Here is a 72,089-nt window from a genome sequence, read left to right on the forward strand (position 1 = left end):
CTATGTATTTCATAACAGTTGAAATTAATAGAAAAACTAAAATACCATACAAGTATAAAAATCATGCAATTTTTTCCTAATGCCTGCATACCTTTAGTTTTTTTTTTTATCACAGTATATGGATGCTAATCAATTTTCAAATAGAAAATGCATGATTGGTGCATTTATTCATGTTTCCTGAAAAATATATTTTTGATAATTTTCCCTGTATGATATGATTAACAATAATGATAAATTTTGAAGAAATAACATTTGTAAATACACATTACTTTGTGAATTCAGTAACATTTTTTGTGAGCATTTTCAATTACCTGCAGATTTTCAGAACCTGAGGAACGGACTACCTTGTTTTAATTCTAAGTAGCTCGTTTGAGTCTGGGGGTCCAAGATAAAAAGTCATTTTCAAAACTATTTTTAAGAAAATTATTTTTCATAGTTAATAGAACAATCCAGAGTCAGTAGGTACATGTTTCTTATATTTAAGGTATAATATCTATTCAGTTATATGTACATGTATCCATACTCTGTGTTTCCAGAAATTCTACAAATTCCTGATGTTTGTAATGCGTCCAACTGTCAATAATTAACTATGTTAGGGTTTTTTTACACTACAGGTACAGCTGATTTGTTGATGTTTCATAAATATTTGTTTGGGGGGAAAAAACTATACTTTGGACATATAATTTATTGAATTGAATATATTTTATTGACAAAGTCAAAAGGATCGGACACAAGTTCAGAAACTTAGATAGTCTTCTCCTAATTTATTGTGCATATAAAGTTTCTTGCCACAATGTTGTGTATTTCTTATTATTAGTTTAACCCCAACCCCAACCCCAACCCCCGCTTAAAAGACGGGGGGGGGGGGGTTGGGGTTGGGGTTAAAAAGTGATGGGGCGTCCGTCAATGCGTCCGTTACACTTCGGGGGTAACATCCCTTATCTGCAACGCATATTACACCACTGAAAGAGAAGCAATTAAACTTTCACAAAATGGCATTGTGCATCTCTTATACTTTACATTTTAATTGGACAGATATTTTGGGTTTCCCAAGCAAAACATAGACACTGCAATTCTTTCTATAAAATTAGAGGGAACCCATCTTTTATCTGCAATCCCTCCTGTACCACTGAATAGAATTTAATGAGACTTTCACAGAATCTTTATTCCATACATGTATATATAATGCCATTGTGCACCTCGAATTTACATTTCAATCGGATAATATATTGGGGGTTTCCTAAAGCAAAACATGGACTTTGCCATTATACTTGATAAGGGGGTGCCCATTTTGTTAACGCAACTCCCTCATAAACCCCGGTATCGTTTTTGAAAGGGAGGGGGGGGGGGGCTAGCCAGGAAAAATTCTTTTTCAACCTACAAAATTTTGACAAACAAAAAAGGGAGTTCAACTTTTTTCACAACCTAATTTTATTCATACTGTACCACATTTGTCATTATTGCTATACTACAAGAAAAAGCGCGGGGGGGGGGGGGGGGGCAGCCTTTCAATGAACATTTTCAACAGTAAAAGATGAGTGGGAAAACGGGGGCTGGGCAGCCCAGCCCCCCCCCCCCCCCCCGGTTACTACGTGCCTGCATATTGCCATGAAAATTAATGCATTTTGCCATAATCTGATATAGGTGCGGGGCGGGGATATCATTTTCTGAACACGGTACCTCTAGTTTTCGTTTTTTACGGCTAGTGAGTAGTGAGAAAACGTTGATTTGCCGTATTTACTTTGAAAGATTAAATGAGGATTGCAAATCCTATTGCATTGAACACTTATTATAATAAATTGGTTGAATGCGTTGAAAGTTTGTGAGAAGCCTGCTAAAAATTTAGCTTGTAGCAACAATATATCGCCAAAACAATAACCATTTGAACATGTAGAGAATCAGATCATGATGAGAGGCGGACCAATGAATGCTATTGGATATGCATGTAAAACCTAGCTGTTGCCAAAGCAAGTCTTGGGCGTTAATACCAACTAAGGCAAACATGTTTGTCTAATTGTATTCAATAATGAATAAGATGAGTATGATGATATCCGTGGTGCATGACCAGCTACCAGTGTTTTCGAGTCCTGGGTAACAGGAAACATAACTCTGAAAAAGGAACTGTGATATCAAGGATTAAATTTAAATATTAAATATATATATATATACATAAAAATATATTTAAGACAATTGTTATTGTTATATGAGCTTACTTATATATGACAGAATAAAACAAAATTTGTTTTATCTTTGTCTTCTTATCAAAATTTGATGGAAAAGAATTCTCAATACTAATGAAATAATTTTTTTTAAAAATGTTTAAATAACATGGCCGTAGGAACCGGTGCCCCCCTCCCCATAATTTTGCCAATATATAGAATACTATAGAAAACATAGCTTGTGCCCCCTCAATAATAACGATTGATGACTTTTTTTTTCTTTTTTTTTGCTTGTCAAGGAATTTTGGTAGTTACTTGCCCTAAGTAATCGTAAACATTCCAATAACAACACATTAGCCTAATTGACAACACAGTCATTCTACAAAAACATGACCAATTAAGAATTTTTTATGTCGCTTACAAATTGACCGTTGTAATATCTTAACTATAAATTTAAAGGTCGATTTCAACTCTAAGACTTAACATACACACATGGTTTTGTAAATATTTACCAATATATATGCAGTTAAAGTTTTGATATGAACATAATGTAATGTTGAAAAACGTATTCCACTGCAAATCTTAATGTCGCTTCATTTATTTACAAATTTCAAGATGAAATTTTCAGCCGTAAAAGCGTTCCGCATAGATTGCAATGAATGTTAAAAAAAGTTTTTTATCCTATATAAAAAGAAATCAAACCACTCCTCGCAAAGAAATGCATGGATCTTCTTTCATGCGAAATCATAAGCATGTCGCTAAAATTCGATTAACTTCCGTAACGATTTTGTTTTAAATTTCACGCACAGAATGCAGATTTCAAAAAAGAACTTAAACTTATCTGAAAGTGACCACGGAACCTTATATCATCGATTTTAGTTCCGAGTCAGCTATTTTAGACGATCACTTTTTCGACATAACAAAATGAATTGGACAAAAACAGTTGTCTCTCTTAAAAAAATAACTTCCGTAACGGTAATTCAGGAAAGTTTTTGCAATAAAGGTATAACATTTTTTATTATTTTGGGAGCGAAATGCTTCATACTTCTGTTTAATATCCTAAAACAAACTTTGATTTTTAATTATTTAAGAGAATTTTAACTTTTATTGCTGGGAATTAACTTCCGTAACGATTAACTTCCGTAACGATATTAATTTTAATTCGGATTCATGCGAGACTTCATGAATCAAACTTTAGCGTTCTTTACTGAACATCAGAAACGAAAAATTCGTCAAATTCAGCTTTATTTAAAAAATAATAAGGCTTGATCAAGCATTAACTTCCGTAACATTACCTTAAGATCAATGGTATCTTGAAATTGTTGTAAAAAGTTAACGATACCAGATTTGTGGACAATTCTTTGGTTTCAAGTACACTGATATGTCCTTTAGAGAATTATGATGTTCCTTTTGCTATTTGAAACAATTATTTTTTTCATGTTTTATACTCTGAATTGGTCCATTTATCGTAGAATGACTGAACAACAAAATTATTATTAATAGAGGATGAAAGACTGAGTATTTATATACTAGCTTTGAATACATATACCCCACCCCCACCCCCAATATTATTAAGGTCTTCCGTTTCCAACGGAAGACCTTCTACTGATTCTGATGGTTAAGATTATTATTCTTTTTTTTTTCTTCTTTTTCCTAGACGCCAACTTTGAGACCTCATATCTCGCTCATTTCTCAACGGATTTTGCTCAAATTTGCAGAGTTTATAGACGTTACAAAACTCTATCAGAATGCTGTCAAACAGTTCAAAAAGTCACTTCCGCTTTTGAGTTATTGCCCTTTAAATGAAAATTTATTAGGCTTCATTTCCAGACAAAGGCTCCGAGACTACAAAAGCTGGAGCAGAAATTCTACCGAATTTAGATAATAGAAGGATTGAAGTTGTGCACATCGGTTTTTGTTTTTCGGTTTCTGTATTCAAAATGGCGCTAATTAGGGGTCAAAATTTAGAACGCCTAAAAGAGCGAAAATTTAGACATATTTTCCTTTGTATCTTTAAAACTAAAAATATTTTGATAAGACATGTAGAATAAAAGTTGTGCACAATTTCAAGGCCTTTCATTTGACACCAATAAAAAGGGGCTGGCCCCTCAAATTAGGGATCTGGAGCCCTTTAAAGTTTTTGCTTTATAACTCAAAAACGGTAAATATTTCGAAATGGCTGTCGTTAAAAAAGTTGTTCTTTAACATCTTATTGATTTCATGAAAATGTTATTTTGTTCGAGTCTTGTGTTTTAAATGCGCCAGAAGCTTGACCCATATACAGGTAACTGTTTTCATTCAGCAAGTAAACGAGAGCTCTTCATGCGTGCAACTAAAATAAACTTACTATAAATAATAAATCTGGCTACATTAGATGCTAATATTCTTTAGAATAAGGTTCTTGAAGTGTTTTGTGCTTTATTTCCAAGTTATTTTTTGACAACTTTTCGTTTTATTTCATTTTTTTCAAAGTCGAATAAACCAGTCTACTAAAAAAAGGGGAAAAAAGATAACCTTTTCTTCTTATCATATAAAAACAAACAATATACTGAGAAAATAAAACATAACTTTGAAGCAAAGACTATTCACAGCCATTAAGTGTGCGCCTTTTACATTCACCTTGTGTGTTTACAATTATGTAACACCTCCCTCGATAGCGCGTGGCAAAGGAGGTCACCGGGGATCAATCGGCGTGTGTGATCCAGCGACCTAGTCATACACAAAACAAATCATAGAATAGCCACTCCAAATTCATTTTGTAAACTAAGTCATGAGTGGATAAATATGTTGAATTTTTCAGATTATTTCATAATATCTTTGATTAAATCGCTAGTGTATTTTATTTAATATTTTATTCGCTGAATTACAGGAAAGTTGCATAGTTATTTTTATAAACAATTTATTTCTCGATATCGAGTTAATTGTCTGTTTTATTCATAATAAAATTCAAAATATGTAACCTTAATTAATTCCTACTAGTAATGGAACTTTTGAAACTTAAATGTACATGTATGTAATCTAATATACGTTCTTTTGTCGACGCCCTTAAAATGTACAACTGTATATATACAAAGCGCCCCAAATCTATGCATATCGAGCGTATGGAAATGCAAAATCCCACATTCACACGCGCCTCCAAAATATGTAGAATGAGACATACATGCGTAACTGTATTTGAATATTACAAATTTATTAGACACCTAACCTTGAACAAATTATTTTTTTCTACTAAACTTGTTATTGTATGCGAACAAAATGATAAACATGTAATTATTTATAGGTTCCCATTATTTTTTCTGAAAATCAGAACACATTTATCAGCTCTCTTAAGGTTTTACGGATACATACAATGTACACGCATGCAAGTACAGAACATGCACGTTTTATAAGTGCATATATGCAAGAGCGCACAAATTTATGCATATCGAGCGTTTGAAATTCAGAAAAATTCTAAATCCCAAGTCTTTTTTTCCCCATTATCTTTGCAATAAAATATCGGTTAAACTGAAATGATTTTATTGATTTACAGCATATATTAAAGTCAATTATAGGTCCGCTGAGTTGATCATGAGTTGTTTTCATAACGGGTAGTCCTTCTGGCCAGTCATCGTCACGGTTTGTAACATCGTAATTACACAGGTAAATACTAAGATGTCAATCCATATATTTTCCATAAGAAATGAATTACCGGGAGATGTCTCGTTTTCTCTGAATATATATTAATTGACAGCGTTTATGAACAGCTGTTAAATCACAGGCCTTTGTAAACCGGTAAATCACAAAAAAGAAAAATCCGAGACAAAAAACAGAAAATATAAATGTCTCTGGAAATAACATTGCCTTTAGATAACTGAAATAAATTAATGTCCGCCGATTTTTGAATTAATCTGAACATTCATTGATGTGTACCTGTACAAGCAGTGTGTATATTTTTATGAAGCCTTCGTCCAAACGAACAATATAATAAATCTTGAATGAATTAACTAACCCCTCAGTACACACACATTCGCCTACACCTGAAATCTAATCAAAATCAGATCTTTTTTACGGCCCGAAATTCTGATAGTCGCTGTATTTCTAATCTGATTGACTATACATGTACAGTACAGACAACGCGGATCCCGTATTTCCCGCGTCCCGTCGCGGTATAAACACAACGCGGGATTTGGCCAGGTGAGACAGGTTAACCGCGTTCCCTCCGCGGGAAATTCATCACCTACCTGTCCCCGCCGCGGTTAAATCATCGATCAAGTAGTATCGTAAACAAACGGGAGTTATCCCCCCCGAACAGGAATTTTGCGAAATTCCCTCTTTTAAAAAAACAAATTAAAATCCCGCAGTGTATGTATATTTATGAAAGTATTTTCTTGTATTTCGCAAAAGGTGAAAATAATGAATGAACAAAAAATTGTAAAGCAGAATATATTTAATCTTTTTTTTTTTGTTTTGTTTTTTTTTTTAATTTTTTTTTTATTTATTATTATTAATTTTGTTAAGTTATATATCAATACTAAAGCGACATCTTTTTTAAAATAGTATCAAGAAAACTATTTATAAGCTGAGTCATTTGAGAGTTTAACGTGACAAATTTTAATGTCGGAAATATAAATTCTAATAACTTCTCTTTTCAAATTATATGCGAACTGCAATGTTACATACACGTGCTAAACAATAGTCAGTGCGAGTTCCGATTAACAGTTTTCAGCATTCCTATGAGGATAAAAATATATCTATATACCGTTCATGTTTTTTTTTCAAACCAAATTTAGAACAATATAATTCATTTAAATAATTTCACTTTACTGTATTAATGTGCAAGCATTTCCCTGAAATTGTCGAATGACCGGAAAGCTGTAATATTCGATGGTGAGCTTTGCAGTGAGTGGGCGCGTGAACGTTATAAAAGATATCAATAAAATATAACAATTTTTTTCCCTCCATATTTACTTCTTTTGTAAACAGTGGTTTGTTTTTAATTTAAACATTTCTCCAATTACAGAAGATGGAATGTGCATGGTGATGAACTTCACAAAACAATTAAAACGGGGGGGGGGGGGTATATCACTAAAACTTATTATTCTCAATAATACTCAAGAAAAAAAAATCAATTCCAAGTTTACTTGAATATATTCTGTTTTTTTGTGTATTAAGTATTAGTCGCGATCATTTCCTGTGTATAGGGATTAGCAGAGCAAGAACAGGAAACGGCATGCCCTAGGGGTTTCACACATGTCCTAGAGTACCTGTGCTAAATTTCTTTGCATGTGCAAGGCGTTGTCTAGCCATACAACACACCAGTCCCTTCAACGTTCATTATTTCATTATTTCTTCATTTTCAAATGTAACTACAACTATGAAAGTTACGCGAGTCAATATATACTTTTTTTTTTACCCTGAGTGTATATTAAAAGGAAAATTTAAAGATCAATCATACTTTTAAAACAAATTAATAGAGTTTAAATGAAATAAAATAGATCAAATCAAATTATGTTTTATTACTTTTTTTTAAAATGACGACGGGCTTGGTATTTATGTTTCTGTTTAATATATATGTACATGTACATGTGCATGTATTATGCAAGTAGAATGTAAAATTAAAAAAAACGTACAGAATGTTACGGCACGTGCAACGTTTTTCCTTCGGTCAGTTTGTTGATTTATCGGGTCCATCGATTAAAACAAAATATTCATGATAGAATTTCAATGAAATGAATTGCTTCTGGATTATTTTTTTTCCAGTTTCAATATGTCGTTTCTGTGAACAGATAATATACTGTAGCCGATTTATCAGTTTATTGTCCAGTTGTGGACTTTGACTAATTCTACGATCAAGTTTCTGAAAAACACCGAAATAGTGACAGCCACAGGCACTATTTAAGGTCTTCCGTTTAAATAGGACGATTAAAGACAAAAATATCTACCGAAACAAGATCATAGTCGCAAGCCACGGGTTTTGTGTCCATTCTATATTTCCACAAACCCGTGGCTGCCTCCTACCAAATTCTCTCGTTCTCGCGACTGAATCATTGAATAATTATTAAGTGACGCCAGATTTACCCTGACCAATGAAATCACTCTGTAGCAATTTTTGGTACGCTTAAATGGCGGCGCCCATAATGAAATCATGTTTGCTATGCGTGGCAGATTTATTGAAAAAAAAATACGATAGATCCTGAAGAACAGATGTGAGTAACGTATATTCTAAAATACTTACAAGGTTTTACATTAAAATACAGGGTTTCGAATGTAGACGTTGTGTGAGAACGCTGAATAGCGTTACTCGTTAAGAAAGGAAATTCGAACCGAAGTTGATGTACAGCTCGTGGTTATGGTTTCATCCAAATACAAGATAGACTGATCATTTTCATTGGTTCTGACTTGAAGCGTCAGATGTTATTCCATTGGTTGAATGTATGTTATTAATATTCATGAGAACAAGAGAAATTAGAAGGAGGCAGCCACGGGTTTGTGGAAATAGAATGGACACAAAACCCGTGGCTTGCGACGATGAAACAAGATATAATAACATATTTTGGTGACATGTGGTAGGTACATGTATATGATATTTTAGGCCCGATATCCAAGAGGGGTCCAGTGTTAACAAATGGAAGTGACTTACCTTCTCTATTTCATAATACCGCGGGTATGATTTTTTAATAAAACGTTAATTCTACGTTATTTTTATGGATTTTTTATATGGAATACATTGTAAATGTGTACTAGAATATTAATTTATGGAAAAAGACGAATAAAAATATTCTTGGACCCCGGGGTGTATATTGGGGGGGGGGGTTCCTGTCCACAAGCACCTGTGCAACATTCAAGCTTAAAAGACCATTCAAACAATACAAATCAGGAACAGTGCAAATCTTTTGAAATCAGAGGTAGAATCAAGTGCCATGGATCTGTCATGTTGTAAATTTTGAACTTACCAGTTGTCAGTATTTACTGCCACCCGGTAAATTCAAAATTTATAGCATGAAAGATCCTTTTCACGCTAGCACTTACCCCGACACGAGACCTTATACGGTCTCATCCAAAGGACCGATCTCCACGTTTTACTACTTATCCAAACTGGGCTTAAAACATTCTCAATGAATTTTTTAATCATTATGTTGAACCTAACAAATCATTCCGACTCGCTGTATGATCTGAAAAAACATGGCTGAACTTATCCATTCAGAAACTCACAGACTGGGATTGCTTTTAACCAGTGTGTGTTATGGCCTTGATGCAAGGTCATTTGGTCGAGTCAAGGTCACTGACAGAGAAACTATAATTTCGCTACCGTATTTGTACTATTGAAACATTGCTGGTATCATGCAGAGTGTGACATGGCCTTGACTCAAGTTCAAGGTCACTAAGGATAAGATGTTTTGACTGTATGTATGGACTAAAAGAACATGACGTGTCAATGTGAACTTTTCAAGTCGGTAACATACAGATTGGGTTTTATGACGAGAGTGTGTCATGGTTTGACGCAAGGCATTTGGAATGTTCAAGGTCACGTACATTCCTTTACAGTTTTTCCTAGCGAAATATTGTAAGTTGCTTCCCCTTACAAGATTGCTTACATGTATAACTTTAGAATGTGGCATGACCTTGACTCAAGGTCACTTCTTCCTTCCGCAGCTCCAACGGAAGACCTATTCGTTGCTTTGCAACGAGCTCGCTCTAGTTGTAGATACAACTGTGACGGACATGTATGACAAACAATGATAAATGAACTTCAAAATCAGATTGAAAATATTGTTTTTATATTTTCATTACAAAAATTATACATAAAACTACATAAAAACAAATGCACACATAAAAAAAAATATTGTGACTTTGAAAGAAAAAAAAATCAGCAACTTGCACCATTTTCCCGCCATGCCGCCACAGACCTATTCAAACGGAACAAATTATTTGGCGTATTTTGATTGGTTGTTTTCTTGGGAAACCCCGAGACTTGTGACGACATTGATCGCTGAAAACAAAGATGGCGGATTTGTTGATAAGACTACACTAGCACGCGGATTTTTCAATGGAAAGTGTTGTTGTAATTAGCGATGATGAAGAGAGTGAAGATGAAAAATTCGAAGCTGACTTGGAACTAGCTAGGCGCTTAAGTCTGCAGGTAAGAAGTCAAAGACAGGATGCTAAAAATGGCGTCCGAGCGAGGATAGTGTTAGGTTGAGTATGAATCAGTGCAAACTTGTTCGACCTCAACTTGGAAAAAAGAGCGTGAATGGAACACGTGCATCGATTATTTTCTCACCAATAATTGCAAAAAAGAGTAGTTATTTGTGAAAATAAACCTGGAAACTATCACTAAATATTATTCTAGGCCCAAAAACTTTGAAGAGCTCTCTAGAAAATAGGCCACACAGAAGATAGTGAATCCCAAACTAGAGCAAGTTCACACAAGGGGGCAGTTATATATTGCGTCATATGATTTAGCCTGAATTAATGATTATTGCTGCACAATAGATATGCAGTCTTGATAGATAAAAATGTTCAAACCAAACATATCATTCGTCCTTCATGATTTCTTCGTGTACAGAACAGTTAAGCTTACTGCACACTTCTATATATATGCATGTAGGTTTTTGAACTTACATAAGATAAATTTAATCAAATTCAGAAAAATGTCCAGTAACAATTTTAATGAATTAATGAAATCCGAGTAGTCAAAGGAACATGAATTGATAAACTAGCACTTGAGTTCAATCCAGGACAGGATTCAGATCTTGTGGTTATGCAAGATAGAAGAGATTATCATCAAATCATATTTAGGACAGCCTTTAGATAATCTAAGGTCATCTTGATGAAAAGTAGAGTAGAAATGTCAAGGAGATTAGGAAGTGTTAAGACCTAAGCCTTAAATTTTTGTTGGGGGGGGGGGTACCCTGGTAGACGGCAGATATTCACCCCTAGTTAGAATAATCTTTGGACAGACCCTTGCCACAATCGTTAAACTGCCATGGGTTCGTAAGACATCATCATTTGAACGATTGGAACATTTTATCGAATTCACCCTCTCCTTACCAGTGCCCTTTAAAAAAAAATATGGGGAAATCATCCCTGTTTAACATTAAAAAAAAATCTGATTTTTTTCTCTGAAAATATATCAAGTTTGGGAACAGGTTAATGGTACATCATTTGGGAAACACTGTCTTACTTACATAAACTGCTGAATGACAAATGATACCTTTGCTGGAACACATGGTCCACATTCTTTTTTAAGTGGAGGCATGCAGATGTTTTCATGACTGGGCAGTGCACAGAACTAGTCAACTACAGCATTGGTAGAAACTAGGACACATTGTTTATAATTTGAATTTTTAAAAAAGTCACTGCACCCTAATCTAAGCACTTTATCAGACATAATTTTATAAATTTAATTTTAAAAAGTCTCTGCACCATACCGGTAATCTAAGCACTTTATCGCACATAACTTCAACAGTTCAATACAAAGAAAAGAAAAATTTGTTCTTTTCAAGATTCTACTTTCACTTGCAACTATTTGCCTTTGTAAGGGATGTGTACCTCAATGACAGAATCACTCATCAGGATGATGCAATCTTAAAAAAATTATCTTCTCTTGATTTTATTTGTATTAGATAATTGAAGGTACTTCACTACATGCATATTTTTCCCATCGATGCCATAGAAAATCTCAAAACAAATAAAATGAATATAATCATGTCATAGTTTGATGGAGTTTAATACCAGTATTTTCAGAATTTCTGATCTCAACAAGTTTTTTTTTTCCTTCTTTCATTAAATCAATACCCTAATTGTATATTAGGTTGGATTAAGCAGTTGTGTAGATCATCTTACCATGCTTACTAGTAATTTATCATTGCATATCTAGTTATGATTTTGTGTTTTCCTGTCTGTTATTAGTGAAATTACAGCAAAATGTCCCTCAAAGTTTCAAGTTTAAGAAAATGTTGCCATGGTTTCCGATTGTTGATATGATTCACATTTAAATTAATTCAGAGGTTTTTCAGCTCTCTTAGCATGTCATTCCTCCTCATTAATTAAGGATGTGTGTAAGTACCGGTATGTTTCTTCAAAGTGTTAATGAACTGTGAAAACACCTCAGTTCGATCAATGATCCACTACATGCAATGGTAGTAAACTAGTATGGATCGTTAGAGATGATTTACTGTGAAATCTTGTGAAATTGCATCACTTGCATCTTCCTTCAAAAAATTCTATATAGGAAAGTGCTCTACCTTTATTTTATTATGTAGCATATTAATTAGGTCTTTATTCTCATACTTTTCTTCTGGGCTTCTGTTTTCTAGTTTTTATAGTGCGAATTGAAACATGCTCCATAATGAAAATGACAAATATGTCATCAAGAGTATATATTTTTTACATATTAATCTGGATGTATATTTCCTTTTTCTGAACAGGTCAATTCAAAAAACAAAAGTCCTATTAGTATCATCCAAGAATGATAGTTACAAGTTCTGATTTGGGAAATCCCCTTTACTAAATACAGGTGTTGATAAAAATAGATATTTGTCATTCATGGTTGTCTTGGCTGAATTTATAAAAGAAATGTGTTCTTCGATAAAAATAAAATGACAGTACCATAGCAGCAAGTTGAAACTGGAATTGGTAATTTAAAATTCTTTCATAAATCCAATGTAGGATATGTGTATTGTTCTGCCATAACAATAATATTATTTTTAATACAACATTCACTGTTTTCACATTATTAAACTGATTAATACTATCAAATTTGAAGATTTAAAAAAAAAATTATGGTATATTCACTGACTCTTTAAAAATGATATGATGATTTTATACTTTCAAAAATCAATAAATGCCATTCAAAATTTGGTACATGTACTGGTATTTCAAAGTTGTTGTTGTTGTTTTTTTGTTTTGTTTTGTTTTTTTTCCCCAAAAATCTCAAAGTAGACATAACGTTAAAACCTGTGGGGGAGGGGGGACTATTTTAAACATTTTTGAAGACAGATTATTTCCAAAATTCAACCTACAACCTCCCCCCCCCCCATTTTTCCAAAAATCTCAAAGTAGACGTAACGTTAAAACCTGTGGGGGAGGGGGGACTATTTTAAACATTTTTGAAGACAGATTATTTCCAAAATTCAACCTACAACCCCCCCCCCCCCCCCCCCCCCCCCCCGAATCATATGGTCATTCCCTATTAAAGCAGATTGTATACATGAAAAGTGAAATTGTATATCCAGTCAAAAGATTAGCAAACTTCTTTCATGAGAAATATGTGTATGTCTTTAATTTATTTCAAAGTATGAACTTTTTTATTAAGGGGTTTGGGTATGGGGATGGGATGAAGACAGATGGACTTTTCTGGAATTGAAAAGATTGGAAAAATATTGCATTATAATTAGAAAATACTTCCAACCCAACAAAAGCCATTCAAATCAATTAACCTTTTACTGCATTTGAGGAAAAATGCATTTGTGATGATGCTGTTAGAAGAAGCTAAACTTCCTTATTTTGACGCAACACATTTACTACCACCAGGAAATATGTGAAGTGTTTTGCTCGCAGTGGAAAATTGTCTTTGTTATAATTTGAATGGAAATGGTCTATTAGATGTTTCTGAAGATGGTTAGTAAGAATAAATCAAGAAATTTTTTATAACATCTGAATTTTTTAGAAGTACATTCAAGTATAAAATCTTTGTTTAATATTATTTCAATGATTGGGCTGATGTGAAATATAGATTATTTCTTTAATATCTTGTAGTGTAGAGCATCTACCTAGAATGCTTATGCAGGCAGAGTTATATATTAATGGCAATTCATTTCAGAATGTCAAGTTGACTGTTTAAAGTACTATAAATATTTGATTATAGAGTGATTTCTCTAGAATAAGCCACATCGACCATCCCAGGCTTTGATCATCTCCTATTTTATCTATTAGGTTTTGATCAGAGATACATGTATGCGCATCAGATTTAAAAGTAATCAGTATGCTTAGTCACATTTTATTTTATTTTTGCTGTAAATTTTAAAAGTTTCATATAGAATTTTTATCAAATTTGTATTTTCAGAGACACAACTTTCATAAAATTGTCAGGAAGGTGACCACAATCATTGAATTTGTTAAATTAATGTTATTTCAATATACATTACATATATATCAGAATCTCCATATGTAGGTATACATCCATTGATATTAAATCACTGTAAAGTGTAATTCACACTCCAATCAAAGCTTGATAAACAGTGCACTAATTTATTTACAATGAGAAGGCATAGTACAAATATATATCCTAGTTATGCACTGCCTAGATCTTAGTAAAGCATTCCTGACTTCTCAGAAGAGCCCTGCTCTGCAATTGACTTGCAGTGATCAGTCTGTCTCCATTCGGCACCAGTCTGTCATAGACCTCATACTGATAGAGTCCCTGGGGGTAGAGGGTTAGCAGGTAACTTGAACCAATTTTCTAGATCAAAGGTCAAGGTCAGAAAATCTTTCTGTGGAAAAATTAAATTCCTTGCCCAGAGCATATTTTCCTTTGACCCAGTCTGGCTCAAACTTCACCCACTGGGTGTCTGTGGGTAGAGGATGTGCATTGACCTTGAGCCTTTAAGTGTCTTTCTCCTCCATGATGCTGAGACAAACTTTCCAAAGTTAAAAATGATCCTCTCCAAACACAGCTACATATAGTTCTTTAGATCTCCCTTTCATCCCTTTTATTAAGTCCTTTGAGACCCTTTGGTCGGGGATGGTTGATGTCCAGTTTAATAATACAAATTTTAACTTCAGTAGATGATTATCTCAAAGCAGATCCATTGATTCCTTGAAAATTTGTTTTGTATCTTTTTGTGATATATAAAAAAATATTCATAATCATCATAACCCTGTTATTTCTGTTTTGTAGTTGTCTAAAAAAATCAATATGCCAAATATTGTGATATTGACAATTTAAGTGATTGAATTCGAATAAGATTATATAGACACACTATTTCACTGCACTGTGCAAAAATGCCTGAGTAGGTGGCTCATTTTTTTTTTTTTTTATTAAACTCGTTAAAGTAGCAATACTTAAATGACAAAATCTTTGGAAAATGATATATTACTTAGAAATGGATATAGACAAACTCCAACCTGAGGAGAATTTATATTATAAAAACATCACCCCACTCTGACTCTTACTTGATCTTACTCAATTCTATGAAGAATTTGAAGCTCCCATGACTCCACTAATTAAAAGCTCATAACTCTTAACTAAACTAGACATTATTTTATCCTTAATTACCATAATACAGCTTGAATAGTCTGGACCATACATCCTTTTGCTATGTATATACTAACCATTCAATCATAAATCACTTCCTAAATTTTGCACCTGAAAGAACTCCCTTATTTAATTTCCCATAGTATTTGACTAAAAATATTATAAATTTCAGCTTTAAATACCTGTCCTTTTAAAAGAAGTTTTTTTTTTATAGAAAGCATGATAAAATAATGTAAATGTAATCATGGTAATGTAAATGTACATTTTAAACTAATATTTTCATATAGATAGAGAGAGAGAGAACAAGTTTTGATATAACATTTTGCAGTTTTACAGTACGTGAAATAAAGAAAAACACACACACACTCATACTTTAGGTAATTAATACATGTACATTAATAGTTAATTACAGTACTTGTTTACTCAATCATTTACAAATAAAAATCCATTTCAATAAAAGATTAAAAAAAAAAACCCATACACTTCATTTACATTTCTCATAATCTTCCTGGGAATTCTATTAAGTCCTATAGTAACAAATTATTGTATTATACGTATATAAACTCATGCATTTCTTCAGTTAATCTGTCAAAAAGCCAGGTGACCCACATTACAGTCCAAACTCACCTGGAATACCTTGTTTATATACCTGATACCTGTATATATATCTCTCACCTGATGCTTTGTGAAACCTGTGATCTTACTTTATCAGACTGTCCTATTGGGCTGTTTAGAGTAATCTGGTGTGTTAATTGTCTCTATTGCTGGTTAATCTCCTGGTGTCAACTAATGGGGGGAATTGACTTCATTTCCTGTTTATTGTTTTCCTTTCTAATTGCCCTCCCCCTGGGGACAAGGGAAGATAATAGGAGTTTAATAAATCACTCGTTAACCAATTAAAATCCACTCTGGTGGATTGCCAAAGCAATGCAGAATACTCAAGATCAGGACAAGCAGTGATTAGAGACTTTCTAATGTGGCATACTGTGTTGGATTTACTTACAGAATGAGGAGTTACTGTAATATGTTCACTGGGGATGAGAGATATATGTCAAATATCTTTGATATTTTTAAAAGTCAGGATTATTACCAAAAGGATATAAAAGTTGGTGTCTTCTAATTGGCTCTAAATTGATATTGCTTGGGGTTATTTTTGTTCATGTCAACTGTTTTGAATTTGATAGCTTATTTTTGGAAACTTGACTTGTTGCATTTGTTGTAATTATTCATAATTGAACATTTTTAGGAACACTTCCAGAAGAAAAAAGAACCTCTGTATGATGTGTCACATTCTGCTGTACAGAAATTTGTTAAAAGCTTTAAAAGTAAATTCAACCAACCTTCCACTAGCGGTTCATCATGCAGTACCATAATCAAACAAGAGGAACTGGACAACCAACCACCAAGAAAAGTGCTGAAGTTAGAAGGAGGTCATTGCAGTGTAGCAAGGCCAGAAAATGACCATCCAATCTACGAGGTCATCTCGGATGACGATCTTCCAGATCTAGAGGAGGAAGATTCCAGCAGTGGATGGTGGAAGACGGAGAAGGTGAAGACGGAGGATGAACACAAGAAGGAGGTGGTGCTGGATAGCCCAGAATCCCCTCCCCCGGAAAGTCAGCAGTTTTCTACACCACTTAGGTACCACCTAGAACCAATCAGAGTGCCCCTGTATGAGGACATTTCTTCTGATGAAGATTATGAAGGTAGAACTTGTTTGCCTGTAGTTTTTAACAGAAGCATACTTTATGAAATATAATTCCATATTACTCATATGTATGGCTGATAATGGAGAAATTATGGGAAAATTAAGTCTCAGAGTGAATATTATTTTGAGATGTTGCTGCTTTCAAATTGTATGAATACTTTGTGATCTCTATGTGTACACTAATTACAAATTTGTATGTGAGACAATTCTGCCAGGTGCCTAAAGGGGAAAAATTCATGCAACTTTGTTTTTCATTTTCAGATAAATGTATAATTTTATGTGGTGTAAGAAAAAAATCTAATCAACATCAGTTATCAAAGTATCTGTCTTATTCAAAATGGATTGAAAATTAGAATAATCAAGCTATTATTTCTTTCAGTAGAGATTTCTAAGGAGAACAACAGCAGTATAATTGTGCTGTCAGAGGATGAGGAAAACTGTACAATAGTGATAGACAGTCAGGATGAGAGTGTTCAGGAAAAGCCAACGAAATTCGCTCAGGACGAGAGTGTTCAGGAAACGCCAGCAAAATTTGCTCATCACAAAGACTCTCCATTTAAGAAAATAGAGAATCAGCAGGAAACCGTCTCCAGCTCAGGTTCACCATCTGCCCCATCTTCACCAGGAGTGGAAAATTTCTTCAACAAGAACACAAAGAAAAAGCTTGCAGATATTTTGAAGCGAGTTAGTTCTAGCAAGTCACTAAATAGCAGCAACCCTGACTCGCCACCCCCTAGGACACACAGTCGGAATTCTTTAAGCTCAGCAGCCAATCAGAATGAGAGACACTTCCTTGATATTCTAGATAATACTGAACCTGAGACTGATGGAATGAGAGATTCCAAGAGCAATCTGGAAGACAGAATTAAACAAAATGTTAAAGTTGGAAAACTACGGAATAGGCGGAATGTTCGTGTTAGACGACAGACTCAAGAAATTAGTGAGAAACCATCCCAAGAAAAAGCCAGCACTAGTGGACCTTGTGTGCTTGAAGTTTTAAAGCCACTGAGAATCTCCATACTGAGTGATGATGTGAATGAGACACTGTCAAATGCACTCAGTAACCTTCATGTAAACACAATCAACAGTTGCTTTGAAGAGGGTACTGCTTTCTTAGACCAAGGACTGCAATTTATCCATGATTATTTGGATAGGCACACAATTCCAATAAACATATTTTTGGACATAGTGATCAAAGGATTGCTAGAGAGTCGGGACACCCAGATTATGTTGAAGTCATATAAAATTTTATTACTTATTCATGAGAAAAATCCAGATGTGTTCTCAAAAATAGAGTGGGATGTATTGAAAGCATTTATGAAAGAACTGTCCATCGGTGGAGGTTTATCAAACCAAGTCCCATTAATTCTTCATATGGTGGGTCTTTTCTTGAAGGTCTTGATTATGACATTTGAAGAGGAGCTTCATAGCATTGATTTAAGGGACCCAAGGAAACTAAGACAGACTAAAGTGTACAAAACACTTTCTTATGATTGTGGATACTTAAATTTAAAGGAACTAGTCAATTGGATCAGGTGTTCTATAACGAGTGGGGAGTACCCAGAGGTTCAAGATGCTGTGTACTTAAGACAATTGGTGCCAGACCAGGATCTTAAAGACCTAAACCTGAAAAGGCAGGAAGTTCCAAAAATACTCCCTTTAATGCAGAAACTGTTATCACTAGGAATTTCTGTTTCATCATCACCCTTAGAATGTGCCAAACTAGTAAGCTCAGAGCTGCTTAGGACATACATATATCTCACTAGTATAAAACATAAACGCTTACTCATCGAGACAATATGCTCAAATATCTTGAGATTTCGTCTGATCTCACTGGTACTGTTGAGTCACTGCGAGGAAACATTTGAGCCTGGTAGTGATGTGCCTCAGGATTTGAGGAGCATTTATGAGTGCTATTACTGTGCCCTCCCTCCTCGATACTCGCCTTTGACTCCGCCCACTACACCCCAGTCTGATGAAGAGAATGAATCTGCCGCCCCCCAGGTGGCATACTTCTCCCCCATTCAGGTGGAGGAGCTAGCCATGATACTATACTTTGTGACTCAGAGTTATCTACAGTGTAAGAAAAGTGAGTATTGTAATATTTATTAATGATTTATAAATGTAAATCAACATTTTTCAAAGTGTCTGAACAAAGTTGACTGTCCCTTTGTTGATGTAGTTCTAAATTTTACTTCATTTAACCAGAAAAATATATACTCAAGTTTATCATGTTTATGACCAAAATATCATTGTTAACTGGATAACACCAAGGAAAGAAATTGCTGATGATTAAATATAAGCTGAAAAAAGAATCTCCATAATAGTTCTGTATATGTACATGTGATGATATGTAAAAAATGATTGATATACAATGGATCCAAATAAATTTGATAATGGTTCAGGTTAATGTTGTTTTCTTGCAGGAAAAGGCCACAATACAGCAAGAAGAAAAGCAGTTATGAGTAAAGCAGAACTGAACAGTCTCCCTAGAGAGGATGAAAAGGACCTGAAACAGCTGCCAGCCCAGGTGGAGGAACTCAGGGGGCACCTGTTGACCCTCACCAGTGACCTGACTGAGCCTACACAAGTGTACCTGAACCTGTTGTTGTGTTTGTGTTAGGGACATTTAGGTTTTGCTTAGTATTTCTATTCAGTGTTTGAGATGGGGATTAGACGTGCAGACATAGTATGGCTGTTATGCTGGAGAGATGTCTCTTGTTCACGGAGGACATTCACTTCATAATGTCCTTCTTACTCGACAGATAGGCATTGCATTAAAACTAATATACATGTACCAGACGATCTCTTCATGATATGTCTACATGATATGTGTATCATATCAGACATGCCTACATGATATGTGTATCGTATTGGACATTCTGTTATTGCATGATACATCTATGATACAACACATGCTCTGCATTGTAATTGTTTAGTTATAAATGAAGGAATGCCTGAGTGGTTTTGGGATTGAGAGAGCTATTTCATCAATGAACACTTGCAGCATGTAAAAGAAATTCAAGTGAAAGTGTTTTTTTATGTTTTGTATGGCTTATATATTTTATTTTCTGACTGGAAACATCATGCAGCTTTATAAACAGTATACTACACTGTATTACCAATTCAGTAAGACAGTTCTGTTTAATGCTAATTGTATATTAGGAGAATATAGGATGAACTTTGTATTATTATTTTTATAAATGATGTGTTAAATGATCTCTGTTGTTGACAATCTGCTTAATGTTTGCAATGAATATTTTCTATTTCCGTGGTAGGATTGGAGTAGAACATCATGACTTCTTGTTTTATCTGTTGAGAAAGGAGTAGTGTAGAAATACAATACTAACATTTTCAGAATTGATGTTTGACATGTTTTACTTTGTACGATTAAGTAACAGTTGTGTAGGAAATTTTTTTCCTTAACCCCTGGTTGATTGTGTTCTGATGTTGTAAATTTCTAAACAAAATATTCAATTGTAGGAACTTTGAAAGAATATGTATTTATAGTACTGTTCATTAGTGCTAGGGAAAGATTCAAGGTAATGTTTTCTTTAACTTTCCTCTTTCTGTTTCATGCGTCAAATTTGATTTTTTAAAAAGACATTTTCATTAGATAATTGAATTAATTGTAGATGTCTGTTTTGACAGTACAGTTACTTTGTGTGCACGGAATATAGTACTTGTAACTTTAAGAGACTCTTGCCAGGTGTTTGTTTTGATAATACAATCACTTTATGTGCACAGATTTGTTAGTTTCCTAAATACATGTACAATACTTGTAACTTAACGAGACTTCCTGCCAGTTGGTTTCTCAGTTTAACTCACTTCCTGTGATTTCTAAATTTAAAATCGCTTCCTGAGATTTCTAAATTTAACTCACTTCCTGTGATTTCGAAATATTACTCTCTTCCTATGGTTTCTTAATATAACTAACCTATAGTGATTGTGTAGATACAACTAGTAGAAACATGTTAATTAAATGTAAAATTCTCAAACTAACTCAGTAGGTCATTCATTTTTGTTTCATGGGGAACTTCTGTCTCAATGATATGTTTTAATTGTTCCAGCATTTGAAAGTGACTCACTTGAAACTTACGTTTTGTTTAAGTAAACGATGTTATAATAGTACATGTACTGTGGAAATGAAAATTGCATACTTGACAATCAATACGAAGACAGTTTGAAATCTACTTAAAGAAAGAATATTTATAGATGTAATTGAATTCTATGTAGATTTGCTGTTAAAGTAAGTCATTTGACATCAGGAATATAGAAGCTGTATCATCTGATGTATACAGTGTAGCAGGATGCAGTAAGTATTGTGTGGTCACTGGTCAATTATAAATCACTCACCATTCATAAAAAAAGCTTAAGGTTCTGTATGATATATACTTAAAGTAACGACTGTATAGAAATTGTTTCACCAGTATCTATTGAGAAATTATTGTAAAATGAGCAAGTTTAATTCCATGTAGAATCTGCTTAATGTACATGTATTTAGTCGCATTTTATGCTATCATTCCATTTTGTCATTTCTATTGTATTCTGCTTTTACATCACACACTTCACCATCAATACAACGATGTCATTTTCATGCATTCGACATTTCCATGTATTTATTTTTATAGGTCATGTAAACTTCATTCCGTCTAGAAATCCTCTCTGAGTATTGTGTTCTATTTTAAGTTTATGTGATTGTGTTGCTTTCAGTTTTGTAAGAAAGAGTCTTTGGTCTTTTTTTCGTGTGTTGACTGCGTTTTGAATATTGGCAATTTTATGGCATTAAGTAAATTTTCTCTTTTGAAAAATTAAGTGTAACCAAATTTATGTGTCAAAACTGATAATGAGGTGAAAAAAAATTCCTCAGTCCTTGCAATACTAGATGGAAGAGCTTATTAAATTTGCTTAAGTAATGACTTGTTAAATTTTTTAATGAAGTAAAATAACCAGATGTTACAAGCAAAGGTATTGACACTTCTACATACCTGTATGGGCATATTTAGATCTAGTATACAACCTGATACATATTTTTTTGATACTTTTGTAGTTTAGTTAACCTCTCTTTTGCCTGTGTCTGAATGGTAGATTTATACAAGTTTTTATTGTTTTTGTTTCGTATAGCATTTTATACTAAAGATGTGAATATTGTTGAGAAAAAAAAAAAAACAAACAAAACAACTGTGTTTCATTGTCCATTTCTGATTAAAATGTTATTTGAAAATTCTTAGTAGAATTTTATGTTGAAAACAGTGTTGCAGTGATTGAATTCATCAATTTGTTTGCTTGCTTGTTCAACAACGTCCCTTCGAGAATTTTTCAATCATATTGAGACGCCACCACTTGTCGGTGGAGGGCTGCAAATTTAGACCTGTATTGAGCAGTGAGAGATCTTTTTTTTGTGCCAGCACCTACTGCGACACGGGACATCGGTTTCGGTTTATAGGACCGGTCTCCACTTGCACATTACACAGTGGATTCGAACCCGCTACGTAAGGATCAACTACTTACTCCGCAACTCCCGAGCAAACGCTATAACCATTGCGCCACACGGACGACTCATTAATTTGTTAATATGATTGTCATCAAGGGAGGTAAGAAGTGTGACGTCTATTCTTGACTGTAGAATCGAGGATTTTGATGCAATATTACATCCCTCTTTAATTAGGAGGAAACTCATTACACAATAACACATCTCCTAGGATAATCATTTGCTCCCTCCATCCTGTTGTGTGCATTATGTGTCAGTTGTAAACTTTTCCATCATATCTATAACTGCTGATCTAATTTTGTTTTGTTGAATTTATTCATTGTATGGAAATCTCCCATTCTATAGGATATCTATCCAAAAGATAGCTGTATGCAGGGTGAGCACTGTGTTACATTTATGTAGCACAATTTTTTATCCCATGATTTAATAACGAGGTCTGGCAGCGAGACGGTAAAGGTTAATTACAACTGAGTACATTTAATTGCTTCAATTGCGCATTCCACGGTTTTCTGGCTTATAAACAATTAAATTTAAAACAAGAAAATTCAGAGAACTGTGGTCTCCCGCTTTCGGGATATAATTGGTTGAGAGTGCAATGATTTAGGCATATTGTATCTGTCTTGTCTGTGCACCATCCGAGTGAAAGTTATAATTCTTATGTAATATTACGACCAAGATTAAACTTTTTAAAATCTAACTTCGAATTCAAGCTCATGAGTGTACAAAAGCTACGGTCAAGGTGAAAATTTTTGAAAAGTCAAACTTTACTGCTATGATGTCAAAAATCATAGTACATTCGGAGACCTACTGAACTTGTGACAAATATGAAAGCATTGTATTTTACGGTGTAAAAGTTGTGGTCAAAGTTATTATTTTTTTTTAATCACGTCAAACGTCTAGGTCATCCTGGTCAGGGTCAAGAGGTCATAGTATACTATGTATTTGGAAAGGTGATATCACAGGTAATGCACATGTGAAATATAAAAGCTCACTCTTTTCATTCAAAAGTCTGACCATGCAATATTTAAGTTTTCTGTGAGAGATTTAATGACCCGAACTTTCGCGAAAGGGGGGACCATAAACATCTTTTAAATACCACAAAAAATATTGGTGAATCAATTTATCTCATGTTTAATTCAATAGGCACTTCTTGAAAACAAGAATGGTACTTATTAGTAAATACACTTACATACATCATTCAGTGGTTACATAGTAAAGAAAAGTTGTTAAGGAATTTGCAATACACCGTCTAAAACATCAACATATTACAGAATAGAAAGTTTTTCCTCGTTTTCCTATCACAGTCCGCCCTTTTACTCAGTCACGCCTTTCTCTGCCAAATCTTGTTGTACTCTCTTTAAATAGCTGGAGTCTGGATATCCAAACCTATCAAAAAGAGCATAATATCATGAATATTAAATAAGTATGAAACTGCATATCACTCTAGATTATTTTCAGCGAACTTGTCATTTTTAAATAAATAATAATGTCATACCAGGAAAACTATATTGGAACTGTGTTGCAATGTCATTAAAATTCTTTGGTTTTTTCCCCAAGGCATTAATCAGTTGTATAAGTTCTGTATATAACGATTTTTGTCCAATATTAAGACATTTTGATATAAGCTTAAATTTTGGGAAAGGGAACTGAAAGAGATATAGATTCTGCAAGAATATACATGTACATGTAGTTCAATTTCTAGATATATATCCCAGCATTTTTCAAACTGGTACGATTGATTCCAAATTTTCGATATCGATTTGTCGAAGAGATATATTTTTTTTGACACCCTCCTCCAATTCTCAAGAAAAACCTGTTCACCTTTATCATGTTTACAATTTAAAAAAGACTGATTTCTATAATAAATGACTACCGGTAAATACAATCATATCGTCCTTGAAGCAATAACAAGAAACCACAAAAAAGACTAACGCTTGAGCTCCCGTGTTTCGGTGGGTTTTGTGCTGAATGCCGTTCCAGATGATGACGTTGTCTCTTCCTGTGGTTATGGAAGACCCAATTGTGAAGGTGAGCCGTCGATCGAACGCCTTTTGTAAGAGTCTTAGGACTTTCTGTCCTTCTGTATTGGCTGGTAGAAAGGCTGGTCTCTCAGTTCCTTCATAAGGCTGTCCTGGGTTGGGATGTTCTGGCTTTCATAAGGTGAATGTATATATTTTTTGAAAAGATAATTAAGTATACAAATTTTCATGCGTGTGCTTAGATGATTTGTAAGCTAATACATGTATCTGATAAAGCAAATATGGCTCTTTTATTTTTTGAGTTTATATTGTTTTGTTTTAGTATATATACATGTAGTTTGTCAATCATATTTTTGAACGTGCGCCTATATATAGTGGTTTGCCAATTATATTTTTTGAACGTGAGCCTATATATATTGTATTTCGTCAATTATATTTTTTGATTAGGCGCTTATGTAGTGGTTTTTCAATCAATACAGTAACATTTAAACAGTAATATATAAAATGTTTATCTGTGATACCGTAATTTTCCTGTAAAGCCACATATACATATGTTGTTCTTATACTCACCCCTTGAATTCCATTTGGAAAGTAGTACTTTATTATGATAGTTCCATGGCTCTCGTATCCTGGCAACGAAGAATACTTATCAACTTTATATTTCATTGTCCCGTTTTCAGGTTGGTTTCCTTTAGTACTATGACGTCGCTGTTCTTCGAAACCGAACGACAAAGGCGATTCATCTGATTGCACCAGTCGATCCCAAGATCTTGCTCTTTGCGAGCTGAAATCTTCAAAGAAATGTGTTCTCAAGGATTTCCCTCTGTCTTCTTTGCTACTTCTTTTGTTGATGATTTCAGAATCGCTCCTGAAATTCAAGACATGTGCAGATTTGTTAACAACCACACAGCTGTTAATTTCAAAAGCCTCAATCAGGGAAGAGGTAATTCTCGTGTTATGGTTAATAAGATGTATCTCTCCAATATGGCAGGTATGTTCTCTTGTGGAAGCAAAGTCTGAAAAAACTGAGAACCAGGCCTGGCAACATTTTTGAAGGTCAAACATATCCTTTTCGATAAAACCTGAATGTAATAAAAGAGTGTCATCGACATATACCTTGAACATAGAGCCATAATCAACATTTCACAAGATTACAGGTATTTATTTCAATAAAAGCACTAACCTGCTCCAATAAGAGGAATGGCGACTTTTTTCCAGGACCGAGAACTTATTTCATCAAGCGCTCTCATAAGATAAGACTTGTACTCTTCAAATCTGCGATCTTTCGTAGAAGATAACGGATATAGAACCAAATGCAGTACGTATCTAGCTCCAAGTGTTCCTCCCTTGCAGTGCAAGACATCGCCTAATTTTGCAATATATTTCAGTCTTCTCATCTTTTCAAATTCTTTTTCATATTCTTGACCTCCGGCTTTTCTGACTGCATTTCTCAAGAATCCAAAATCTGATAAAGTAGGGTCAGTTCTTATAACAATGGCATCTCCATGGAACTTCACAATACTCCCAGTGTAAATCTTGACAATTAATCCATTCCTGAACTGAAAACCTTTCACAGGGATATGGGCTATTGTTGTGTCTGGAAGTCTGACTAGCTTTGCACTAGATCTTCCACTTTCTGTCGAGATGTTTGGTCTGTTTACCTGGATGAGACCAAAGTTTTCATATTCAGCTGATGTTTGTTTCGGAACATCCAATTTACTGAAATTTTTAAGTCTTGGAGTTCTTTCTGAACTTGATAGAGTAGTCCACTGAATATATGGGTATTTTTTCTTTATTGTGGCTAAGTTAATCAAATTTTTACTTTTTTCGATGTTTTCAAGAGCTTCTCTTGTTTTCTGTACAATGTCTGGGTCTATATCAACAAAATGTATATCCCGTATCGAGCTCTTCAATCCATTATCTTTGCTAAATTCATGAACAGAAACAGCCCATATTTCTGCAGTCAGTTCCTTTGGCACTTCAAAACCATCTTCAAAAAAAAAATGAATAACAATATACAATGCACCGGCATATATTCTAAACTCAACTTCTCATACGAGACAATTGCATGATTTCATGGGGAGCAACTTCACTGCAAGAATGGACTATAAAGAAAATAATTAATTACTTTATAATTATATGAATTAAAATTAAACATGTAAGTCATGTTTAAGAGCTCAAATTGATGACTCTTCAATTGTAAGAAAAAAGTAATTTGTTTACATAGGCGGACCCAAGAATCATTCCAGGGTGGGGGCATACCCATACTCACAAACACAAAATCAAACCCACGTGTCCTAATGGGGTGCAAGTTTGAACAAACCTCAGTATCCATGGGACTTTAAATGCCCTCGTAATCGAATATTCGGGGGCATATAATTTTTGTTCTGTCCATCCACCTGTTTGTCTGTTTATTTGTTTGTCTGTTTGTCCACAAAAACTTTAACCTCGATCGCCCATAACTTTTGATTGATTGGAACTATGGCTTTCATATTTCACAGGTGTATTCCTTGTGACAAGACCTTTCTTTGGGTATAACATATTTGACCTCATGACATTGACCTTGGAGTTAGACCAATTTCTGCAAAATTTTACTAAACTTTAACCTTGGCCATAACTTTTGAACAGTTGTCTGAGATGCTAGGGCTTTCATACTTCACATCTGTATTTCTTGTGATAAAACCTTTCCTTGGGTATAAATATTTTTTACCTTTTGACTTTGACCTTGGAGTTTAACCCACGTTTAAAAAACTGTAACCTTGACAATAACTTTTGAAAGGTTAGAACTAAGGCCTTCAATTTTCACAGATGTGACAAACCTTCCATTTGATAGCAACAATTTAGACCCTCGACCTTGACTTTGGAGTTTGACCAACTTTTTAAAAACTTTAACTTGGTCATAATGTTTGAACAGTTAGTGTTAGGGCTTTCATAAATCACATCTGTTTTCCTTGTAACAAGACCTTCCCTTGGGTACCAACAATAATATTACCCTTTGGCCTTGACCTTGGAGTTTGATCTATTTTGAAAAACCTTAACTTTTGAATGGTTGGTGCTAGGGCTTTCATATTTTACATGAGTATTTCTTGTGACAAGACCTTCCTTTGGGCGCCATTAATTTTGACAATTTGACCTTGTCATTTGACTTATTATTCAAAAAAACTTTAACATTCACCATGATTTTTCAAAGGTTGGTGCTAGGGCTTTCATATTTCATACATGTAGTTATATTCCCTGAGACAAGACTTTTCTTTGGAGAACAACATTTTTTATCTTTTGAACCTTGACCTTGGAATTTGACTTGCATTTGAGAAACTTTGACTTTCGCCACAAGCTGCTATACGGGGGGGGGGGGGCATCAGTGTTTCACAAACACATCTTGTTTTAAAACATGTAAATTATCACCGATACCTGCACTAATGGCTGGGAAGGCAATAGACGTTGCTCCCTTTCTTTGCGCCATTTCAAGGGTATTTAAGATTGTCTGCTTGAGATCAGAAAGGCAGTCAATTTTGTTTGGGTACTTCTTCCATCTTGGCCCAATAACATGCAGAACAAATCTGAAATGAAGATTGCCCGCTGATGTCAAGGCTACTTGAGTGACCTTCAACTTTCCATATTTTACGATACATGCTTTTGATTCCTCAGTTAGTGTTTGACCTGCAGCTTTTGCTATAACTGCTGCCACACCTGAACGATGACCTAAATCTTCACTTGCAGCATTCACTATAACATCTACATTAGCATTCAGGATTGATTCACAGTACACAAAGATATTTAATTGTTCTTTTGTTGTACATACACAGTGAAGTTTAGAATGCATTTCCCCTCTTGTTTTATCTAAATGATACCTAGCTGAAAAGGGCGGGTATCGATTGTGATTTGGGGTATACTCTGAATTATCCCTCATTTTTTGCCTTAATACAATGTAATCCCAATCCTTCGTTGCTGCATCAACATAATCCTTCACTCTGGAATAAATACGGATTTCTCTTAAGTCTGGACTTGAAAAAAGTTTGACAAATGAACATTTCTGATAATTCTTCACAAATTGTTTGGCTGCATCCACATGTGCCCTTTCCACGGTAATATGCCTAGAATGCACATGTTCTAGTTTTTTAGTAAGGTTAGTTATTTTTTTACTAGTTCGTATGTCCTTTTCATCACAGAGAGTGATTGTAAGTTTTGATATTGGATTGTTCTCCCATTTTATCTTAATGGCATTATTTATTCTGTGTAATTGGATTCTGTCTTCAAAACATGACAGCTTTCCCACATCATCACTGTAAAAGGTCCAGCTCTAGTGAACAAGAAAAGTAGAATAAAACATTAGCATTCACAAGTCTTAAATATTTACTAACAAGCAAATATATTGATAAAATTATAATGAACGTAACATAGTAAAAATCCAATAGTTTATACTTTTGCCTTTGCTGCAGGTTAGACAATTTCTACCTCTTAATCTTTCATTTCTTTCATCTTATTACAAATACAGTGAAATCACTCATTTTCGTGTGGTTTAATTTTTGTTGTTTTCGAGATACATGTATGAACACATGAATTCATGTCCACCACGAAATGTAAAATATCATGCACATAACTATTCAACAATTCTTCATCCACGAAATCAAATCCCAATGAACCCAATGGCATATTCTTTCCTTAAACCACAAAAATTTGCCGACCCCACGAAATGAAGTGATTTTACAGTATATAAAATCCTATACATTGCCTCCTTTATATCTCAGACTCGTAACATTTTTGACAACCCATTAACAATGCCCAAACTCGAAATTCCTATTTCAGGCTGGGTGTGGGGGTTGGATCTTTCTCTAACTTTTCAGTATATGTTTTTAATGGTGGAATTTGCCAATGTTTAACAGTATAGCAACAATTAGTGGGGGGACCAAGCAGCTTCCAAATGAAAATTTTCATAGCTAAAATACATCAAAAAACTATTCTCAGAGAAAGTGGTCGAGGGATGAGCCCCCCTCCCCCGTACTTATATCCTCCTGATTTTAAATTGATAAAACATTCATTTCTCCTTTTAGTGATTTAAATAACCCTCGAGTACTTTTAGACAAAATACCCATGAACAGTCGCTTTTAAAATTATCTAGATTTACCATGAGGGAGACCACTAAATGATGGTCATCTCCTTCGAACCCCAACCCACACTTAATTCTCCTTCCCCAGTACCTTGAACTTGTGCTAACAGTCTTGTGATAGGTTAGAGAGGTTGAGATATTAAACTTGTACGTGTACGTGTGCACAAACTTTGATGTACACGTACACGTTTTTTGTAATTTTTCTGTTAAGATTTTAATGACGTGTAACATGAACGTGTAGACTGCAGGTCATTCACTCAAAATAAATTGTAAATTGTGTAACTGAATGACTTCGAAATAAAATGACATTCAAACGAGAAAATTGAAGATTATGAAGGCGAATGAAATGTGTCAATTTGTGACCGTGTAATAAGTTTTTGATGGAAACTATTAGAAACTAGCTTTTACTTAGCACTTGGCCTGAAGGTTTCAGGACCTCGAGTAAAGGTCATCTGGGCAAGTTCGAAAGGGAACAGAAATAATTCTTTGTTGGCCACAACCTTACAATGCAGATATTGCAGTAGTAAAAAAAGGTTTCAATGAAGCCTTTGGCTTAAGTGTAATGGATTACATAGATACCAATGGGAGACTCCTATGAAATATTCTTGCTCAAATGAACATAGTTATATTAGAAAAACCAACCTTTCGAATATTAATATCTTCTTTATCAGAAAGTTTGCTTATGTGTGCATATTCTTTGACTTCTTCTTTTGGGGTTTCCTCATAACATTTGCCCTTGATTGTTTTCATAGCAAAATTTTTAGAATCGCCATTAGAATTTTCTTCGTTGCCAATTGGCATTTTGCCTGATTGTAATCTCTTTTCGTGCAAAATCAAACTGTCCATCTTAGTTGCATTCAATGGAATTTGTTCATTTTCTTCTTTTTGTGTACAGTCCTTGGTGTTAAGTGGAACGTGCATGCCAGTAATGGTGCCATCGTTAACTTTTGGGTTGCCTAACGAAGAGAAGGAGAAATTGAACCCCAAAAAATTTTGATGCAGTAGACTTAAACTTTTTCAAAGGAAAAAAACTGAACGTGTACACTACCTATATACAAGATGGGTGGAACCCAACATTCTCCTTCCGTTTTCTCAGCAACTATAGAAGAGTAAAGAGATCGGTAAAGAAACTTGTTTTAATTAAAACACTTCTCAGTATAACATGGTGTCTACGATCTTTAAGCTCAACCGATACACCCTTCAACTTCTTAATCTGTTATTATTTTACTACATAATTTTCATTCATCATATCTCAAAATTTTAACTCATACGTCAGTTAAAATTCTTATCTTTAGAGAGAGAGGGGGGGGGGGGTTAATTATATGTTTGCCTCTACGATAACTATAGATTTATTGATTTAGCAATAGAGATGGTCAAAAGTCATAGAAACCTGGACCAGTAAATTTAAATCATATGTACTGCACAACTGAGTTCCTCGGTTTCTTAAACAGTTAAAGTATATCATTGAGGGAGTTAGCAAGATTCCAGTTCCCCAAGGCCAGGACTATTTCCCGAGGCGAAGCCGAGGGAAATAGTTCTGGCCGAGGGGAACTGGAATCTTGCTAACCCCTGCAATGATATACTTTTAACTGTTTTATTATACCGATACAAACGTAAAGTTTAGAGGATTCAGATAGCGTGATTTCAAAGCAGGGATTAGCTCACTGAACTAACACACGGGGATTAGTTCATTCACATATCATACCGATGTAAAAGTAAAATCAAGAGGATTTCGGATGACCGGGAATTAGCTTCGAAGCAGGGGTTAGCTCACTTGAATAACGCACAGGGATTAGTCCACTCATTACGATTTCTAGGGAATTAGACACATCTAAAGATCTAATGTTGTATAGGGAAAAAAATCAATAGAGGTATAATAAATAAAGTTATATCGACACTATATCTTAGCTTGCATATTATTTTATTCATAACAAACTAGCTTTAGAAAGGCTACTTGTAATTTCTAGCTCACCTGAGCAGAAGGCTCAAGTGAGCTTTTCTGATCACATTTTGTCCGGCGTCCGTCTGTCCGTACACTTTTCATATTTTCGACCTCTTATTAAGAACCACTGGGCCAATTTCAACCAAACTTACCACAAAGTATTCTTGGGTAAAGGGTACTCAAATTTGTTCAAATGAAGGGCCACGCCTTTTTCCAAGGGGAGATAATCACAAATTAGTAAAAATAAAAAATGACATTAAAAACTGCTTCTCAAAAACCACTATGCCAGGAAAGCTGAAACATATGTGAAAATATCCTTAAGAGTAAATTCAATGACGATTAAAGTTTTACATATGAATATTTAGGAAAAATCTTTAAAAACCTTCTTCTCAAGAACAACAGAGCCATGATTGGTCATATTTCTATGGAAGCATCCTCTAGTAGTGTAGATTCAGATTTGTTCAAATCTTGACCCCCGAGGGTAGGGTGGGGCCATGATGGACGATCAAAGTTTAACATATATAGGGATCTATAGGGGAAAAAATTAAAAATTTTCTTCTCAAGAACAACAATGCCATGATGGGTCATATTTGTATGGAAACATCCTCAAGTAGTGTAGATTCAAGTTTGTTCAATTATGACCCCCGGGGGTAGGGTCTGGCCACAATGGGCGATCAAAGTTTTACATAGGAATATATATGAACATCTTTAAAAATCTTCTTCTCAAGAACAGCAAAGCCAAGATTGTTCATATTTATATGCAAGCATCCTCAGATAGTGTAGATTCAGATTCATTCAAATCAAGACCCCCGCAACCCCCGGGGGAAGGGTGGGACCACAATGAAAGTTCAAACTAATAGGAAAAAAGCCACAATTAGTCAAAGAAATATTTTAAAAGCATTCTCAGTGTAGATTCAAGTTTGTTCAAATCATACACGCCCCCCCCCCCTCCTTTAGGGGGACGTTGGGATCCCTTATATATTTAAACTTTTCTATACTGAACTGATTTCTGCTTTTTCCTAGCCACAATGCTAAGGTGAGCGATGTGGCCCATGGGCCTCTTGTTTTCTCTGCGTCCTCTTCTGAAGCCAAGTGTCTCTCAGGATGACTAAGGCTTAAACAAATTTGAATCTAAAATGAAGTTTTCTACTGATTATTTTCTGTCATTTATGCATTATTTTGGATTTTTATTAAAGTATATAAATTTATATTTATATAAAGTCCTATAAATTGATAAATTGATAAAAAATGTCTAGATTTATAAAGCTGATGACAAAAAGAAAGAAATATAAATATCATATAGAAAGTCTAAAATTTCTCAATTTATATACTTCTCAGATTTGTATATTGCATCATTTACCCCAAATAATTAAGTCCGACAATGCATACTGTTCCATGCATTCCCTATTTTTGAGCATGTGTTCTAATCAGAACTGTTCCTCACTTATATACATTATACATATGCAATCACAAAAGTGATAAGCTCCCTTTAAACTTTAGCTCAGTAAAACAAAGAATATGCATATCCCCCCCCCCCAAAAAAAAAAAAACACCACCTTCATTGGTTCATTCTTCAGCTCATAAGCATGTTCGGATTAGTATTTGATTTACCGTCGTTCCTATTGGAAAAATCTGTAACAAAGTGTCCTCCATTTTCTTTTATGTGTTCTTTCTCACAGCTTTCGCACAAGGCCCTTTTACACACGGTACAGTACCGTCTCACCCCTTTACGACACAGAGAGCATATTATCACGTCTTGGGCGGTAGTGGCCATTGTGGAACAATCCAATGATAATGAAAAACCACCAAAATTCTAAAAACTGTAAAATATTTCTAAGTTAACGACCAAATTGCCAAAAAAAAAAATCATCTTTTCGTAAGTATAGATTCAAATTACCTTGTAATTTTTCTGCGAATAATTTTTACTTTCTTTTTATTCATCACAGGAAACCTAGTTTTGGTTTGAACAGAATGTAAACATGCATCTTGAGTGAAACACTTTAACGGAGCATCAAGTATTCAACTGGGCAATTTTCCAAAATCATGTATGTTCGCAATCTATGCAATTATATACTATTTTTTGTATCAAATTACCTTAACTAAATAAATGGATTTTAATTTCAGCTCGAAATGTGTTTGTTATTTTCTGTTAACTGTTACACGGACCCTAAAGATTGTTTATCTTTTCTGCTCTTCCTAAAGGGCCATTCCGGCATAATTGTTTAAGATAACTATTCTTCTTCATTAAATGTTTTCTTAATATATAAAATGTATAATCAAGTTTGCAGAATCATAACTGACAGGGGAAAGGATAAGTCTAGTAATCTACTGTGAATGTAGGACAATTCTTAAATAGGCTATCTAAGAGAATCTATGTCCTCTGCTTAATCTGCTTAATTAAGGATAGAATGTCATTTGAAAAAACCCATATACAGTTGATCTTCGACCCAAAATCTCCAGGGGTCACATTTAAGTCACCGGGAGATATAATATAAAATTCCATTGCAAAAGCAAAGGACTATAAAAGATCTCATCCGAAAACTTAATGTGTATTACTGAGCATTTCAAACCATAAATAAATTTGTGACCTTGACCTTTCGCCTCACCTCATCCTTGACCTCGAAACAATAGGGTCTTCTTTAAATCATAGAGTTGTGATATGAAATAGCATTTCAAAAGCTAAAGGACCTTTCGAGATATCATTCGGAAGCTAGAGTGTACCTTTTTTTCAAACCATATTCTGTTTAGATTTCTGACCTCAACCTCTCACCTTCTAATTCAAACCAATGTCTTTCTTGAGATTCATTGACCCTTTGATAAGAAAGATAACTCCCATTGGGATCAAGAGCTAATATTCCTTTATAAAATTTTCAAGTCAAAATTGCAGTAATTGTGTTTCTATCTAATTTTGCCCCGCAAGATATGCTGAAATTGTGTGAAATTTCTGACCTTGCCCTTTTACCTACAAATCAATACGAGTCTTCTATAAGTAATAGAGAGTTATGATATGAAATTTCATAGTAAAAATATTAATGATTAAAAGGTCTTTTAGAAATTATCACCAAATAGCACTATAAAAGAATAAAGGGTTATAGACAGACAGAATGACGGACAAGCAGACGGGACAAACAGAAGACTCAAAGTTATGGAATCCGGAAAGGGGCCATGTAGTTCCCTATCGCATCATCTCACCATCGAGGATTGGGTCGATGGTGCGATTCTTCGATGACGATGAAACGATAGCGCGATGATGATGGTGCGATGGCACGATGAAGCGATATCGCAGCTTCGCATCATCATCATCGGGTCATTGACCTAACAGTCGATGCACGATAGTGCTATTGTGAACTACGTGGCCCTATCCGGATCCCATGCAAATTAATATTCCCCGCTATTCGCGAATGCGGCCGACAAAAATCTTCCATAGGGTAACAAGAATGAACTTGGACCAATTACTATCATAAGTCAATTTTCAAAAATGGCTGTGTAGTTTTGTACTTATTGAGGTTACGTCTGATCTGCTTTATCCACGAATTTTTAGAGCTGAAGATCTTCAGTTTCTGGTTGAGAAAGTTCGGAGAACAAACCAGAGAGCTACAGATCCAAGCATTGTCGAATCCAAGCATTGTCGATTTATGCCACCACTTTTTTGTCGCTCGCTTTGGGTATTATTTCTTTTATTATATGGGTTTCCCAAAAGCAAAAAGCATGGTACATGTATCCGTTAATTAACCATAATCATATTTTACTCATAATCTTGTTACTTTATCTATACATTTCGTGATACCCGATACGCAATAAAAGATATATTACAAAAAAGTGATATGTCTTGCTATAGCAATACAATTGTTAAAAGGGGAAAAAACAAGTCCGTGGAACAGAAAGATATTTAAAAATGTGAAAAAAAATTGACAAGTTAGAGATCAGTTTGTTCTGTCACCTAACGTCAAGAAACTTCAAGTGCATGGTTGCTCCGTGACTTCCGTGACTACAAAGTAAAAATTATGTTTGGTTTTTTTTTTGTTTTTTTTTTTGTTTTTTTTGGTTTTTTGGTTTGTTTGTTTGTTTGTTTGTTTGTTTGTTTTTTTTTGGGGGGGGGGTTGAAATTTTTGTAAATGCACCAAATTTGTTGTTTATTTGTCAGTAAAAGATAATTTAATCAAACATATGTCAGTTTTCAAAGTATATAATAATTTCCCCGTAAATCGCCGTATCCGCGAACTTTTCTGGCAAACCTCGTACAGACAGAATGGCAGACAGAAACTTTTAGCCAAAGAGGGGGACAAACTTGAAATCATTGCAGATTTTTTAATTTGTTGAATAGAAATACAGGCCAAGCGCACAATAGTAAACCTGATTCACTAAATGATTCCTGTCAATCTAAATAAGAGAAATATAATGGAATATATTAATTTTGATTTCTTTATGGTAGACATTTCCTCCGCTAATTATTTTGATGTGATAAAAAAGGGGGAGGGGTGGCATTGTAAAGAACTGTCAGTCAATCTATCCTCAATATAAAACAAGACTACAAGGTTCTTATACAGGCCCGTAGGATGCAATTTCAGTTGGGGGGGGGGGGCACAGCCATACATTTTCAGTTGAGGGGGCACTATCAACTACCGAAAATTCCTTGAAAAGCAAATAAAAAAAAAGGTCATCAGACGTTTTTATTGAGGGGACACAAACATATATTATCTATGTTTACTATAGCAATCTGTATATCGGCAAAACTATTGGGGGGGGGGGGCACACCCCCCCCCCGTGCCCCCCGGTTCCTACGGCCATGTTATATATCTTACCGTCAAATCGTTTCATGTGAAAGTACCATTAAATTTTATTCAGTGGTATTGAAAGAAATGTGTACCCCCGATATTATAAAAAGAATGGTAGTGTCCATGTTTTGCAATGGGAAACTTGAAATTTATATGCAATCCAATCAAGTATCCAATCAAAAAATTAAACATGAGGTGCGCATTGACACTGTGTAATGTAGATTCTGTGAAAGTATCATTAAATTTTATTTAGTGTTATAGGAGGAATTGCGGATAAGAGATGGGAACTCCAATATTATAGAAAAAATGGCAGTGTATATGTTTTGCTATGGGAAACCCGAAATATTTCTCCGTCCAAAAAGTAAAAACAGAGGTGCACAATAGCACTATGTCACAAAATTTCTGTGAAAGTCTCATTAGATTTTATTCAGTGGTATAAGAGGAATTGTGGATAAGAGATGGTACCCCAAAGCGTAACGGACAGACGGTCGGTCGGACATCCCCATTACTATACATCTTATCATATCCCCTCATGAAAAACGGGGCTATTATGAGAATGCATTAGAAAACAAGAGGCCCAAGGACCTTAACGGTCACCTGAGTATAATACAAATTGTAATGGATCCACAGAAGTATAAAGTAATCCAAAAATAAACTGATAGATTATTAAGCTTTGTTGCCCAAAAGCAAGAAAAATCAGATGATAGGGATCAACAAAATAATTAGTCTATTACTCAGTAATAAAAATGTTAAAGCGGATCTATTCACTTGTCTGTATCTGCCCCCATTTGTCAATACCGTCATTCTGACTAAACCAAACAAAAGTGCTTCAGCACTATTAGAATACCAATTTCATTCCTTCTTACATTGGTCTCTCTTGTTCTCTCAACTTTGGAAAAGACAATTATGCAGTAAGTTTGATTGCTTGTCTAATACCCAGGAGCTAAGAAAATTTTCAAAGAATTTATACAGTTTCACTATATGATCATTAGAGCCCCGCCCTAACTCCAGAATCCCTGACCCTGGGGCCACAAATTTCACAACTTTGAAAGAGACAACCTCGCTCTTCATAACCATGCATCTGATTTATCTGTTTAATATACAGGGTAGAGAAGAAGATTTTTAAAGAATTTATGCATTTTCAATATACACTGTTATATGATCATTAGAGCCCCACTCTAACTCCAGATCATGTGACCGTGGGGCCACAAATTTCACAATTTTGGAAGAGGCATCCTTGCTCATAATAATCATACACCTAGTTTATCTCCCAAATATACAGGAGAGAGAAGAGATTTAAAGAATTTATGCATTTCCACTATATGATCATTAGAGACCCGCTCTAACTCCCGAACCCATGGCCTTGGGGCCATGAATTTCACAATTTTGGTTGAATTGAAATTGGTTCAGTGGTTCAAAAGAAGAGGCTAAATTGGTCAAAAGTTTAGGACCGACGCACGTCAGTCGACGGACGGTGACGGACAAAAACAGATAGCAATTGGTCACTTGAGAGCCAAAAGGACTGACCAGTGCGCTTTTCCGTCTTGCACATTAAAAAACACCGCATATATGAATGTGGTATACGGCGTATATATACAGATAAAGACATGGGAACTCGGCACGATTCCAGTTCCCCGAAAGTTTATCTATTTCCCGAGCAAAGCCGAGAAAAAAATAGTCTTGCTTTTTGGGAACTGGAATATAATCGACTCCTTCATAAAAATACTTTTTTAGTTTAACTGTTTATAACTATTATACTGATAGAACCAATCATAAATATTCATGACTTTATTCGTAATATATCTGAACTAGGATTAAAGAAATTGCTCTATGTGCTAAGAATAGGTATGTATCAGTTCATGAAACAAACCTACTTTTTTTTGTAGGGAATCATTCTTTTTACGGTGATTTTCAGCGAATCGCAAAATGTATCGACTCTTATATAGTGAAAAATCATTTGAGGTATAAAACTCACCAATCAGTTAAACTATTTTTTGTAAATAAGGTGATTAACTGTGTATCAATTTTACATTTCCAGTTTTTGCGATTTCAACCGTTTTCATATTACCTTGACATTATTGATAAATAATGAAACACGTTGAGTTTCTGCTCATTCAGGAGTTGTTTTATCATCTGACGTTTTAAGAAATCAAGGTGTTGTAACAGGTTTGAGCAAGATGAATGTTGAGGCATGTAATAATTAACAGTTTCTAAAAATCAGCATGAGCCGATTTCATTAATATAAACAATATTAATGTGTTTGGATTAAGACTTTTGTAAGTTTTTAATTTTTATTATAAAATCACATCAAAGGCAAAAACAATGGTCCATGAAAAGTTCAAAAGGTCTCGGAGCCAAAATGATGAAAGCTCACATACATGTAATCAGATGTTAAAAAGCTCACATAGAGGAGCTTAGATGTTAAAAAGCTATTGATACTCAGCGCGCACACCTTTTGTACAAGCTACATCATAGGGATCACATAATTATTTGGTGATAGCAATTAGTGAGCTAGAGTGTAACTTCATTTATATATATATTGATATAGTCCACCCCTCACCGAAGCTCCGTCTCTGTCGTCTCCTTGTAGGATACGGCAATGTTCTTTGTTTACATCAATATTGTGTATCTTGCACATCAAATGTTGTCCGTCAAATGAAGACGCTCTTCTTATTGTGTCCAATCTCCCAGAGTTTGTAAACAAGTTCATAATTAAGGAGTTATTGTCCGTCGCTCTACACACTGATAGTATCAATTATAATTCATAACACAATATTTAAAATATTAATAAACTCAATGTACAAACTTAATATATCAATTAAAATTATAATTTGTACGCTCATTGCGTTACAATACTTGCGATAAATCTAGAATAGAAATGTAACTAAGTAAGAGAAGTGTCATGGCATATATAATTATATTTGCTCTCTTTTTGAAAGACATATTCCCCGCTAATTATGTTCATGTGCAAAAAAAGGGGAGGAGCATTGTTAATAACTGTCAGTCAATCTAGCTTCATCAAACAAACCTATGAGGTGCTAATAGCTTACGGTTTTCTTACACGTCTTGGAAAATAATTTATAAGCATTTTCTGTTAAATAAGAATCATGTGTTTAACTAAGTTGCTTCCTAATTTAGTTAGGTTGAATCTTGCGAGTAAGATGGCACATATGCATGGCATAAATTACTCTCTTCAAAGGAATGACATTTTGTGGATTTTTATTGCATACTAATAAACACAAAATTAATTAACTGTACGTTGACCTAAAATTATCTTAAATGTCAACATGGCAAAAAATAAAAAAAAAATAATAAAAAAAAAGGTTTACGATATGTTAAATATATGCTCTCTTGGTTTTAATTAACAATGTCTGGGATTCAGAAAATGTCAACAATAACCCCCTCCCCTTTCTCCTTAAAAAAAAACCTTTTTGAAGAAGTGAGGCTAATGCTCTTTGATATTTTTACTCATGACATGATTTCTTTTCTTTGAAAATTTGCTTTATTATAAATTAACACTTGCCCAATTCGCTGGGATTAAAGTATTTCGTGTACTTGCGAAAAGGAAAACAAATTTTTCACAAACGGTAAATAATACACCTTCAAAACACTAGAAATAGCCACATAATATCAAGGAGGCATGGAACAAAATGTTTTCCGTTTTAGTATGAAAATGTTTATTGAATTGCTACCCCCCCTCCCCCCAAACTTTTTGTCGCAGTATGGTGAAATAGTTTCATGTTAATGCACTTAAAATTTTTCTTGTTTGAAAAAGTTTTAACCCCCCCCCCCCCTAAACACACACTAAATAGGACTGAAAAATATCAGGCCCGTAGCAACGGTTTTAAAAGGAACTTCAAGGGACCTCCCAAAAAAAAATCTGACAAACAAAACAAAAAATATTAATGGCAAAAAATCCCTCAGAGGCGTATGAAGGAAAATGTTGCCAAAGAAAAGAAGCTTAGGATGCTATTCAGAAGGCTAGTTACAAAGATTACAAAGACAGGGACAATATGTGATTAAAGACATTACAATCCCGGAAGACCAAGGAATTGTGACCGTGTAGATTTGGACGGTACTTAGGAATTCGTCTGGAACTGCATCCGTTGTTTGCAGAACGAACGGGGTGAGGGAATGTTTGGCGTAGAGGGTACAAGGTATAGGTAGAGGCGCTGTGTGGCCGTGAGGTAAAACAAAGTATAGGTGTGCCGTATTCCCGAAGGTCCACCAATATGCAATTTCAGAGATAAAACAAATGATGAAGGATTCCGTATTTATTAGATGAGTCTCAACGATGGCAACAGTTTACATAAATCAACAAACAGACATATTAAAAAAATGATCGAGTCGGATCTGGCCGAAGTGGCCCCGGACTCAGAGTCCTTACGAGTCGGACGTGGCCGAGACTGGCCTTCGTATATTCCAGACTAAAGATTGAAATTATACATGACTATTTATAAGAATGTACATAATGAGTAAATAAATGACAGGTGTTGACATTTAGTAAAATGAGTGAAAGATTCACAGGTATGGATTAATTAAATAAACTCAATGACGCTTTGATGTTTGGACATAAAAAAAACCCAGATAATTACACAGTGTTGTTTTTAGAGATTAACAGTTCTTGAGACATAGCACTCTGTCTCTTTGTAACAACAGATAAAGAGTCCGAAAAGTGTCACTGGTCAATTAAACAATTAGATTCGCGAAATATATCGTGAGAAATAAAATATGACACAACTTAAAAATTGAAAAGTAAAGTAAAGTCCAAAATAAAGTTCTTTCTTGAACAGTGAATTTTTCACGGTGATAAATTCAAGAACTGATGAGGATTTCACAAATAGTGTGAAACAGTTTCGCGAACTCCTCAGAAAAGTGTCAAAAAGTGTTTCTTCGAAAATTGATTCTAACAATACCAATTAACATTTCCAGTGGATAGAGAATTTTGAAGTATAACATGAAATTAACACCATGCAAATTTTCAATATGTAACAACTCAGGGAAAGAGTTATTGCCTCCGCGTTCGTCAGATCTCAACTGTTTGGATCTGGGGGTACCTAGGGGACCGAATCTAAAATCCTAAACTACTAAATACTGAATGAACTGAAAAGAATACAAACCGTCAAATGTGAGTGTCTTATCAGAAATATGTGAAAATTTTGTGAAAAATTCCAAGAGGCGACTTTCTCTTGTTGAAGAATGAGACGGTATTCATCATTAGATCTGAAATTTTACTATTTTTCATTATTGGCGGAGATTTCTCCTAATGCATAAGATTTTGCTCGATATTTTATGTAAAATGAAACCCATGGATACCTACATTAAATTAAAAAAAAAAAAACAACTTCTTTTCTCTGTATCTATTTCTTGTGTTTGTTAACTCATATATACATACATGTAGATTCAAAACCGTAACATATATTATGAAACACCCTGTAGGAGAGATAACGCACCTTTTTGTAACGGGCCAGTCATTTGGCAACGACAACAGTATAACTCTCATACACAATAATAAAGTGTGATATGTTCTAATTTTAGACCACACTGGAAGGTTTATTAACTCAATGGTAAATTTCAGAATTTATCTACGTACCGTATTCACATTTTGACCTCACTGAGCATAAGGTCGGACTAGGTAAAACAAAAGAAGTCTCGTGACAGTGAAGAGCTGCGGAAAGCTGTAAGCGATACTTTTGTGTGAATTGGAACAGGATTTGAACTTCAAAGTGTAAGTGATTGCCATATGCTTTAAAAGTTGCATTTTCTAACAAAGTTTTCTATGTTTTTATACCTATTATTGGCAGAACCAGGGAGGGGGAGAAAAAATGGCAGGGCGGTGAGCAAACCCAGGGGAAGCACAGGGGCTTGTTCCCAGAGTGTAAAAACTGTTTATTTAAAAAATCATACACCAGCTACTAGTTTTAGCAGTTGGATTTTTTAATATTTTTTACACTCCAGGAGCAAGCCCTTTTGTGGGAAGGATGAGATAGACGAGTGAGTTTGGGGGTGATAATTAAGGGGATGGGGGAAGGAGAAAGAGGAGGTGGTAGATGGGGAAGGGACAGTTGAAGGAATGGGGAAGAGACGGAAAAGGGAGGTGTTCTTACTGTACGTCCACCTACAATGTTTAATATTTTACAAAACTTTGATGTACTTTGTGCGACCCTCCCTCCATTTTAAAAAGATTAGACGATACGCATGAACAACACTAATTAATTTACACACGGACACTGGAAGTTAATGAAGATATAGAGTAAGTGCATGTAATTAATGTGAGTATAGAGTTTTAGCATGTATACTCTATGCACATACTCTATATTTACATTAACTTTTATTACCCGTGTATTTACTTGAAACATTCTGTACATTGCAAACAGCGGAATGATCCCATGTAATATTTCAACAGTCGTTTTTATGCCCCCGTATCGAAGATTCGGGGGTACATAGTTTTTGCCCTGTCCGTCCGTCTGTCTGTCTGTCCGCAAAAAATTTTAACCTTGCCCAAAAGTGGCCATAACTTTTGATTAGTTAGAGCTATGGCTTTCATATTTCACATGTGTATTCCTTATGACAAGACCTATCTTTGAGTACAACCATATTTGACCTTGGAGTTTGACCCAGTTTTGCAAAATTTTATCAAACTTTAACCTTGGCCATAACTTTTGAACAATTGGTGCTAAGGCTTTTATACTTCACATGTGTAATCCTTGTGACAAGACCTTCCTTTGGATACCAACAACTTTGACCCTTTGACCTTGACCTTGGAGTTTGAACTACTTTTGGAAAACTTTAACCTTGGCCATAACTTTTGAACGGTTGGTGCTAGGGCTTTCGTATTTCACAGGTATATTCCTCGAGACAAGGCCTTACTTTGGGTACCAACATATTTGATTTGCATTTGAGAAAGTTTAACCTTTGCTAAAAGTTTGCCATACGGGGGCATCAGTGTTTCACAAACACATCTTGTTTCGTACTGTAATATCCGACGTAAACAACTATTCCAAGGATTGATATTATTACCGTACATCATAGGCATTAAGAATCGTTTGGAGTTATAAAGACGTACTTTAAATTTAATGATCGATTTTATAATAACATAGCAGAAGTTTGAACGTATAAAAGTCGTGCAATGGATGGAAGAAGACTGCCTGCAATTTTTTTTTTATCAATAAATTATATTGAATGGTATATGCGTATTTTTTTGGAAAATACTACTATTTCTTTAGTCGTATTCTAGTATTCAGTTCATGCGCGACCCTAGTATGTAGTTTCAGTCCAAGTTTGTCAAAGTGTCTTGCTTTTCTCACATTTATCTGTCAACTATAAACTTTATCAAAGATATTGTATATTTTTGAAAAAGACTATAATGGGTATTGATCTAACCTGATTACATGCAGGGGCAAAGCAATGATTTTATCGATTCATTGTGAAACTAAAATACATGTACTCAACAATATTGTGTCATGTTCTGCACTCCTGCAATGTTTTCACGTGCACTTTCACTAATTTCGCTGTATTTTTTTCAGAATAAATCTTTTTGTTTAACTATGGCCAATCAAAACCCAGAGAAGCCACCAAAAAAGTATGACATTGGTAAGTCTGGAATATATTTGGAATTGGTAAGTTTGGTGACAAATCTGTATACTATAAAAATGTATTTCAAAAACAGGAACGTAGCATCATTTTTGATAGAGGGATGGGGGAGGGGGTCAGAAAATGATGACAATTTGCAGTGTACTTAAAAAGATCTTATTAAAGTAAAAGAAAAAAAAGGAAATTGTCCAAGCTCAAGAAACGTTTTTTTTTTTAAATTTAGAATGTACATGTATTTTATCAATTGAATACCTAAACATGGAAGGATTTAACTATATTGCAAAAAACTAGGGGAGGGGGGTGCAATCGGCCTTTTATTGAACATTTTCAAAGTGAATTATTTGTAAAAAATTATGTTGGAGAAAAGTGGTGATGGGGGGGGGGGGGGGGGGGCTACATCCTAGCGATATTGCGTGCCTGCAAAAGAGGACAGTGACATGAAATTGAGGTATATAATTAAATTTTACCTAATACAACTGATTTTGCCGTTTTATTAGATATGTAATATATTTGACTATTTTCTCTGTATATTCTTCCCTTGAACTATTTAAGAGCTGGAATTTCAGTGTAATCTATTCGACCGCTGGTCAATAGTTTGTAAATTTCGGACCGGCGATCTATTGTACCGGCCGGCAGTGCACATATACTTTTAGTAAATTATTAGGTAATAAAACAGTTATTTAATGTCTGATCAGTCAGTAGACCATAATATTTTCCCTCGGTGCTGAGAACAGGTCAATACATTGAGCTGTTCCCAGAACCTTGGGAAAAATATTCTGGTCTTTTGACTGATCAGACATTTAATAATTGTGTAATATTTTATTAATAGCGAGTTTTGAGGGCGAAGAAATAATCGAACGAAAATGTCCAAGCGGATACACAGCTAGATACATTAAATTGCACGAACACTGGAAACCACTGGAATTTATCGAAACCGGATTCGCACCTGACCCAAGAACACATGTACCCGAACTCCGTAAAATGGAAGTATTTGATGATGATGTGTTTATCTACGCCTATCCCAAGTGTGGTATGAATAACCTGTCAATCAACGTAGTTTCCTTTATCTGCTATCTGTCAAAATTATATCAAATATTTTATTAATGTTGCCAGATAATCTACCAAAAGAAGAACTAGAATTTATTAATCTGATTCTCTATCTCTCCAGAAAAAAAGTACTGAAAACTATATATTCTTTACGGTTTCTGCAGTTTTGTAACACATAAAAAACAAAACCAAACAATGCAATCAGATCATAATCAAATTAAAAAGAATAATTGGATTTTTAAAAACCCATTCGAGTTTCTGTCCTCATACAAATGTAAACGCTACTGAGAGAACGTCTGTTTTACATATGTAGGTACCCATTGGATTTGGGAAATGATTTTCATGCTACACAAAGGAAAGGGTGAGTATGACAAACGACCGAAAGAGGTCGCCATGTTGGAATTTCACTCTGTCGATAAATTATGCGAGGAGGAGAGACCCAGAGTTTTTAATACCCATCTTAATCCCAACGAAGTACCCACTGCATCGCTGGAGGGTAAAGGAAAAGCTCTAATCTTGCTCCGAAATCCGAAAGATATAGCGGTGTCTTATTATAACCATATAAAAGACCTGAAAGTCAACACGGCAGTTATGACATGGGAGGATTGTGTGCATTTATTAATTAATTATGGAGGTATGAAGTTTACATGCAATAACTATGTTGCATTTCGAATGCAATTTCAGATTGGGGTAAAGGGGATGAAAAAAGGGGCCCTAAGACGTTACTGAGGGGGTATATCACAAAATTGACTTTGACGTTTTATTGTATTACATGTATGTACTGGCAAAATTACTATGGGTACACCCCAAACTTAACCCTGCTCTCTTCCCATTTACTTTTGGCATAAGTTTTTATTTTGTTCCATAAAGACACCATAATTCAAGGGATCAACAGTACATCTTAACAATTTTCATCTCTTTGATTGCTGATTTTTTAATTCTTGAGAAAAGAAGAATTAATTTTTTTTTTAATCTCACATATTTGTAATCTCACATAAATTACAAATTAGAAGCAATTTTTTTTTCTTATACATGTATAAAGATTTACATTAACAAATTTCTTATGCATTTGTAGGTAGATTTGATTTTTTTGATTACGTCAAAGAATGGGAAAACGAAATTAAGAAGAAAAAGAGGAATTATTTGTGTCTATACTACGAGGAGATGAAGAAGGTTAACGTTTTTTGTAACCACATATACTTTTACCAAAGAAAAAAACAAAAATAGGGTTGTGAATTTTTCAATTGTTGAAACATTTGTACGTCATTCTTTTTACACAGTTTAATTTTCCACGTCATTATTTAAAGCCAACGAAGTATATAAATCTCACAAGCCAGCGTTTAATATCCAGTTTTCCTTATACAAATTTAATTTTTACAACGTGTAAGCACGTACAGTGAAACTTGTCTAATCAGGATGTTGTATATTCAGAAATCGTGTCTAAAACGATCTAAATTCTTGTTTTCTAATCCAGAATGTTGTCTAATCGGGCTAATTTCTTTGGAATCAGTGGACTCCAGATAAGACAAGTTTTACTGTACATATTCCAACCTTTTTTCCTTATAGCCAGGCCTATTGTTTTTTTTAATTCTCAAACAAATAACACACAAAGTATGGGACAGGACACACTAAGAATGGGTGTCGGAGATGAGAATCTATAGATTAGTTTACGCGACCTTACCTAGCATTTTTATATTTTCATCATAATGTTCCAAGATGTTCCTTGATTTCATATTTTTACCCAAACGTGAAGTGACTCATTCTTGTATTAATTTTCTGTAGGATCCACTTACAACACTAAAGTCTTTAGCTGAATATCTAGGCATTCCTTGCTCAGATACTCTAGCAGAGGAAATAGTTCATAAATGTAAGATAGAAAACCTGAGAATCGCCAACAGGGAGAAATTTGATCACAGAAACCAAAGCGGTCCAAACCCCGAGATGAATGACCCGGATAAAATGTACAGAAAAGGTAAGTTTTATGTTTAAATGGCAATACTCTGTCAACGTCTAAAAAGTAGTACGGAAAACTGAGACACGTGGCCTTCTGTTTATCCAGGAAAATTAACACACGTATTACCTTGACTTTTCGGTATATGTGTCAATGCTGAAAGTTGGTTGTCTTTAAGAACTAAACCATGTTGATATTTGTCGGCAATGCTATTTGATTTTTCCACGTTCTCCATATATGTCTACATTAGTGATGCAATATTCCGCTGAGAAATAATCCCTTGTAAGATACGATGATACAGATACATCTTTTTCTAATTTTCATAAATAAACTTTACTTTAAAATTTAAAGCTAAAATATGTAACTTTTAAAATTTTAATTTATGACGCAATAGGTCAAAGTAAGTTTTGCCAAGAATCTTGACATTCAGACGTTGACAGAGGTGTTGTAGCAAAGCGTATTTACGCCCTCTGGTGAGGGATTGTTTAAATGGTACTTTTGAGTTCACGCGAAGATTTATTTGGACATGGCAATAAATTGTTTAAGGAGGTTGGATCCTGCCACCAAAAGTAATGAGAATTTTTTATCAAGTATATTTTAAGAATTTATACACATAGCTTAATTAAAAATCAAAACAAAACCTGGGGGTCAATGCGCTTCTTTTGGCGGTACAGAGCATTTAGTTTGACCTTTTTGCACTGTAAATACGTCTTACACATAATCAATTTTTAAAGTTTTTCCTCCAATATTTTTTATTCAAATAAATTATGGGAACAAACACAGCCTTATTTCTTCTCGAATAGACACATTAAAATTTGTCACAACAAAAAAAAATTCAAATTACTCCGCATGTTCAATTATTTGACCTTTTTGCACCCAAAAAATTTCATTTTTCTGGCATTAAACATTTAACAAGCAAAAAAATAATTTGAAAGTAATGACATTTTACTGAATTTAAGAAGAATGGTTAAAAGTATCTTATATATTCAGAAAATAAAATAAAAAGTGGGGGTCTGTGATGTAAATTTTTAGATATTACTAAAATAGTGCTAATTTTAAGCTTAAAATAGGGATATTTTTTTCCTGATTTTCACAATATATTTGCTATATTTATGAAATATGATGATAGAATCTATGACAGTTTATTTGATATACAATTTAGGACCAGTATAAAACAGTTCACTGTACAAAATAACTTTGTGTGCAGGCTGCATGGAAAAATAGGAACCCAAACTTAACATACTTTAAACACTTCGAAAGAGAAAAAATGATCATTTTCTTCTAAAAAACCTTCCGCCACAAAATATAGTTCCTGACTTATTGCTTTTGGTATGGAATTTAATCATGGAGTTTTAACTAAATATAGTTTAATTGGCATTGTAGAATCCAAATTTATTGTAAGAATTAAAACTTTATGCAGAATTTTTAAAATATAGGTTAAGATATAAATCTGATCAAAAGCTCAGGAGCGAACCTCGTTAATATTGAATCTGAGACTGACAGAATTTTAGAAAATTTATGAAATAACAAGATATTGACCCAAATAATTCCCTATAGATGTAAGTTCGAGGTATTTTGTTTTAGCATTTTCATTTTGTCTGAATGGGTTTTATAAGGCCTTGCAAAACTGTTCTTAATTAAAATAATCTATGGTTAAATCTGAAAAAAAAGAACCATTATGGCAGATCAGTGGAGAGAAGTAATGCCCACTGGTCTTAATGGCCGAATATTATTTTAATACAGGAAACTGTTGATTTGTCTTGCAGGAGAAGTTGGAGACTGGAAGAATTGGTTCACTGTGGCTCAAAGCGAGGAGTTTGATAGAGTTTTTAGAAAAAAGATGGCGGATTCAGATTTTCAGTTTGCCTTTGAATAAGTCAATTTTAATTCAATGACTTGGTATTGAAGAACAAATGAACATATTACATTCAATTTTTCTACGTTCAAACGAAATAATAAAAAAGATTTAAAGAAAATAATCTCTCTACTTCGTCATTCTTTATAAACGTCCGTACTAGTTAGTTTCATTAAACATCATTCCTACAAGAAAGGTTTTACAACAAAGGGTCCTGCATACTTTTGATGTGTTTCTCTTTGATTAAGGCCTTTAATTACAAAAGGTGCAGGCCGGCGTGGCGTAGTGGTTAGAGCGTCTGCTCTAAGAGTCGCGAAGTAAGGAGTTGATCGAATCCCACTGGGGGACGTGGAGACCGGTCCTTCGGATGAGACCGTACAATCCGAGGTCCCGTGTCGCAGTAGGTGCTGGTACGAAAAAGATCCCTTACTGCTCAATGGCCGTAAGTGCCGAGTATAGGACAAAATTTGCAGCTCTCCACCGGCAAGTGGTGGCGTCTCCATATGAGTCAAAAATTCTCGAGAGGGACGTTAAACAACATACAAACAAACAAACAAAAGGTGCAGTATTGTTGTAAATCTCTCAGAAACAAGGCACAGTTTGTGAAATTTTAACTGTCATGGATACTGAAGCAATCCAATGGAATTGCGTCTATTCTAAATTCACTCACACTTCCTGTCTTAAAATTTTGTTGTATATATAGATTCAACTCATCCTGTTGATGAGAGAAAAGAAGAATTTTTTTTAAAATTTATTCAGTAGTTCAGACTCGCAGTTAAATTGTGCATCGTCAAAAATTCAGAAGAAATATGTAAATGAACACTGTTATTTACGGAAGCCCGTTGAGGCCATTTCAGAGAAAGAACTATTTTTCATTGCGTTTAATTAAACGCAATAGTATTGTGTTTAATCGGAATAGTACTGCGTTTAAACGCAATAATAATAATAATCGCAATATTACTGCTTTTAAACGCAAAAATTATTGAATTTAAACGCAATAATTTCTTTCTCTGAACTGGCCTCAATGGGCTTCCGAAGTTATTTGTTTTGAGGAAATAAATTTTACTAAAATTTTATAATCAAAAATGTAATTGGGAAAACTTTTTTCTACGGCTTGTCTTCTCTGGCAGTAGAATGAGTAAGGACCAGGGGGAATCCTCTTCTTTTGAGAATAGTCTTTCGCTGTAGTTTTAATAGTTTTTAATGAGATTTTCATTTATAGGCTGATTGCCCCCCCCCCCCCCCCCCTTTCACTTTTTCTTGCAATATGGTCGAACTCTGGAAGTCCTGCATTGAAAAAATAATAATAATAAAAAACAATTATCGAAAAGTTAGAGAAAGATCCTAGTAGACCTCCACCCTCTGCCAGGAAATAGGATTTTCGAGTTCAAGCATGATTTTTTTTTTCTTTTTTTTTTTTTTTTTTTTTTTTTTTTTTTTTTTTTTTTTTTGGTTAGTCAAATTTTGAAATAAAGTTGCTGCAGGTCATTTGGCAATGACAACAAAATAAAATGGAAATGAAATAATTAAATGCCCCCTCCCTCCCCCCACGCACACACAAAAGTGTAACGTTCTTTTTAGACTGGCCACATAGGCCGGAAGGTTTCACGTGTCATCGAAAAATCAACATCTCAAATTGTATGAAAATATCATAATTTACTGCGTATTATATTCATATTTTGATCTCACTGATCATAAGGTTGGACTAGGTATTTAAACATTATATTACGTACTGTTGTGTACAGGTGTAGAAGCGTTCTATACATGTATAGGTGATTAGATATAAACGCGTTGTATTTTTTCGTGTGAATTGGAACATGAAAAGGATTTGAACTCCAAAGTGTAAGTGATTTTTGCACATGCTGTAAAAGATGCATTTTCTGACAGAGCATGCAACTGTTGACATAGCGGGCAGAGTAAATTGGGGGGGGGGGGGAGAGAATGTTATAGTCATGACCAAGAGGGAAAGGGCAAGGGAGAAGCGAAGGTAGCGGAGATGAAGGGGAAAAAGGACTGAAAGGGGTGGTGGGTAAATGGTAGAATCTACATGTATAGTGAGAAAGTGGAAGGATTAGATAGTTTTCATATGACATATTTTCGCTCCGAGTTATTTCTCTTGGTCGCCATCTATGACGAGACTGTAGCTCTACTGGTTGTACTTATAAAGGAAGATAAAAGTAGCACTTGTACTTGAAACTTTGCAACAGCAATAAATAGAATAATGATCCTTGGTTTAGTCTCTTTTTGTGGCAAGATTTATTGCAATCAGACTAAAACTGTAGGAGGAGTAGCCTTTTAAAACAATTTTACAGAAATATGGATTTAAGTAACCATGGCGACATCATTCAACAAAATCAAAAAAACAATATCGACAATTATGTATCTCAGTGAAGTCTACTTGTATGCCAAGTTATACTGAAATCAGACAAAAAGTGTAGTAGGAGTAACATTTTGAAAGTATTTCAGATATTGCTATTTTTAGTAACCATGGCAACACTGTTCATTGAAATCCAAAACTGGTACATATATAGAGAATTATGTATCTAAGTGTAGTCTACTTGTATGCCAAGTTATGCTGAAATCAGACCAAAGCTGTAGGAGGAGTAGCGTTTTGAATGTATTTCCAAGAAATCTCTATTTTTAGTAACCATGGCAACACCATTCATTGAAATCAGTATCCGATACACAGAATTATGTATCTTATTATAGTCTACTTGTGTGCCAAGTTATATTGACATCAGATCAAAACTGTAGGAGGAGTAGCGTTTTGAATGTTTATCACAGAAATTTCTATTTTTAGTAACCATGGCAACACCGTTCATTGAAATCAAAAACCGATACACAGAATTATGTATCTTAGTGTAGTCTACTTGTGTGCCGAGTTATATTGATATCAGACCAAAACTGTAGGAGGAGTAGCGTTTTGAAAGTATTTCCCAGAAATCTCTATTTTTAGTAACCATGGCAATACCATTCATTGAAATCAAAATCCGATAAACAGAATTATGTATCTTAGAATAGTCTACTTATGTGCAAAGTTATATTGAAATCAGACCAAAACTGTAGGAGGAGTAGCGTTTTGAAAAATTGTTTACAGACGGACAGACAGACAGACGGACGGACGACTGACACCTTACTATCGCATAAGCTCTTCCGGTCTCTGACCAGTAGAGCTAAAAACGAAGTTATTAAATAAAAAACAAACGAAATTATTAAATAAAGAAAACGAAATGATTAGATAAAGAAAACGCAATTATTAAATAAAGAAAACGAAATTATTAAATAAAAAACGAAATTATTAAATAAAAAACTGAAACTAAAATACGGAATTGATATATGTGCATGGTAAGGGCCTGAACCCATGAATCATTCCATAAAGCGAACGTGTTATAAAGCATCACTTAGTAATTCTATCATGTCTACAGACCTCGACATTAAAACAAGTGTGGGGAAATAAAAAATTAAAAAGAACTTAGATAAATGTCAAATTGACAAACTTAGAAAAACATTATGTGCCCACAGCCTATAATTCACAATTTTTAAAGTAAATGATTCATAACTGTTCAATTTTGTTTACGGAAATTTAATGCTGTGTCACATCCCCACAACGTCAAAGTATGAGCCTGTAAGCCTGGACGTAGCGATGATGGCTGTTTCTGCTTATTAATGGCATTCCAAAAGAGCTCATGAATCGCTGAAAGGTCAAGACCTTGCGTATCGTATTGCTGAATTCCCCCCGAACTAAACCTAGCGCCCTATCTGTGTACCATAAATCTTAGGTTGTTGAAACAATAGAGAGAATGATTTGAATAGTTTGTGGGATTTGTTATGCAAGTTAGCGTGTGCATTGTTTGTTCACAACTATCACTGACTTATAAATACAGATCGAGAATTTGTCATTTAGAATATGTGAGAACAAATGGTTAACGCATCACTTCTAATTATGCTTTGATAAAATGACCAAGAAATTAGAAGTGTTTTGCTTAATTTTTAATAAAGTAAGCAATCATTAAAATCTACTCATTGTAACCACTTTGACTTGTTTAATTTTTGCACTTGCTCTCTTTAAACAGTTTTTGATAATGTCAAACAAACCCGCAAAATTCCGATCGGTTATGTATTATTTTACAGCATTTTTGTACTGTGCGATAATTGAAAATGATGCATAGCTATGGGAATTTCCTAAATGTTAAAAAGTTCACCAATTGTAAACAACGGAATCTTAACAGACATGTATATCTTAAATAATTGTGCAATTTATTAGCATAATCTCTTTGATTTCATCTCCAGATTCATAATTACAAGTAGACCTTCTGAGCTGAGAGTTTAAGAAAGCTATTGTTAACGAAAACTTGTCATTACTGACCAATTCATCAGACTGGTCAAAGTTCACATTAATCATGTTAATGTAAGATAAAAACAGATCTAAGCATATTGGATAACCAAAGGTAAAATTCTCCCTATTCATGTATTGTGATTGTCTACTGCAACTGGTTATGTTATGGGAATAGCTGAGTGTAAATGAAAATATCACACTTGTTTTAATGTCGAAACAAAATCAGGTCATAGAACACGTGTGCTTTATGGAATGATTCATAGGTTCAGGCCCTTACCATGCACATCTATAAATTCCGTATTTTAGTTTCAGTTTTTTATTTAATAATTTCATTTTTTCTTTACTTAATAATTTCGTTTGTTTTTTATTTAATAATTTCGTTTTCTTTATATAATAATTTCGTTTGTTTTTTATTTAATAATTTCGTTTTTCTTTATATAATAATTTCGTTTTCTTTATTTAATAATTTCGTTTTTTATTTTTTATTTATTTTTGGTTTGCACTATTGGGCTTCCGTACGTATATCTTTTTCAGAATAAATATTTTTGTCTAACTATGGCCAATCAAAACCCAGAGAAGCCACTTAAAAAGTATGATATCGGTAAGCCTAGATGCTTAAGCTTGGTGACAAAATTTTGTATATCAAATGCAGGGTAAAACGCATTAAAGAGAGAGAGAAAAAAAAGAGAGCATTCAATTATTACAATATATTACTATACATATATTTCATAGCGAGTTTCGAGGGCGAAGAAATAATTGAACGAAAATGTCCAAGCGGATGCACAGCTAGATACATTAAGTTGCATGGACACTGGAAACTATTGGACCTCATTGAATCCGGATTCATACCTGACCCAAGAACACATGTACCGGAACTCCGTCAAATGGAAATATTTGATGATGATGTTTTTATTTACGCCTATCCAAATTGTGGTAAAAAAAAAAAAAACCTTTCTGAGTCGTATTATCAATCCATTAAGGTTTATAAACCCTCTGCTTACTCATTAACTCTTATGATTTTCCAAAAGAAATTTATTTACAAGTAAAATACAAACAATCTTAGCATAGCTTGCGGGGCAAAACTGGACAAAAAAGACATTTCATCTTCGCAAATTTATAGAGGAATAATAGACATTTATGTCATTAAGAGTTATCTCTCTTATCAGAGTATCAATGAACCTTACAACCTCAATCTGTCACCATCATACCAAATATTTATTATTGTTGTTTAAAAAGTCAGCCAACATCCAAAACTCTCTCTCTCTCTCTTTCTCTTCCAGTGGGAAGTATTGAAAATAAAATTATGTTTTCTGCACTTTTACAGAAGATAGATTTTTTTTCTCGGAACCTAATCGATTTGATCAATTTGAATTTACATTGTCCCCCCCCCCCCCTCCCCCACTTATCCATTAGATATTTCTGTTATACACATGTTCCATATAAAACGCTGCTGCATTAATCTTTTGCTTTATATTTAGGTACTCACTGGGTATTGGAAATGATTTTCATGCTACACAAAGGAAAGGCTGAATATGACAAACGACCAAAAGAAGTCGCCATGTTGGAACTTCACTCTATGGACAAATTATTTGAGGAGGAGAGACCCAGAGTTTTTAATACCCATTTCTATCCTAACGAAGTACCCACTGCATCGCTGGAGCGTAAAGGAAAGGCTCTAATCTTACTCCGAAATCCGAAAGATATAGCGGTGTCTTATTATAACCAAACAAAAAACCAGAAAATCAAGACATCACCTATGACTTGGGAGGACTGTCTGTATTTCTTTAATAATTATGGAGGTACTAGTATATGTTTTGAATGCTATATCTATATTGTTTTCATTTCTTAATTTACATGAAAAAGTGCCAAATTAAATTCAAAGGATTAAATTATGAACAGTTGATGTCTATGCATTTTATGTATTTCCATTACTAGAAATACAATTATCGAGAAGAAAGAGTTTGTTTTTTTTTTAATCTCGCATATTTTTATGTTAAGGTTTACGTCAAAAATAATTCATACAAATAATAAGCGATGCATTTGTATTTTGTTTATAAAGTTGTTACTTACTTATAGGAGAAATTGATTGGTTTGATTACACCAAAGAATGGGAAAACGAAATAACGAGGAAAAAGAGGACATACTTGTGTCTATACTACGAGGAGATGAAGAAGGTTTTTTTTCTACCACATATACTTAATCTTAAGATTCCAATGCTAATTAGAAAAAAAGGGGGACGAGTTTGCGAATTTTTGATATCCCCCCTTTTTAAACAGATTGCTCAATTCTTAATAAATGAGTGTAAACAAACCAGTGTTATTCAACTTTCTTCACACAAGTTTAGTTTTTACAACATTAATGCACTTATATGTTCTGACTTTCTCTATACCTAGGCCGATTCTCTTTTCCATCCAGGTAGGTAGTATCAGGAGCCGGTTTTTGTGAGAATTATCTATTACAAATACCATAGTAGGAAATTTTACCTCCATACTACCCCTTCCCACCTTTTGTTGCATTACGGTCAAACCCACAAATGGTAATTTATCCAATTTTTTTCAGGGGGGGGGGGTTCGAAAAGTAAGAGTTGTCTTCTAACCCCTACCCATGCCCTACCCACTAAATAGGATTTGGAGTTTGGAAAGTACCTCCCTCTTTTTTGGTCAACTATTTTCTTGCACCCCCCCCCCCAACACACACACTTTGAAGTACGAGGCTACGTGCCTTCCATCTATTTAAAGGGATACTTTGAAAGGAGTGAGCGACGATGAGAATTCATATTATATTATCTCATTTGGAATTTTAACATTTCCTCGCAATCATCTAAGATTGTCCATATTTTCATATTTATGTCCAATGCTTTATTTAACCACATAAAACTTTTAAGTATATTACCCCGATAAAGCATCATAATAGAAACAATATATTTTTTAAAATTTATTCTGTAGAATCCAGTGACATCCGTTAAGTCTATAGCTGAATATCTAGGCATTCCTTGCTCGGATACTCTAGCAGAGGAAATAGTACATAAATGTAAGATAGAAAACCTGAGAATCGCCAACAGGGAGAAATTTGATCACAGAAACCAAAGCGGTCCAAACCCCGAGATGAATGACCCGGATAAAATGTACAGAAAAGGTAAGTTTAATGTTTAAATGGTACTTCTGAGTTCACGCGAAGATTTATTTGGACATGGCAATAAATTATTTAATATTGGCTCTAAGATTTTGTCATTACTGCGTCGCAAAATTTTAAAATTTTTGAAATAACAAGATATTGACCCAAATAATTCCCTATACATGTAAGTTCGAGGTATTTTGTTTCAGCATTTTTATTTTGTCTGAGTGGGTTTAATCAGTGGCGCAGCTAGCAAAATTTTTTCTATATTCCAATAAGGCAAGGGCTCTGGGGAAGCCTTGAGGAGTTTTGAATTATATAATTACCTTGAAATATTTCATTTTTTACCATCGTAGTTCAACTCAATATTTTCATATAAAAGTGCCTAGTTTTGACAATACTTATAGCTCCAAAAAATCCTTTTCTTAAAGCATTTCTGGTTATCATGAATAAACATTGTTATTTACATTACCTGGCAATGTTATTTTTTAATTTTGATAAAGAAAGAGACAACTATTATGGACTAAAGGAAAACCAAAGCAAAAGCTATAAACAAAATCAATGTTTTGGTAGATGTTGTAGAATTTACTTCACAAGTAATACAGATTTTTATTAGCATATATGCGAATTAAATTCCGTATATATCCAATCACCAAAAAAAAAATTGAACGTTCTCCATTACATATTACATTTTATTTATCGATTGTTTTGAAATTATACCACTGGTACAGTGCATTTGGGTAATGAAATTATTAGGGGAATTCGTAAATAGCCTTTTTTATGATTTGCTATTTCTTTTGAATTGACAATATTACGAAATTCGTTCTTGAAATGATAAAACCATTACATGAAACGAGAAGTACACTACAGCAAAGATCTTATATAAAATCTGAAAATATGGATAAAATAAATCTAGATTTTTTTTAAAATTCTAAAACCTATTTCTTTCATCTATTGTTAAACTTTTGACATATTTTTTTAAAAAAAATATTTAATTATTTTTGTTGAAAAATCTGTGTATTCATTTGCGTTGTTGCGTAAAGGGCGCTACGCCACTGGTTTTATAGAGCCTAAGGCTTGTAAAACTGTTCTTAAAGTCATTTATGGCGTATTTTTGATAAGTTTTGATTAACTAAAATTAAAAAGATCTTCTTATTTGCTTTATTTCTTTGTATAAAGATAGGACTTTCCTGTAAATTACACAATTTAAATCAATCGTGTTTCATAGATATTAGAAATTTAAAACAATAACCGATTTATTTACCGACTCCGCATTTAAATATCAGGCCCAGTTTTAAGTCATTTTAACAATAGAAACGTGGGGTTATTCAAGTTCAAAATCGGTGAAAATTTTAATTTGAACGTAAATAACAAATATTATGTTCATCTACATTCAATCTCGTATTTTATTTTATTTTTTTTTAGCTCAGATAAGCCATATACAGCTTTAATTAAAGTAATCTATGGTTGAAATATAATAATGGCAGATCTATACAGAAAAGTAATGTTCACTGGTCTTAATGGTCGAGTTTTATTTTTATACAGGAAACTTTTGATTTGTTTTGCAGGAGAAGTTGGAGACTGGAAGAATTGGTTCACTGTGGCTCAAAGCGAGGAGTTTGATATTTTTTTTAAAACAAAGATTGTAGATTCAGATTTTCAATTTGCTTTTGAATAAGTCTATTTTAATTCAATGACTTGGGATTGAAGAACAAATGAACATATTACATTCAATTTTTCTATATTCAAATGAAATAATAAAAAAAAGTTTTAAAGAAATCTCTCTACTTCGTCATTCTTTATAAACGTCCGTACTAGTTAGTTTCATTAACCGTCATTCCTACAAGAAAGGTTTTACAACAAAGGATCCTGCATACTTTTGATGTGTTTTTCTTTGATTAAGACCTTTTTACAAACGGTGCAGTCCAGCGTGGCGTAGTGGTTAGAGCGTCTTCTCTAGAGTCGCGAAGTAAAGAGTTCATCCTTACGTCGCGGGTTCGAATCCCACTGCGGGACGTGGAGACCAGTTCCTCGGATGAGACCGTACAATCCGAGGTCCCGTGTCGCTTTAGGTGCTGGTACGAAAAAGATCCCTTACTGCTCAATGGCCGTAAGTGCCGAGTATAGGACAAAATTTGCAGCTCTCCACCGGCAAGTGGTGGCGTCTCCATATGAGTCAAAAATTCTCGAGAGGGACGTTAAACAACATACAAACAAACAAACAAAAGGTGCAGTATTGTTGTAAATCTCTCAGAAACAAGGCACAGTTTGTGAAATCTTGACTGTCCTGGTCATTCTGAAGCAATCAAATGGAATTGCGTCTATTCTCAATTCACTCACACTTCCTGTCTAAACAACACTGAGTTTTTTAAAAAATTTTGTTGTATTTATAGAATCAACTCATCCTGATGATGAGAGAAAAGAAGACTTTTTTTTTCAATTTATTCAGTAGTTCAGACTCGCAGTCAAATTGTGCATTGTCAAAAATTCAAAAGAAATATGTTAATGAACACTGTTATTTACGGAAGCCCGTTGAGGCCATTTCAGAGAAAGAACTATTTTTCATTGCGTTTAGTTAAACGCAATAGTATTGTGTTTTTAAACGCAATAATAATAATAATCGCAATATTATTGCGTTTAAACGCAAAAATTACTGAATTTAAACGCAATAATTTCTTTCTCTGAACTGGCCTCAATGGGCTTCCGAAGTTATTTTTTTTTTTTTTTAGGTAATAAATTTTACTAACATTTTATAATCAAAAATGTAATTCCGAAAACCTTTTTCTACGGCTTGTCTTCTCTGTCAGTAACACGAGTAAGGACGAGGGGGAACCCTCTATTTTTGAGAATAGTCTTTCGCTGTAGTTTGAATATGAGATTTTCATTTATAGGCTGATTGCCCCCCCCCCCCCTTTCACTTTATCTTGCAATATGGTCGAACTCTGGAAGTCTTGCATTGAAAAAATAATAATAAAATAAACAATTATCGAGAAGTTAGAGAAAGATCCTAGTAGACCTCCACCCTCTGCCACGAAATAGGATTTTCGAGTTCAAGCATGATTTTTTTCTTTTTTTTTTTTTTTAGTCAATTTTTTTAGTCAAATTTTGAAATAAAGTTGCTGCAGGTCATTTGGCAATGACAATAAAATAAAATGGAAATGAAATAAATGCCCCCCCCCCCCCCGCAGACACAAAAGTGTAACGTTCTTTTTAGACTGGCCACATAGATTTCACTGATCATAAGGTTGGACTAGGTATTTAAACATTATATTCCCTAATGTTGTGTATCTAGAAGCGCCCTGTATAGGTGATTAGATAAAACGCGTTGTATTTTTTCGTGTGAATTGGAACATGAAAAGGATTTGAACTCCAAAGTGTAAGTGATTTTTGCACATGCTGTAAAAGATGCATTTTCTGACAGAGCATGCAACTGTTGACATAGCGGGTAGAGTAAATTAGGGGGATGGGAGAATGTTATAGTCATGGCCAAGAGGGAAAGGGCGAGGGAGAAGCGAAGGTAGCGGAGATGAAGGGGAAAAAGAACTGAAAGGGGTGGTGGGTAAATGGTAGAATCTACATGTATAAAATGAGAAAAGTGGAAGGAATAGATAGTTTTCATATGACCTATTTTCTCTCCGAGTTATTTCCCTTGGTGGTCAACCTAGTAATTTTTCCTCTTTGTCTTAAAAATCTAAGAGGGTGTAGCAGAAATATTTGGGGAGAAATCTTTATAGAATAAAAATTATGAAATAAAGGAGGCTTTAACAAATGTATATTTTTCAGAAAAAAAACATGCTTCCTACCCAACAATGGCCAGTATAAAAAGTTAAAGTTGGTTGAATAATGAAGGAATATGAGCATGTTGCCCTCCATTATGGCGGCCAACGGGAAATAACTCTTGCTAATTTGGGCCTACTGAAAACTATCTATAGAGAAGAGACGAAGGAGAGTAACGTTCTCATTGTCTGCCTAAAAATAGCATTATTTTACAAAACCTTATATTGACTTCGTGGCACTCCCTCCGTACATAAAAAAATATTGAACGATTTATCCTTAGCTTACTAGATAACATTAATTTACATCATGCAAACAGCGGAAAAACCACAGGTAATAAAATCTGTTCATCAATGACATCTTGCGGAAACTAAAATACATGTACTCAATACTGTGTATTTTTATTCATGTAAATGTTTCCACTGCAACTATAATTTGGGACGTATATTTTTCAGAATAAATATTTTTGTCTAACCATGGCCAATCAAAACCCAGAGAAGCCACTTAAAATGTATGATATCGGTAAGTCTAGACGCTTGGTGACAAAGTTTTATATATCAAATGCAGGGTAAAACGCATTAAAGAGAGAGAGAAAAAAGAGAGCATTGAATTATTATAATATATACATATATTTCATAGCGAGATACATTAAGTTGCATGGACACTGGAAACTATTGGACCTCATTGAATCCGGATTCATACCTGACCCAAGAACACATGTACCGGAATAATGGAAATATTTGATGATGATGTTTTTATTTACGCCTATCCAAAATGTGGTAAAAAAAACCTTTCTGAGTCGTATTATCAATCCATTAAGGTTTATAAACCCTCTGCTTACTCATTAACTCTTATGATTTTCCAAAAGAAATGTATTTACAAGTAAAATACAAACAATCATAGCATAGCTTGCGGGGCAAAACTGGACAAAAAAGACATTTCATCTTCGCAAATTCATAGAGGAATAATAGACATTTATGTCATTAAGAGTTATCTCTCTTATCAGAGTATCAATGAACCTTATAACCTCAATCTGTCACCATCATACCAAATATTTATTAATGTTGTTTAAAAAGTCAGCCAAAATCCAAAACTCTCTCTCTTCCAGTGGGAAGTATTGAAAATAAAATTATGTTTTCTGCACTTTTACAGAAGATAGATTTTTTTTTCTCGGAACCTAATCGATTTGATCAATTTGAATTTACATTGCCCCCCCCCCCCCACTTATCCATTAGATATTTTTGTTATACTCATGTTCCATATAAAATGCTGCTGCATTAATCTTTTTTGTTTTATACTTAGGTACTCACTGGGTATGGGAGATGATTTTCATGCTACACAAAGGAAAGGCTGAATATGACAAACGACCAAAAGAAGTCGCCATGTTGGAACTTCACTCTATGGACAAATTATTTGAGGAGGAGAGACCCAGAGTTTTTAATTCCCATTTGTATCCCAACGAAGTACCCACTGCATCGCTGGAGCGTAAAGGAAAGGCTCTAATCTTACTCCGAAATCCGAAAGATATAGCGGTGTCTTATTATAACCAAACAAAAAAACCAGAAAATCAAGACGTCAACTATGACTTGGGAGGATTGTCTGTATTTCTTTAATAATTATGGAGGTATATATTTTGAATGCTATATCTATATTGTTTTCATTTCTTAATTTACATGAAAAAGTGCCAAATTAAATTCAAAGGATTAAATTATGAACAGTATATGTCTATATATTTTATGTATTTCCATTACTAGAAATACAATTATCGAGAAGAAAGAGTCTGTTTGTTTGTTTTTAAATCTCGCATATTTTTATGTTAAGGTTTACGTTAAAAATAATTCATACAAATAATAAGCGATGCATTTGTATTTTGTTTATAAAGTTGTTACTTACTTATAGGAGAAATTGATTGGTTTGATTACACCAAAGAATGGGAAAACGAAATAAGGAAGAAAAAGAGGACTTACTTGTGTCTATACTACGAGGAGATGAAGAAGGTTTTTTTCTACCACATATACTTAATCTTAAGATTCCAATGCTAATTTGAAAAAAAGGGGGAAGAGTTTGAGAATTTTTGATATTTTCCCCCCTTTTTAAACACACTGCTCAATTCTTAATAAATGAGTATAAACAAACCAGTGTTATTCAACACAAGTTTAGTTTTTACAACATTAATGCACTTACATGTTCTGACTTACTCTATACCCAGGCCGATTGTCTTTTCCATCCAGGTAGGTAGTATCAGGAGCCCGTTTTTGTGAGAATTATCTATTAGAAATACCATAGTAGGAAATTTTACCTCCATACTACCCCTTCCCACCTTTTGTTGCATTACGGTCAAACCCACAAATGGTAATTTATCCAATTTTTTTCAAGGGGGGAGGGGGTCGAAAAGTAAATGTTGTCTTCTAACCCCTACCCATGCCCTACCCACTAAATAGGATTTGGAGTTTGGAAAGTACCTCCCTCATTTTTGGTCAACTATTTTCTTGCACCCCCCCCCCCCAACACACACACTTTGAAGTACGATGCTACGTGCCTTCCATCTATTTAATGGGATACTTTGAAAGGAGTGAGCGACGATGAGAATTCATATTATATTATCTCACTTGGAATTTTAACATTTCCTCGCAATCATCTAAGATTGTCCATATTTTCATATTTATGTCCAATGCTTTATTTAACCACATAAAACTTTTAAGTATATTACCCCGATAAAGCATCATAATAGAAACAATATATTTTTTAAAAAATATTCTGTAGAATCCAGTGACATCCGTTAAGTCAATAGCTGAATATCTAGGCATTCCTTGCTCGGATACTCTAGCAGAGGAAATAGTTCATAAATGTAAGATAGAAAATCTGAGAATCGCCAACAGGGAGAAATTTGATCACATGAACCAAAGCGGTCCAAACCCCGAGATGAATGACCCGCATAAAATGTACAGAAAAGGTAAGTTTTATGTTTAAATGGTACTTCTGAGTTCACGCGAAGATTTATTTGGACATGGCAATAAATTGTTTAATATTGGCTCTAAGATTTTGTCATTACTGCGTCGCAAAATTTTAAAATTTTTGAAATAACAAGATATTGACCCAAATAATTCCCTATACATTCAAGTTCGAGGTATTTTGTTTCAGCATTTTTATTTTGTCTGAGTGGGTTTAATCAGTGGCGCAGCTAGCAAAATTTTTTCTATATTCCAATAAGGCAAGGGCTCTGGGGAAGCCTTGAGGAGTTTTAAATTATATAATTACCTTGAAATATTTCATTTTTTACCATCGTAGTTCAACTCAATATTTTCATATAAAAGTGCCTAGTTTTGACAATACTTATAGCTCCAAAAAATCCTTTTCTTAAAGCATTTCTGGTTATCATGAATAAACATTGTTATTTACATTACCTGGCAATGTTATTTTTAATTTTGATAAAGAAAGAGACAACTATTATGGACTAAAGGAAAACCAAAGCAAAAGTTATAAACAAAATCAATGTTTTGGTAGATGTTGTAGAATTTACTTCACAAGTAATACAGATTTTTATTAGCATATATGCGAATTAAATTCCGTATATATCCAACCACCAAAAAAAAAATTGAACGTTCTCCATTTCATATTACATTTTATTTATCGATTATTTTGAAATTATACCACTGGTACAGTGCATTTGGGTTTTGAAATTATTAGGGGAATTCGTAAATAGCCTTTTTTATGATTTGCTATTTCTTTTGAATTGACAATATTACGAAATTCGTTCTTGAAATGATAAAACCATTACATGAAACGAGAAGTACACTACAGCAAAGATCTTATATAAAATCTGAAAATATGGATAAAATAAATCTAGATTTTTTTTTTAATTCTGAAACCTATTTCTTTGATCTATTGTTAAACTTTTGACATATTTTTAAAAAAAAATATTTAATTATTTTTGTCGAAAAATCTGTGTATTCATTTGCGTTGTTGCGTAAAGGGCGCTACGCCACTGGTTTTATAGGGCCTAAGGCTTGTAAAACTGTTCTTAAAGTCATATATGGCGTATTTTTGATAAGTTTTGATTAAGTAAAATTAAAAAGATCTTCCTATTTGCTTTATTTCTTTATATAAAGATAGGGCTTTCATGTAAATTACACAATTTAAATCAATCGCGTTTCATAGATATTAGAAATTTAAAACAATAACCGATTTATTTACCGACTCCGCATTTAAATATCAGGCCCAGTTTTAAGTCAATTTAACTATTGAAACGTGGGGTTATTCAAGTTCAAAATCGGTGAAAAGGACCATTCTCTATAAGGCCGTTTTGCGGCCATCAATGACTTCAAATTTTCAAGTAGTTTTTTTTTTTCTTTAGAAGCTGCATGAATCAGTAGGCTAATGATCCAGTTTAATGATAAAGGTTGATTGGTTAATGAGGCTATGATCACAAAGTAATGTACTATCAATCTGTACTAGCATTAGGGTTATGGGAAATCTCAAGAAGGTTGGTGGGATAGGCAACTCCTACATATGTCATAACCACCTTAAACCAACACCAAAATTTACATGTAAACTTCTTATAAACATAAAAAGTGACTACCAGAATATGAACTTGGTTTAAGGTGGTTATGACATGTAGATAAAAACTTTTTCCTTCATTTTTCCGATATTTGTAGGGAAATATGATAAATGAAAATGAAGGCTATCATCTTATGTAGACTATTTCATACTCTAAACTTTCAGTTAGAGCACATGTTTCGGTTGAATAAACCAAAAAAAATATATGACATGCATTTTTATTTGAAAAATGTTAACTTTTTACCAAAAAATTTAAAATCAAAGTCATGGAAAGACTGGAAGGTATGAAATTACATATGAAGACAACTTTTTTTTAAAATTATCTGCTAGAAATAATTTTTTACATACGCAAGTGTGAATTCAAGTTTGTATTATATTTTCATTTTCTAATTATCATAGTTTAGTTTACTTATGCTAATTTTTGCATTTATTCGTTAGTAGTACCCCTATCTGTTAGTACTAGAAGTGATAAAAGATATCTTTGTTGTACTGGGAAGATACATGTGCTATTTGTGTTATTAACTAATTTTTCTATAGGTACACGGTCATGTAACTTTTATAGATAGGGAATTACTGATGGGTTGGTTTCATAATGGGAATTCTCACCTCAACCCTCATATTTTTCCGTATGAGTGACATAAGATCCAAATATTTTCTGTTACCTGGGTGTTGAGAGGACTCAATCTATTTGGATTCAGGAAGCAACAAACTTCTTTGGTAGCATTATTAGCTACAAAAGAACAAAAGTCCTTCAATGTTTTCAACAATTGATACACAACTGTGCATGTTTAATAGATACTTCGAAACCATACTTCTTATATATGAGCATTTCATGCGTAAAACAGGTAGCTCGTATAAAATCAATACACAATTACAAATAAAACTTATATGAAGTAATACTTTTCAATTAAATGATTATTAAACATTTTTCAACATCATATGGTGTGCATTTTGTAAAGATTTACATTCAAAATATGCAAAATGTGAATGCGTCAAAATTCACGTCATAAAAAATATCCTTATCGTTAAATTAAACAATCTTTGTATTCATTAGTTTAATTTGATATATGTCCGACGTAAATAAACATTTCTGTACTGACCTGTCATGATTATATTTTCAGATCTAACCATAGATTACTTTAATTAATGCTTTATATGGCTTATCTGAGCTTAAAAAAAAAATAAATAAAATACGAGATTGAATGTAGATGAACATGATATTTGTTATTTACGTTCAAATTAAAGGATGATTCTCTATAAGGTCATTTTCCGGCCTACGATAAAATCACTTAAAAATGAGATTTTATGTAACTTTAATCATTCTATTTTATGATTCTGGTGTTTGTTTTTCAACATTGATCACCTAAGTCACGTGATTTAAAAATAACAAATGGTGGTCAAGTAATGAAAAATTGAGTGTAGGTCTATTACCATCAGGTTTCTATGCATGTTTCTAAATTTAAATGGTCAAAAAAAAAGTAATGTTCACTGGTCTTAATGGTCGAGTTTTATTTTTATACAGGAAACTTTTGATTTGTTTTGCAGGAGAAGTTGGAGACTGGGAGAATTGGTTCACTGTGGCTCAAAGCGAGGAGTTTGATAGAGTTTTCAAAACAAAGATGGCGGATTCAGATTTTCAATTTGCTTTTGAATAAGTCAAAAGCTTAATTCAGTTTTTCTCCTTTCGAACGAACCAATAAAAAAGATTTTTTAAAAAAAACAATCTCTCTACTTCGTCATTCTATATAAACGAAAGGATTTACATATCCGTACTAGTCAGTTTCATTAAACGTCATTCATTCCTTCAAGAAAGGTTTTACAACAAAGGGTCCTGCATACTTTTGATGTGTTTTTCTTTGAATAAGGTCTTTTAACAAAAGGTGCAGTATTGTTGTAAATCTCTCAGAAACAAGGCAGAATTTTTGAAATCTTGACTGTCTTAGTCATTCTGAAGCAATCCAATGGGTCTATTTTCAATTCACTCACACTTCCTGTCCAAACAACATTGAAAATTTTAAAAAAAAAATTCGTAATATAGATTCAACTCATCCAGTTGATGAGAGGAAAGAATAAATTTCTTTTTATTTATTCAGAAGTTCAACCTCGCAGTTATTTGTGCATTGTCAAAAAATAAATAAAAAATATGTTTGTGGACACTGTTATTTACGGAAGCCCGTTGAGGCCATTTCAGAGAAAGAAATATTTTTCATTGCGTTTAAACGCAATAGTTTTGTGTTTAATCGCAATAATATTGCGTTTAAACGCAAAAATTATTGCGTTTTAACGCAATAATTTCTTTCTCTGAACTGGCCTCAACGGACTTTCATAGTTATTCGTTTTGAGGAAGTAAATTTTACTAAAATTTTATAATCAAAAATGAAATTGGAATACTTTTTTCTACGGCTTGTCTTCTCTGTCAGTAGAACGAGTAAGGACCAGGGAGGGCTCTTTTTTTTTTTTTTTTAGAATAGTCTTTCGCTGTAGTTTTCATTTATAGGCTGATTGCCCCCCCCCCCCTTTCACTCTTTTACTTGCAACCAAAAAAAAAAAATTATCAAAAAGTAAGAGAAAGATCCTACCTCCACCCTTCGGCACGAAATAGGATTTTCGAGTTTAATTTTTTTTTGGGGGGGGGGGGGGGTAAGTCAACATTTTTAGTCAAATTTTGAAATAAAGTTGCTGTAGGTCATTTGGTAATGACAACAAAATAAAATGAAAATGAAATGAATCTCCATACAAACACAAAAAAGTGTGACATGTTCTAATTTTTGACTGGCCACACAAGCCGGAAGGTTTCACGTGTCACGTGCCAAAATTAACAGTTCAAATTGTATGAAAAGTCCAAGCGGATACACAGCTAGATATATTAAGGTGCATGGACACTGGAAACCATTGGACCTCATTGAATCCGGATTCACACCTGACCCAAGAACACATGCACCAGAACCCCGTCAAATGGAAATATTTGATGATGATGTTTTTATTCACGCCTATCCAAAATGTGGTAAAAAACCCTTTCCGAGTCGTATTATCAATCCATTAAGATTTATAAACCCTCTGCTCACTCATATAAAATGTTGCTTTAACTCTTATGATTTCCAAAAGAAATTTATTTACAAGTAAAATACAAACAATCATAGTATAGCTTGCGGGACAAAACTGGACAAAAAAGACATTTCAACTTCGCAAATTTATAATGGAATAATAGACATTTATGTCGTTAAGAGTTATCTCTCTTATCAGAGTATCAATGAACCTTAACCTTAATCTGTTACAATCATATACCAAATATTATCAATATTGTTTAAAAAGTCAGCCAACATTCAAAACTCTCTCTCTCTTCCAGTGGGAAGTATTGAAAACAAAATTATGTTTTCTGCACTTTTTGATCAATTTGAATGTACATTGCCCCCCCCCCCCCCCAAATCCATTAGATATTTCTGTGTTATACCCATGTTCCATATAAAATGCTGCTGCATTAATCTTTTGTTTTATAATTAGGTACTCACTGGGTATGGGAAATGATTTTCATGCTACACAAAGGAAAGACTGAATATGACAAACGACCAAAAGAGGTCGCCATGTTGGAATTTCACTCTATGGACAAATTATGCGAGGAGGAGAGGCCCCGAGTTTTTAATACCCATTTCTATCCTAACGAAGTATCCACTGATTCACTGGAGGGTAAAGGAAAGGCTCTGGTCTTACTCCGAAATCCGAAAGATATAGCAGTGTCTTATTATAACCATATAAAAGACGTGAAACTCAAGACGTCAACTATGACCTGGGAGGACTGTGTGTATTTCTTGAATAGTTATGGAGGTATAGTTTTCGAATGCTATACCTATATTGTTTTCATTACTTAATTTACATGAAAAAGTGCCTAATTGAATTCAAAGGATTAAATTATGAACAGTATATGTCTATACATTGTATGTATTTCCATTACTAGAAATATATTATAATCGAGAAAAAAAGTGGGGTTTTTTTTAATCTCACATATTTTTATGTTAAGGTTTATGGTAAAAATAATTCATACAAACAAGCATTCTGAGAGTATTGCATTAGCAATACTAGTCCCCTGCCGGCAAGTGTAATCTGGTTCCGTTCCCGTTAAGAATTGAAAATGCCATAATTCCGTCAAAAATTAATGAAGCGGGACGAAATGCAAACTTGATCTATAACTAATCAAGGTAAAGCCACATACCAAAAATCAGCTCAATATCTACAAGCGTTTAGAAGAAAATTGCGGAAAACCCGTAAAAATTGAAAAGGCCGTAATTCCGTCAAAAATCAATGAAGCGGAACGAAATGCAAACTTGATCTCTAACTCATCAACATACACTCACATACCAAAATCAGCTCAATATCTGCAAGCGTTTAGGAAAAAAAGTGCGGAAAATCAAGTAGGACAGACTGACAGACAGACAGAGGGACAGCTAGACAGACAGACAGACGGACGGACGGACAGACTCAGAGGAAATCTATAGTCCCCTCCGATTTCACCGGTAGGGGACTAATAATAGGCGATGCATTTGTATTTTGTTTATAAAGATGTACTTTCTTATAGGAAGAATTGATTGGTTTGATTACACCAAGGAATGGGAAAACGAAATTAAGAAGAAAAAGAGGACTTACTTGTGTCTATACTACGAGGAGTTGAAGAAGGTTTTTACTACATATCCCTAATCTTTAGATTCTTACACTAATTTGAAAAAAAGAGGGACAAGTTTGCGAATTTTATTTTATTTTCTCCCTTTTTATACAGATTAGTTCAATCCTTAATTCTACTATTAAATGAGTTTAAACAAATCATGCAGTGATATTTAACTTTCATCACACAAGTTTAGTTTTTACATTATTGCATATACATGTCCTAATCTTTTATGACTATCATAGTAGGGAACTTTAACCCCACCCTAAACTCCTTCCCACTTTTTGTTGCAGCACGTTCTAATTCACAAATGTTAATTTATCCACATTTTTTGGTGGAAAAGTAAGATTTTTCTTCTAATAACCCCTACCCCACTCACGAAATAGGATTTGGAGTATGGATCCCCCTCCTTTTTGGTCAACTATTTTCTTGCCACCCAACACACACACTTTTGAAAAACGATGCTATACGTGCCTTCATTGCTTACCTTACCTGAAATTTTAACTTTTCTTCGCAATCCTCTAAGATTGTCCATTTTTTCAATTTTATATCCAATGCTTTATTTAACCTCATAAAACTTTTAAGTATATTACCCCGATAAAGCATCACGATAAAAACAATATACCTTTAAAATTTATTCTGTAGAATCCGCTGGCGACCGTTAAGTCAATAGCTGAATATCTAGGCATTCCATGTACAAATACTCTAGCAGAGGAAATAGTTTATAAATGTAAAATAGAAAACCTGAGAATCGCCAACAGGGAGAAATTTGATCACAGAAACCATAAGCGGTCCAAACCCCGAGATGAATGACCCGGATAAAATGTACAGAAAAGGTAAGTTTAATGTTTAAATAGTACTTTTGGATTCAGACAGAAATGAATTAAAAATATAGCAACGAATTGCTGAATTCCCATTCTGTATTTCTTTTATAATTTGATGGCGAAATATTCTTTCTGTAGATCCAGGAATTGTTTCAATTTTTAAAATTTGAATTAAATAATTTTTAAAAATACTTTGCTACATTGTTCTTGAACAAAATAAAGCTAAATTAAATTAATGTAAATTAAAATGGGTGATCACAATGGGAAATAAAGCCAAGTGGTCTTATGGTAAAGTGTTGGATGTAGGAAACTGTTGATTTGTCTTGCAGGAGAAGTTGGAGACTGGAAGAATTGGTTCACTGTGGCTCAGAGCGAGGAGTTTGATAGAGTTTTTAAATCAAAGATGGCGGAGTCAGAATTTAAATTTAATTTTGATTAGGTCAGTTTTTATTTCAAAAAAAGAAAACTATGCATATTTTTGAAAGACTGAACACCTTTTGTTTATAAAAAAAACCCATTTAAGAATTTGGGGAAAAATTTTTCTTTGTTATTCTTTTTCAAGCAAACACGCGTCATATGCAAGGTACTAGATTTATTTTTGAAAACTTGTGTGCCTATCCCTCCACCTCGAGCCCCCCCCCCCTTTCAAAATGATGAATTTCTTGTTTTTGATTCAGCGCTAGCTGCTCCAACCATGCAGACACACACGCACGCAGGAAATATAATTTATGCCTTTTATTGTTTATGAATTTTTATTTTGGATACATGGATGAAATTAATCATTTAAACTTATAATGAAGACAATCCAGTCAATTAGACGCATATGAATTTCAGACAGGAGACAATATGTGACTTCATTTATTTTTTGGTCATTAGGGGAAGGCCAAACTGCGGGGGGGGGGGGGGGGTCGAGTATGGAACTTGGGCATTTTACCTTTATTGCTAGACAAACATTTTTCAGTCAAGAACAAAATAAATATGTTCCCAACCATCTTGGACATAAAAAACATCTATTCATCATTGGCATAAAATAATAATCTGATTCCAAAAAAACCCCTCCCCTTTAGAAAAAAAATTATAATTGTGACCCCTCAAATAACGTTTAATGGTAGATTTTTTTTTATTTCTTTGCCTGTCAAAAACTGTTGTATTTTGTCCGGTTGCCTCCTCCCTTACTTCTTCCTTCGGGCCTGATTATTTTTGTTTACCAGTGTACGTTTGGGGTCAGGCGGGTTTCCAAGAAAAGAGAGACAACTCGTACAAAATACCGTCTTGACAGGCTGACTTAGTCGAATAAAGATGAAGTTTTAATAGTTAGGTGACCCCTCAAGCGAATGACTTGCTGGATTCTCCAGGGAATAGAAATATAAAGTTTTCTGTCGTGCTTTAAGTTGATCTGTTGATGGAATTTTCCTTGAATATAAAGCCATGCATTTTCAATGATATTTTAGATGGGAGGCTGTGTAGCACCTGTCGCGTCGGGCACTAGTCTTGTCTCGTAAACAGGGCACCCACACATATTAAAATAAGTATGATGTGTCCTGTATACGATACAAGTGCCTGTGCTTTGTAGATGAGCAGTTCTGTTTATTCTATTTAAAAAAAAATATCAATTTACCTTGGAACTCTTCAGTATGTACATGCAGTGTTTCAATCTCCTATGCAGAGTTGTCGTTCGTTCCTCTCAGACAATGTATGAGCCGATGGTAGACAGTGGCAGTGTTTACGCTGAGTTGTCGTTCGTTGCCACTGAGATGGGTATGCAAATAGTACCAGAACTATTCATAGAAATAACAGGTCTGTTGTCATTGTGTCTATGACATATTAGGCCTTTAGGATTATCAATTCATGAATTTGTTTACGTTGAATGAAAATAGAATAGGCCTACTTTTTAAAAATGTCAAGTTATTAATATTCAAATTATTCCGCCGAATGCACTACTTTATGATGGCGGCTTTTTTTTTTAAAGCGGAATTTTCATTTGGG

General features: G+C 34.0%; 4 protein-coding genes across 7 annotated transcripts; 3 read left to right on the forward strand and 1 right to left on the reverse strand.

The window, feature by feature from the left end:
- The first annotated feature begins 10,141 nt into the window (after nt 1-10,141).
- LOC133202788 (uncharacterized) lies at nt 10,142-22,328 on the forward strand. 2 transcript variants are annotated; one of them, XM_061338659.1, is made up of 4 exons: nt 10,142-10,278; nt 16,643-17,102; nt 17,484-19,193; nt 19,531-22,328. In XM_061338659.1, exons 1-4 carry the CDS (start codon nt 10,186-10,188, stop codon nt 19,725-19,727), a joined length of 2,460 nt encoding a protein of 819 aa, XP_061194643.1. In that variant the 5' UTR covers nt 10,142-10,185; the 3' UTR covers nt 19,728-22,328. The 2 variants fall into 2 exon arrangements, with proteins under 2 accessions (XP_061194643.1, XP_061194644.1); XM_061338660.1 differs by having other exon boundaries at nt 17,487-19,193.
- Nucleotides 22,329-23,811: 1,483 nt separating this feature from the next.
- Nucleotides 23,812-28,397, reverse strand: LOC133202495 (uncharacterized). The gene is made up of 5 exons (XM_061338335.1): nt 27,986-28,397; nt 25,758-26,564; nt 25,145-25,656; nt 24,528-24,745; nt 23,812-23,981 (listed from the first exon to the last, which is right to left on the reverse strand). Exons 1-5 carry the CDS (start codon nt 28,395-28,397, stop codon nt 23,909-23,911), a joined length of 2,022 nt encoding a protein of 673 aa, XP_061194319.1. The 3' UTR covers nt 23,812-23,908.
- Nucleotides 28,398-41,895: 13,498 nt separating this feature from the next.
- Nucleotides 41,896-48,968, forward strand: LOC133202306 (sulfotransferase 1A1-like). Of its 2 annotated transcripts, none has more exons than XM_061338100.1 (7): nt 41,896-42,126; nt 43,925-43,991; nt 44,821-45,021; nt 45,352-45,672; nt 46,114-46,211; nt 46,821-47,010; nt 48,756-48,968. In XM_061338100.1, exons 2-7 carry the CDS (start codon nt 43,946-43,948, stop codon nt 48,863-48,865), a joined length of 966 nt encoding a protein of 321 aa, XP_061194084.1. In that variant the 5' UTR covers nt 41,896-42,126; nt 43,925-43,945; the 3' UTR covers nt 48,866-48,968. The 2 variants fall into 2 exon arrangements, with proteins under 2 accessions (XP_061194084.1, XP_061194085.1); XM_061338101.1 differs by having other exon boundaries at nt 41,897-42,126; nt 45,352-45,399.
- Nucleotides 48,969-53,689: 4,721 nt separating this feature from the next.
- On the forward strand, nt 53,690-58,005 carry LOC133202307 (sulfotransferase 1B1-like). Of its 2 annotated transcripts, XM_061338102.1 has the most exons (6): nt 53,690-53,781; nt 53,913-54,113; nt 54,659-54,979; nt 55,257-55,354; nt 56,126-56,315; nt 57,863-58,005. In XM_061338102.1, exons 1-6 carry the CDS (start codon nt 53,736-53,738, stop codon nt 57,970-57,972), a joined length of 966 nt encoding a protein of 321 aa, XP_061194086.1. In that variant the 5' UTR covers nt 53,690-53,735; the 3' UTR covers nt 57,973-58,005. The 2 variants fall into 2 exon arrangements, with proteins under 2 accessions (XP_061194086.1, XP_061194087.1); XM_061338103.1 differs by lacking the exon at nt 53,913-54,113 and having other exon boundaries at nt 53,692-53,781.
- Nucleotides 58,006-72,089: the final 14,084 nt, after the last annotated feature.

Source organism: Saccostrea echinata, unplaced genomic scaffold (genome assembly GCF_033153115.1).
Source record: "Saccostrea echinata isolate AGI-Se365-2 ecotype Australia unplaced genomic scaffold, CSIRO_AGI_Sech_v1 ptg000047l, whole genome shotgun sequence".
Lineage (NCBI taxonomy): Eukaryota > Metazoa > Mollusca > Bivalvia > Ostreida > Ostreidae > Saccostrea > Saccostrea echinata.

Excerpts from the sequence above, each read along its gene's own strand:
- LOC133202788 (XM_061338659.1), top strand. The coding sequence starts at position 10,186 with ATGGAAAGTGTTGTTGTAATTAGCGATGATGAAGAGAGTGAAGATGAA. Across the intron at positions 10,279-16,642 it reads CTAGGCGCTTAAGTCTGCAG|GAACACTTCCAGAAGAAAAA; the intron begins GTAAGAAGTCAA and ends GAACATTTTTAG. Across the intron at positions 17,103-17,483 it reads TTCTGATGAAGATTATGAAG|TAGAGATTTCTAAGGAGAAC; the intron begins GTAGAACTTGTT and ends TATTTCTTTCAG.
- LOC133202495 (XM_061338335.1), bottom strand. The coding sequence starts at position 28,397 with ATGCATTCTAAACTTCACTGTGTATGTACAACAAAAGAACAATTAAAT. Across the intron at positions 24,746-25,144 it reads TTCCAAATGGAATTCAAGGG|CCAGAACATCCCAACCCAGG; the intron begins GTGAGTATAAGA and ends ACCTTATGAAAG. Across the intron at positions 23,982-24,527 it reads CGAAACACGGGAGCTCAAGC|GTTTGGATATCCAGACTCCA; the intron begins GTTAGTCTTTTT and ends TCTTTTTGATAG.
- LOC133202306 (XM_061338100.1), top strand. The coding sequence starts at position 43,946 with ATGGCCAATCAAAACCCAGAGAAGCCACCAAAAAAGTATGACATTG. Across the intron at positions 45,022-45,351 it reads CTACGCCTATCCCAAGTGTG|GTACCCATTGGATTTGGGAA; the intron begins GTATGAATAACC and ends TTACATATGTAG. Across the intron at positions 45,673-46,113 it reads TTTATTAATTAATTATGGAG|GTAGATTTGATTTTTTTGAT; the intron begins GTATGAAGTTTA and ends ATGCATTTGTAG.
- LOC133202307 (XM_061338102.1), top strand. The coding sequence starts at position 53,736 with ATGGCCAATCAAAACCCAGAGAAGCCACTTAAAAAGTATGATATCG. Across the intron at positions 53,782-53,912 it reads ACTTAAAAAGTATGATATCG|CGAGTTTCGAGGGCGAAGAA; the intron begins GTAAGCCTAGAT and ends TATATTTCATAG. Across the intron at positions 54,114-54,658 it reads TTACGCCTATCCAAATTGTG|GTACTCACTGGGTATTGGAA; the intron begins GTAAAAAAAAAA and ends CTTTATATTTAG.